General features: G+C 41.9%; 1 protein-coding gene across 2 annotated transcripts; it reads right to left on the reverse strand.

Annotated features, from left to right (window-relative positions):
* Window positions 1-32,552: 32,552 nt before the first annotated feature.
* On the reverse strand, window positions 32,553-46,490 carry LOC115200056 (zinc finger and BTB domain-containing protein 34). Of its 2 annotated transcripts, XM_029762740.1 has the most exons (3): window positions 46,385-46,490; window positions 40,433-40,487; window positions 32,553-34,301 (listed from the first exon to the last, which is right to left on the reverse strand). In XM_029762740.1, the coding sequence occupies exon 3, from the start codon at window positions 34,266-34,268 to the stop codon at window positions 32,736-32,738; it is 1,533 nt and encodes a 510-aa protein (XP_029618600.1). In that variant the 5' UTR covers window positions 34,269-34,301; window positions 40,433-40,487; window positions 46,385-46,490; the 3' UTR covers window positions 32,553-32,735. The 2 variants fall into 2 exon arrangements, with proteins under 2 accessions (XP_029618600.1, XP_029618601.1); XM_029762741.1 differs by lacking the exon at window positions 40,433-40,487.
* Between the last annotated feature and the right edge of the window lie 25,599 nt (window positions 46,491-72,089).

The following is a 72,089-nucleotide window of genomic DNA, read 5'->3' on the forward strand; positions in this document are numbered from 1 at the left end:
TATATTAGCCATATACCACACCTTCTAGTGCCTTATTGCTTAAATAAGTCCACAAATGGATATAGAAACTACAGATTGCCCTTTTAAGTATATCAAAAGTGTGCGAGTTTGAGCACGTTTCCATTAGGACTATGGATTCTTTTCAGCATGAATTAGATTGAGCAATGAAAGCCCATAGGCTGGGATCCGCACTGTGCAGCTGTTGCAAGAGCGCATATTTCACTGGCTGTCCACTGGTTTCAAAAACAATGATTGATAGACAGCTTAAACTTCTTGAATTCAACCATTATTGGGTTCAAATACACATTCAGATTTGTGAACAGCAATCCACAACAACCACAATCCGTAAGGTGCAAATAGTTAAATGAGAGAGCAGCAGTGTGATTCACATCAATGCGCTATGTAGATATCATTAATAAGTGATATCCGTATCGCCGTAGACTACACCACTGCTGTCATCCTTACCTCCAGAGACCACTATGAAATTTGTGAGCGAGTCTGGCCACAAGTCAGAGACCACTATGAAATTTGTGAGCGAGTCTGGCCACAAGTCAGAGACCACTATGAAATGTGTGGTTTTACATTTAATCTGTTACTCCCCCACCCTGCAAGTAGTAAGGATAAGGAGTGCAACCACAGGATAATATAATTTTTTTAAATGTAACCTTTTTTAAATAGGCAAGTCAGTTAAGAACAACTTATTTACAATGACGGCCTAGGAACAGTGAGTTAACTGCCTCGTTCAGGGGCAGAATGACAGATTTTTACCATGTCAACTCAGGGATACGATCTTGCAACCTCTCGGTTACTGGCCCAACACTCTAACCGCTAGGCTACCTGCCGCCCCAAAATGGAATATATACTGAACAAAAATATAAACGCAACATGTAAAGTGTTGGTCCCATGTTCCATGAGTTGAAATAAAAGATACCCAACATTTTCCATACTCACAAAAAGCTTATTTCTCCCAAATGTTGTGCAGAAATTTGTTTACATCAGTGTTAGTGATTATTTGTCCTTTGTCAAGATAATTCATCTACCTGACTGGTGTTGCGTATCAAGAAGCTGATTAAACAGCATGATCATTACACAGGTGCACCTTGTGCAGGGGTTAATAAAAGGCCACTAAAATGTGCAGTTTTGTCACACAATGCCACAGCGTGCAATTGGTATGCTGACTACAGTCCACCAGAGCAGTTGCCTGAGAATCTAATGTTAATTTCTCTACCATAAGCAGCCTCCAACATCGTTTTAGAGAATTTGGCAGTACATCTAACCGACATCACAACCGCAGACCACTTGTAACCAGCCCAGGACCTCCACATTTGGCTTCTTCACCTTCGGGACCATTTGAAACCAGCCACCCAGACAACTGATGAAAAGGTCGTTTTGCACAACCAAATAATTTAACAAACTGTCAGAAACCATCTTAGGGAAGCTCATCTGCGTGCTCGTCGTCATCACCAAGGTCTTGACCTGTCTGCAGTTCAGCGTCGTAACCGACTTCAGTGGGAAAATGCTCACCTTCGATGGCCACTGGCACACTGGAGAAGTGTGCTCTACATGGATGAATTCTGCTTTTCAACTGTACCGGGCAGATGCCAGACAGCTTGTATGGCGTCGTGTGGGCGAGCGGTTTGCTGATGTCAACATCGTAGAGTGCCCCATGGTGGCGGTGGGGTTATGGTATGGGTAGGCATCAGTTACGGACAATGAACACAATTGCATTTTATCGATGGCAATTTGAATATGCATAGATACCGTGACAAGATCCTGAGGACGATTGTCGTGCCATTCATCCGCCGTCATCACCTCATGTTTCAGCATGATAATGCAAGGCTCCATGTCGTAAGGATCAGTACACAATTCCTGGAAGCTGAAAATGCCCCAGTTCTTCCATGGCCTGTATACTGACCAGACACCTCACCCATTGAGCATGTTTGGGCTGTTCTGGATTGACGTGTACGATAACGTGTTCCAGTTCCCGCCAATATCCAGCATCTTCACACAGCCATTGAAGAGGAGTGGGACATCATTCCACAGGCCACAATCAACAGCCTGATCAACTCTATGCAAAGGAGATGTGTTTATATTTTTGACAACTTTTATGTTTTAATTCTAAAGAAAATAATATACTTTTTCCTCCATGCATTTTCCCTGACAACCAAAAGTACTCATTACATTTTGAATGCTTAGCAGGACCAGAACATGGTCCAATTCACACACATATCAAGAGAACATCCCTGGTCATCCCTATTGCCTCTGATCTGGAGGACCCACTTCATTTGTAAATGAAAATGGTGCCGTCTGGTTTGCTTAATATAAGGAAATTGAAATAATTTCTACTTTTACTTTGATACTTAAGTATATTTTAGCAATTACATTTACTTTTGATACTTAAAACCTCTTAAGGATCCGCACCTTTTTTTCAATTATCACCTAAAATGACATACCCAAATCTAACTGCCTGTAACTCAGGCCCTAAAGCAAGGATATGCATATTCTTGGTACCATTTGAAAGGAAACACTTAAGGTAGGAGAATATAACACAATAGATCTGGTAAAAGATAATACAAAAGGGGAAAAAAACGTTATTTTGTATTATTTTGAACCATCTTTGAAATGCAAGAGAAAGGCCATAATGTATTATTCCAGCCAAGCTGATATTTAGATTTTGGCCACTAGATGGCAGCAGTGTATGTGCAATGTTTTAGACTGATCAAATGAACCATTGCATTTCTGTTCAAAATGTTGTATCACGACTGCCCAAATATGCCTAATTTGTTTATTAATAACTTTGCATGTTCAAAACTGTGAACTCTCCTCAAACAATAGCATGGTATTCTTTCACTGTAATATCTACTGTAAAATTGGACAGTGCAGTTAGATTAACAAGAATTTAAGCTTTCTGCCAATATCAGATATGTCTATGTCCTGAGAAGTTTTCTTGTTACTTACAATCACATTAGCCTACGTTAGCTCAACCGTCCGAAGTGACACCGAACCCAAAGAAGTAAATTTAAAACCAAATACTTTTGGACTTTTACTCAAGGAGTATTTTACTGGTTGACCTTCACTTTTATCCGAGTCATTTTCTATAAAGATAACTTTACTTTTACTCAAGTATGACAATTGGGTACTTTTTTCACCACTGCCAGACACAGACTGGTTTTCTGGTCCACGCCCCCACTTTTTTTTTTCTTTCAAAGGTATCTGCAACCAACAGATGCATATCTGTATTTCCAGTCATATTAAATCCATAAATTAAGGCCTATTGAATTTATTTCAATTGACTGATTATATGTTTTGTTCAGTTTAGTTTAAAAGGCATTTGGTCTATATACAAACAGCTAAAAGCAGCCAGTATATCATCAATCTTTATGCCAGCACACCCTCATCTATCACTTACCTGATGAGCACCATTGCACACTTAGCTCTCCATCGTTCTCTCTTTACTCAAACTCCACTGGCGGAACTTGATAAAATAGTCATGTTTTCCTATTGGCGTTTGAATTACCCCTCACCTCTACTTCTCCTATCTTTCCATCTGTCATGTAGCTTTCACAAAGGTACTGTATCATAAGACAATCTCTGCCTTGCAGTACTCTACAGTCTTTGCTGAGCAACCTAGTGAAGGATGAATCAAGCTGATGAGGGGTTGCTGTGCTGTCAACATAGTTATCTGCTTTCAACAACAATCATGGTACAACACACCAATTGCATACAGGTTCTGATCTGAGGCAATGTTTCAGGGAAGCTGAAGCAATTGTGATGGTAATGTTTGTTTATGATGATAATTATTAGGTGCAGCTACAGAATCTTCAACCTAGTCTAGCTTTTGGTATTGGTATTTTATTAGGATCCCCATTAGCTGTTGCAAAAGCGGCAGCTACTCTTCCTGGGGTCCACACAAAACATGATATAGTATGACATAATACAGAACATCATTAGACAAGAACAGCTCAAGGACAGAACTATATCAATTTTTAAAAAGGCACACAGCCTACATATCAATGCATACACACAAACTATCTAGGTAGCTAGCTACAGTAGCTAACTTTAGTTGCTCTGTGTATGCTAGCTTGACTTGCTAGAAAGTAAGAGAAACAAGTTGAGGAAAAAGTAACTTAACATGTTTTATTATCACCTGAAACAATACGTTTCTCCTGTCTTGACTGAAAAGGCCATATTTTTCAATCTCCCAAAATAAATGCAATCTGACGAGAGACAGACACTCCTCCATCTTGCTATAAACACTACACGGTGAGATAGACAGCCACTTGCAAAGTGAAGGAAAATTATGAAACACAAAAAGATGAACAATATTGTTATATCATTATTTTATATTGACTTATCCGAGCAGTAGTGGGGCAAGACTGCATGAAAAGGACGTACAGTCAACGGAATTCCATCCATGTGTGTACAAGGTGTTAGGCATGTGCAAATGTTTTCTGAAATCTGAACGCATTCATGCAGCACAATGTAAAACACAGATACTGTAAATCTGTCAAAGCTTCCAGGGCAGACAGTTATGGAGTCATTTTAACTGACAGAATGAGAAATGCATGGACAATATAGGCCTATATTTTACAACTTTTCCAAGATAATTTACTGCAAAGTGCTCTGATGTTATGTGCCTATTTTCATAAAGAAGCTTAAAATGCCCAAATGTACCATATTCCACTCTTAATGGTGACATGCAGTTATGGGTAATGTGAAGAACATTCCTCAGCCAATCTGGTCATACTAGAGTATTTTTCTTTGACCTTTGTGGTCATATATAAACAAATATGCCCTATAGAGTACATCAGACTGGGAAAAGGAAACCGGCACGTAAACAAAGACTTTCCCATGGAGGTGACATACAGTATAGCATGTCACTGAATAGAGCAGAGAATAGTACCACTTCACTGACTCATTGCAAATCAGCAAAAACACAATTCTAAACAGCATGGATGGAATCATTCTAATAATAAATTGTGTGCAATAAAAGACTAACCAGTATATTTTTCCCTGTCTATATCCAAACCACACCAAATGATGGTCACAAAAGTATTATCATCCATATGGTAGTCATTGGAAACATTTAGAAACAGAGAATCACACATAGTATATTGGCTAATGCAGTGTAGCTGGTGGAAAAAAATATCCTCAGTTGTTTATTTAATTTGTCAGTATCAAATGTGGAATAATTCAACTTTCTCAATTAACACAACCATTGAACTGAGCTTGAACTGGCTTCAAAATGTGGTGATGTCTAGATCTACTGATGGGGTAAAAACTGATGGGGTAAAAACTGGGGTAAAAACTGATGACCAATGTTTCAAGTTCTTCCAACCCAGTTCTGTTCACTTTTCTCTGTGTGGATATTCGTATCTGTCCTGTGTTTGAATAGACTATTCAATCATATACTTCTTGAAACAGTTAGAGCAGGGAGTGATGCAGTGAGCAACTTTTTACTGTCCTACCATGTCATGCCGTCCAAGTCTGCCTCAGACTGAAGATCTAAAGTGCAGAGATAAAAGAGAACATAGGTCATTCAGTTCCAGGACAAACGGAGAAGAGCATCAAGCTTTCAAAATGAGACAGCTAGTAAAGCATTATATGGCTTGCTATAAGCATTCACAACAGTGTACGGCTTTGTAGTAGTCAAAAACAATAAAATATTACAAGTTCAAATGCATTTAATTTTAATACTGAGGCTCTGCTTTCATCCTACTTCCTTACATCCTCAATAAACTCAGTGATTTATTGACCTCTGTGCAATCTTCCGTCTTTTGTTCCTTTCCAGATTTTTGGGGTGGATGATATTTGTTCCTTTCCAGATTTTTGGGGTGGATGATGTCATTCTTCTGCCACGTTCTTCATTTCCACAGGGTGACCGGTCTGTAGCACTGTGCTGGCTTTCGTTGTAGGAGAAAAGCCAGAAGGAACTGTTTGTTTTTGTTGTCAATGCGCCTGCTTTAGCCATTACCTTTAACCCACTCATGCTGACAGGTGATGATCAAAAGAAGGAGAGATTAGGAATTGGAAAGAGTCGTAACACAGATATACAGTAGTACACACTGCTGGTGTACCCTTTAGAGGTGAGCTTATCGTATTGTAGAATGGTATACCAACGTGTTACAGTAAAAAAAAAAAAAAGATTTACTTTAAAGCTATCAGATCTCCTAGTCCGTTACTGACATGGAGCACATTGTTGCACTAAATTCTATTTTTATAAGTGTTCCCATGACAGCTGCAAGTCCAATAAAACGCATGAACTAGATTTTCCCTTGAAATGGAAATAACACTTAAAATGATCACATGAATTTAAGGAATGCGTTGCCTACAAGAGAGAAAAGGGAAAAGAGAAGATACAAGATCAACAGTACAATACCATTTTTTTTACCCCTTTCAATGTCTATCAGCTAAGAGCAGAACAAACTGTTGTTTTCTCTCACACTGTAAGAGTAAACTGTAAATTATACACTCATTTTTATCAGCAGTAAAATAACTTGAAATGTTTTACTGCAGCATATTGTACATTATGGTGCATTGTGGGAAAAAATTGATGCATTTCAAATGGTACTATAATTCTACCCCACAGAACAGAGAACCGCAACGCACCGTATCTTTGGAGTGCCAAAAACCAAATGACCACTAGTGGGTGCATGGTATTGTTGCTTCCGGTCTCATTAACATATTTTGAAGCGTGCTTTGTAAGAGGCTATATTTGTTGCACCTGTGAGTGAGAATGCGGTACCAATTTAGCTCATATGTGGTTATAATGCCCCATCAATATCAATGTAAGATGTATAGGGGACAGATTGGCAACAAATCTTAAACCTTAAATGGTTGAGCATTTTACCATGTCCTTTTGGTCTGTTTTGCACTGCAGTCGCTTCCAGTTTGGAAGCCTTTTTTGTTGTTTTTTACAATTTAATAGAGAATATTTTAAGGTACTGTACTGTGTGTCATTACACAGTACTTGCTTTGATACTGTATTTATATTACAGTAATATGAAATACATCATTTTACTAGCCATCAAGCAGCCTGTAAGCTACTGTCTAGTTCACGGTAACCCCTTTACAGTGCAGCAGGTTCCACGCAGCTGATAGGGTGTGAAACAATAGGAGTGTTCTATGGGTACTGACAGTACCAGTCAAAAGTTGTGACACACCTACTCTTTCAAGGGTTTTTCTTTATTTTTACTATTTTCTAAATTGTAGAATAATAGTGAAGACATCAAAACTATGTTAAATCAAAATATATGTTATATTTTAGATTCTTCAAAGTAGTCCTCCTTTGCCTTGTTGACCGCTTTGCACACTCTTGGCATTCTCTCAAACAGCTTCACCTGGAATGCTTTACTAATAAGTCTTGAAGGAGTTCCCACATATGCTGAGCACTTGTTGGCTGCTTTTCCTTAACTCTGTGGTCCAACTCATCCCAAACCATCTCAATTGGGTTGAGGTTGGGTGATTGTGGAGGCCAGGTCATCTGATGCAGCACTCCATCACTATCCTTCTTGGTCAAACAGCCCTTACACAGCCTGGAGGTGTGTTGGGTCATTGTCCTGTTGAATTTTTTTATTTTTTTATAAATAAATAGTCCCACTAAGCGCAAACCAGATGGGATGGCATATCGCTGCAGAATGCTGTGGTAGCCATGTTGGTTAAGTGTGCCTTGAATTCTAAATAAATCACTGACAGTGTCAGCAGCAAAGCACCCCCACATCACACCTCCTCCTCCATGATTTTGACTCATCAGACCAAAGGACAGATTTCCACCGGTCTAATGTCCATTGTCCATTGCTCGTGTTTCTTGGCCCAAGCAAGTCTATTCTTCTTCTTGGTGTCCTTTAGTAGTGGTTTCTTTGCTGCAATTCGACCATGAAAGCCTGATTCACGCAGTCTCCTCTGAACAGTTGATGTTGAGATGTGTCTGTTAATTGAACTCTGAAGCATTTATTTGGGCTGCATTTTCTGAGGCAGGTAACTAATGAACGTATCCTCTGCAGTAGAGGTAACTCTGGGTCTTACTTTCCTGTGGCGGTCCTCATGAGAGACAGTTTCATCATAGCGCTTGATCTTCTGTATACCACTCCTACCTTGTCACAGCACAACTGATTGGCTCAAACCCATTAAGATGGAAAGAAATTCCACAAATTGACTTTTAACAAGGCACACTTGTTAATTGAAATGCATGCCAGGTGACTACCTCATGAAGCTGGTTGAGAGAATGCCAAAGACTGTGCAACGCGGTCCTCAAGGCAAAGGGAGGTTAGGGTTAGGGTTTGATGTCTTCCTTATTATTCTAAAATGTAGAAAACAGTAAAAATAAAGAAAAACCCTTGAATGAGTGGTGTGTCCAAACTTTTGACTGGTACTGTATGTAGGATCTTAATTTAAGCCAGTTTGCTACAGCAGGAAAATAATATGTGAATTATTATGCGGATTATAATTAATGAACATTTTGTAGGGGTTGATACATTTATCGTAAGGAAAAATCAGTCTGAAATTTCAAAGTAGAAATGACAAACTTCAGAAGTCTTTTTAAACCTCAACTACACTACAAGTTTTACATTTCCTGAGTTGGAGGAAAGTTCTCCTGCAACAGGGTGATCAAATTAAGATCTTACATCTGTAGTGCCACACAGCTGAAGGTCTGTGGGTTTACTGGAAGTGGTGGAGGCTTACCCATGGTCCTCTCCGCCCCAGCTTGTGCCAGTATGTACACAGCCAGCCTGGGTTGCAGTTTTTAAAACACCCAGTCGCTGAGGTAATACAGACAGTCTTACAGCAACTCAAACATCAGTCAGACTTTAGGGTCTGACATATGGAGCACGTTTATAACTTGACAAGGGCAAAGGCTCTGACCTGGATATTCCCCAACTCTAGAAAAGACTAATACTGTAAGGTTATACTATAGGGGACTGTGGGTATTACTGTCTGACACAAATATTTTACTACTTATATCCCTTACTGGAAACATCTAAGCAAACCATTGCAAACCTAGCACAAATGTAGCAAAAATTAACTCACCTTGGTGGTTTTAAGAGATGACTCCTTATTTACTTAAAAAAATATACTGTAAATATGTCTCATCATCCATAAACTGACCTGCACTAAATGGAATAGCCTACAATGAAAATAATACAACAAATCACACGTTCAAAGATTCACCAGCCAAGTGTAAACATGCTCCTCATTAGTATAAGCATGTGCAGGAAGAGATGCTATAGAAGCTGAAAATCTGTCTCTTGGCAAAGACCATAAATAGACTATGTTGTTTCTATATACAGTATAATACAGTTGTTAATAGGCCTACCTGATGGAAGTGGAGGGAGAGATGGAGGCTCATATCTTACAGTTCATCAAGATACCAAGGTCTTCTTCTCATATTCCGTCATGTGAACATGGTAAGTAGTCAGAAATGCACTCGAACAGGGCCTCCCGAGTGGCGCAGCGGTCTAAGGCACTGCATCGCAGTGCTTGAGGCGTCACTAGAGACCCGGGTTTGATCCCAGGCTGTGTCATAGACAGCCGTGACCAGGAGACCCACGAGGCAGTGCACAATTGGCCCAGCGTCATCCGGGTTAGGGGAGGGTTTGGCCGGCCGGGACTTCAACCTTCGCCTCTTCTGAATTTGTAGCAGAGTTGCAAGCGATGGGACAAGACTGTAACTACCAATTGGATATCATGAAATTGGGGAGAAAAAGGGGTAATTCTTTTACATTTTGCACTCTTTGGAAAACAGGTGAAGTCAACCACCCTGCAAATGCTTGGCGTGATGCTTGGCGTGATGTGGGCTACATGGTTCTGGGGCACAGCTGACATATGGTTGATGACATAGGATTCTACATTTCCAAATGGTTTAATACCTCATTATCTATTCCCAATGTCTAGGGTTGGAATTTATGTGTAACTATGGAGATGGTCTGAGATGAGCTCAACATATGCCGCAATTATAACAATAACATGTTAACTAAGAATCTGGACAATAACATTCCATTGTCCATCTTTGGGTTTGCGTGACATCCCAAAATCAGTCAAGCTTAGCTTTGCGGTTCAAGCAAAACGTGATAAATTATACACAACAGTTAAACAATGTCTTGAATTCCACAGCTAATATAAACTGTAGCCTAACATCCAATCAAAGTTATGTTTTAATGTTCCAGTGGTGAATGAGCTCATTTATTTAGTTGTGAATGCACATCAGTAAACGATTCATGATCTTTGGCACATTGCTACATGTCATGTCAAAAGGCAAAGAAATATTGTTAGTGCTATCCCTTGTTCAAGCCTAAGGTTTACAGCTTTCATTCATGTAATATCAATGACTGATCATCTCAAAATATTAACACTATGAATTCCAGTTTATGACATGTGTTTCTGTCCATGGCCAAGCTATCAATCTACTTTACTGTTGTACTAACACAAACCTTCAATGTAATTCAATGTGTAGGCCTACCTTCATGCATTTTCTGGTGATTAAAACATCATCTTAAGAGAGTAATAAAGGCAGGAATGGGGTGAATCATTTAGAGCCTCATCGTTGAATAGAGTTCCTAATAATGATTTAACAGGCAAAATCAGAGGGAGGCATCATGTCCATAATTTCAGCACAGCCACTCCTCCTATTAAACAGGCCATAAATAATGCCTGTGTCACTCCTCAAATACAGCGACAACAAATGCAAATCTGAAAATTTCAAATGACTCTTTGGTTACAGAAAAATATGGAAAATATGACTGGAAGAAGTGCCAACTACGAAACCAAAACATTTTTGTAATGTCACAAAATATCAAAGCGGAATAACCAGAGAAATTAGCCCCTTCATTAAGTGCCATTAGAAATATTGCACCAGTAGGACCTATAAACATACTGTAATGGTGCATAAGGAAAAAGGCCAGCCGCAATTTAATATCCAGGCCCAATAGCTCTTTCATATACTCCTTAGGTTTGGGCACAACTCAAAAGCTACCAAACTGAGCATGGACTCATGCATGGATAGCCTACTACTGTAAATAGCCTATTGCCTGCCTTTAATTTCTTACACATTTACCCACATTCACCAAATAAAGACTGGATGGCACAAAAGCTATGCTGTGCTCTAACAGCGAGGGTACGTCAGTACGGGCAACAGAAGAAGGAGATGATTCTATTTAAAAAGGGAGGTATAGTATAGGCCAGGTTCAGTCACATACATTTCCACGGATGCCAAAGGTGCGGATGGATATTGTCATTTTTCGGTGTAACAAACTCCCACCTCGCGACCCCAAACGGTTCAAACCCCTTTTGTTGGCAGAAAGAACATTTTGCAGTTTTAAAGCACATTTTCTGCAATTCTACCCATTTTGCCATGCCGTGTGTATTTATATGATACAGTACCGGAGTGACTCAACAAAATCAATGTAAGCCAGGTGGTTGAGGCCCCCATGGGCACATAATCCAGCCATGATAACTACAAGATTTAGATAACTGGTTAGCCTAAATTACCAGCCTAGCCAACATAGGCTAGTTGATCAACTGGACATTTCTGACAGGTTACAAATAGCTCTCTAAGATCTGTCAGTTAATGACATAAGATGAAAACTGCCCATGCACTGCCAAATTCAGAAATCGCGTTCTAAGTACTATTACAATTACATTTCCTCTTCATGAGCAAAAGTCATACTTTTACTAATTTACCCAGAGAAAATACATAAATGATATGTCCTGGTATAGCCTAGTGTTTTACCACCTCAAAGAACCACTAGAAACAGTCACTGTTCTTCGATTTTCTGAAGGGAATATTTAGACACCTCCAGACTTGGCCATTTCAGTGACATTTGGGCCAAACATACAGTACCAGTCAAAAGTTGTGACACACGTACTACTTCAAGGGTTTTTATTTTTACTATTTTCTACATTGTAGAATAACAGCGAAGACATCACAACTATGAAATAACACATATGGAATCATGTAGTAACCAACAAAAGTGTTAACCTTTTGAGGACAGACGTTCCGCTAGCGGAACCCCGTTCCGCCTGCGGAACCTCTAGCCAACAGCCAATGGCATCGCACAGCGCGAAATACAAAACCAACTAAAATACCACAATTCAATTTTCTCAAACAATCAACTATTTTACACCATTTTAAACATAAGACTCTCGTTAATCTAACCACATTGTCCGATTTCAAAAAGGCTTTACAGCGAAAGCAAAACATTAGACTATGTTAGGAGAGTACATAGACACAAATAATCACACAGCCATTTTCCAAGCAAGCATATGTCACATAAACCAAAACCACAGCTAAATGCAGCACTAACCTTTGATGATCTTCATCAGGTGACACTCCTAGGACATTATGTTATACAATACATGCATGTTTTGTTCAATCAAGTTCATATTTATATCAAAAAACAGCTTTTTATATTTGCATGTGATGTTCAGAACTAGCATACCCACCGAAAACTTCCGGTGAATTTACTAAATTACTCATGATAAACGTTGACAAAAATACATACCTTATTTTAAGAATTATAGATACAGAACTCCTTTATGCAATCGCTATGTCCGATTTTAAAATAGCTTTTCGGCGAAAGCACATTTTGCAATATTCTGAGTACATAGCTCGGCCATCACGGCTAGCTATTTTGACATCCGCCAACTTCGGGGTCACCTAAACTCAGAACTACTATTAGAAAAATTGGATTACCTTTGCTGTTCTTCGTCAGAATGCACTCCCAGGGCTTCTACTTCAACAACAAATGTTGTTTTGGTTCCAAATAATCCATAGTTATATCCAAATACCTCCGTTGTGTTTGTGCGTTCAGGTCACTATCCGAAGGGTAATGCGCGAGCGCATTTCGTGACAAAACATTTCAAAATATTCCATTACCGTACTTAGAAGCATGTCAAACGCTGTTTAAAATCAATTTTTATGCTATTTTTCTCGTAAAATAGCGATAATATTCCAACCGGGCAACGTTGTATTCATTGAAAGACTGAAAGAAAAACATGGCGAGTTCTCGTGACTGCGCATCTCCAGTCTCACTGTCCCCAGGCTGACCACTTACAAACTCTGCTCCTATACTTTGCCCAGAGACAGCAGACACCCATTCCACTTTCTCGCGGCTTTAGTGAGCCAATGGAAGCCTTAGAAAGTGTCACGTTACAGCACAGATGCTGTAATGTCGATAGAGATGCAACAGAAGGACAACAAATTGTCAGACAGGGCACTTCCTGTATGGAATCTTCAGGTTTTGGCCTGCCATACGAGTTCTGTTATACTCACAGACACCATTCAAACAGTTTTAGAAACTTGAGAGTGTTTTCCATCCAAATCTACTAATTCTATGCATATTCTAGGTTCTGGGCAGGAGTAGTAACCAGATTAAATCGGGTACGTTTTTTATCCGGCCGTGAAAATACTGCCCCCTATCCCAAAGAAGTTATTTTAAATTTGAGATTCTTCAAATTAGCCACCTTTTGCCTTGATGACAGCTTTGCACACTCTTGGCATTCTCTCAACCAGCTTCATGAGGTAGTCACCTGCCATGCATTTCAATAAACAGGTGTGCCTTGTTAATTTGTGGAATTTCTTTCCTACTTAACAGATTGGCTCAAACGCATTGTGTTGTGACAAGGTAGGGGTGGTATACAGAAGATAGCCTTATTTGGTAAAAGACCAAGTCCATATTATTGCAAGAACAGCTCAAATAAGCAAAGAGAAACGACAGTCCATCATCATTTTAAGACACATTTTAAGAACTTTGAAAGTTTCTTCAAGTGCAGTCGCAAAAACCATCAATTGCTATGATGAAACCGGCTCTCATGAGGACCAACACAGGAAAGGAAGACCCAGAGTTACCTCTGCTGCAGAGGATACGTTTATTAGAGTTACCAGCCCAAATAAATGCTTCACAGAGTTCAAGTAACAGACACATCTCAACATCAACTGTTCAGAGGAGACTTGAATCAGGCCTGCATTGTCGAATTGCTGCAAAGAAACCACAGCTTTGCTACTGACACTGTCAGTGATTTACTTAGAATTCAAGGCACACTTAACCAACATAGCTACCACAGCATTCTGCAGAGATATGCCATCCCATCTGGTTTGCGCTTAGTGAGACTATCATCTGTTTTTCAACAGGACAATGACCCAAAACACACCTCCAGGCTGTGTAAGGGCTATTTGACCAAGAAGGAGAGTAATGGAGTGCTGCATCAGATGACCTGGCCTCCACAATCACCCGACCTCAACCCAATTGAGATGGTTTGGGATGAGTTGGACCGCAGAGCAAAGGAAAAGCAGCCAACAAGTGCTCAGCATCTGTGGGAACTCCTTCAAGACTGTTGGAAAAGCATTCCTCATGAAGCTGTTTGAGAAAATGCCAAGAGTGTGCAAAGCGGTCATCAAGGCAAGGGGTGGCTAATTTGAAGAATCTTAAATAAAAAAACATTTTTTGGTTACTACATGTGTGTTATTTCATAGTTTTGATAGTTTTGATAGTTTTGATGTCTTCACTATTATTCTACAATGTAGAAAAAAGTAAAATAAAGAAAAACCCTTGAATGAGTAGGTGTCCAAACTTTTGACTGGTAATGTACATCCAACTTCATAGTGCTCTGACTACGTAAACGTGGAACAACTGGCAACCAGTTGCTATAGTCTGCTATAACAACCTGTATAAATGCCTATTCATCTTTGAGTTGAAAGCTGTAATCAATAATTATAATGCAATAAAAAATACACTTGTGTATAACATTTTAAAAAATAAGTTTGATTTCAATCCGATTTAAAACATCTTAATAACACCCGTGACCAGATGAGCAGATTAGGGAGACCCAGCCACAACTGCTTGGGACGGTAAGCTAACCCCTGTCCTAGCCTGAGAAGGCCTGTGAAATTCTAACATCAGGTTTACAGTATGTAAACAGCCATGGCCATTACATCACCGTCTGAGTGCTTATTTGAACCCTGTTAGCTAAATAAAACACTACTACAGGGTTTCCTAGGTTTTCATTGTGTGGTGAGTTTGTATTCTTTATTTCACTGAAGAGTGATTTAAAGTGTCATTTCAGGATCCGATTGTTTAATGATTTAGTAACTGAGTGTATGCAATCTCAACTACGACTGAAAGCACATTTCACATCTGCTGTGTTAAATGTAGGCTACTGCCGCTGATACATTACTAAACAATGACAGCCCATAATATGATATAATGCCAACAAAAGCATACATAAATAGTCATATTCATGCCAAAAAGCAGTTGTGGGAAAACAATCTGCACCAACAAAAACTCGTACTTTTATTGCAAAAAATGTCAGAGTTGTCCAGGTTATATGCCTAGGCTAGCCTATACAATTATGTAGAGTGGAGTCAGCACTCTCAGATGAGAATACATTTCCCCCGGTTCCTGAACTCAACATGGACAAACCATATTATCAATATTGAATACATTTCCACATAATATGTGACCTTGTGGTATGGCAAAAGCAGGAAGTCCCTAATCAAATAGACTAGTACAGTAGTAGGAGTAAATTAACATGCAAATCTTTATCCACTTAAAAATAATGAACTCTGAAGACAACTAGCCTTAGTAGAAACCAATTTTGGTGCAATTAAACATTGGCAAACCATTGAATACTAACAGTGGGACATGACAACTGTGAAATCCACTCTGTAAAGGTGATGGAAAACCATTTAAACCCATGGCAGATGATAGATGTGGGAAGGTCTCCCTGACATTTACTCCATTTTAGTCCAATTCATTCCCAGATCGAATGATTTGGCCCTATACTCATAGCACACTAACACCGTCTGCATGGGACCTAGATGTTGCACAGCTGTGCAACTTGATAAATCTACTGTATCTTCCCCTGTGGATGCATATTTCAACACTATGGAGACAGCAGAAATAACACTGCAGAACATTAAACAGAACATTCAACTGGAGACTAAGAAGAAAAAAGGGGCTGCTGGTAGTAAATGTACTTTATGTTACGCTCTAACATTAAGCCTCATCAGTCAAAGTAATGTGGGACATCTCGCTGCCAGCTATGCTTCACAACCAAAAGCTCAGTGACTGGGATTCCACAAACTCAGGTTTCAGCTGCCTCAGGGTATGTTATCATGTTATTTAGGAAAGAAATTGAAACTGAATTTCATCATAAGCATCCATTTATTTTCTGAAGCTTAACAAAGCAAGCAGAGTACAAAACAAATAGGCCTATTGGTCTACTAAATATTAGTAAATGAGGTCATCTCACTATTCTCTGATCTTCAGAACCTCAATCAGAGCCATCCCCTCCTCCTCCGGACTGAAACAGAAAATAGAGCAGTAAGTCAATCCACATGCAACCACTTTAAAATCAAGCATAATATCCGGTGTAACCTCATTATCCTCCTCTAAATAGGCTACTCAATGACGTCAATATAGACAGTCTAATCTTGTCATACTGTCTTTGAAGTTTGTTATCTATGTAGGCTTAAAATTAGAATCCTTAGTTGCTACATACATTTTTGGACATATGAATGATATACCCATTGAAGAATATAATTTATAAATGCCTCATGAGCTTAGTTCAACTGTCATACCCCATCAGAACACAAGCTTGTTACACATAGCCTCAAAACATGGTTAAAACTATAATGTTGATATCATGTATGGTCAGCCCTTGCATACATAACTGTCACTTTGAATGAGAGTGGTTACATTTCTTCAGGTTCATCCCTCAGCTTTACCAAAACACAGGCAGGGTGACCGCTTTAATTAAACCAAAAGAGGAAGAGAAGCCTATAAAGCCAGGAGTTTTTCGTGACCGACCCTCTTTATGATCACAGCCTTGTCTAGCATCAAAAAGCGGAGAATAACAATTAATTATTTCCTGTTGCTCTCCTCAATCAATGCATTGTAAGGAAAGTCGCATAAACTACTGACATACAGGTAGCCTACTACAACTACGTCTTTGTATTCTGTATCAACAGGGCACTGCTATTTATGTTTAACCTCTAGCCCCCTCTGGTGGCATTGTCAATAAATCAGCTAAAAGGGACAGGCATATAGTACTTCAGACAAACACTTCCATGGTTACTGATCACTGTTCATTAGGAGGGGAGGAGCCCTAGTAGACACAGAGGGGAGGAGACATGCATGAGTTATAAAGCTGATATCACGGTGAAGGATAATGCAGGTAAACTAAACTGATCTCTCCATGAAAAACAAAGCAATATTCATAAACACTTAACACCCAAAGGCAGTGGCTTGGACTCAATTTATAAACTCTAATAATGCTATGACTAATATTAGCTCACTTGTCAGATTCTACATTCAACGGGTAAAATCGTTTAAACAACACGCTTACAGTACCTTCATACTGTGTGTGAGTGGGGGAATGCACAGGTCCTCCTTCACACTGCGAGCTGAGGATCTCTGCTGTGCAGGTAACATCTCCTGTAATAATATCAACCCAGAAACAGACAATTTAGTAAGAGAAAACCGTAAAATTATCATTCCATCATTTTTATTTCCATTTGTAAAAATCTAAATGTAACATCTTCTTAAAACTGGTGTGTGAATTGTGCTGTAGGCTATTCTGAGATGAACTTACAGATTGCCCTCATCAGAATCAAATCAAATCAAATTTATTTATATAGCCCTTTGTACATCAGCTGAAATCTCAAAGTGCTGTACAGAAACCCAGCCTAAAACCCCAAACAGCAAGCAATGCATGTGAAAGAAGCACGGTGGCTGGGAAAAACTCCCTAGGAAAAACTCCTGAGAAAGGCCAAAAACCTAGGGAGAAACCTAGAGAGGAACCAGGCTATGAGGGGTGGCCAGTCCTCTTCTGGCTGTGCCGGGTGGATATTATAACAGAACATGGTCAAGATGTTAAAATGTTCGTAAATGACCAGCATGGTCAAATAATAATAATCATAGTAATTGTCGAGGGTGCAACAAGCACGTCCGGTGAACAGGTCAGGGTTCCGTAGCCGCAGGCAGAACAGTTGAAACTGGAGCAGCAGCATGGCCAGGTGGACTGGGGACAGCAAGGAGTCATCATGCCAGGTAGTCCTGAGGCATCGTCCTAGGGCTCAGGTCCTCCGAGAGAAAGAAAGAAAGAGAGAAAGAGAGAATTAGAGAGAGCATATTTACATTCACACAGGACACCGGATAAGACAAGAGAATACTCCAGATGTAACAGACTGACCCTAGCCCCCCGACACATAAACTACTGCAGCATAAATACTGGAGGCTGAGACAGGAGGGATCAGAAGACACTGTGGCCCCATCCGATGATACCCCCGGACAGGGCCAAACAGGCAGGATATAACCCCACCCACTTTGCCAAAGCACATCCCCCACACCACTAGAGGGATATCTACAACCACCAACTTACCATCCGAAGACAAGGCCGAGTGTAGCCCACAAAGATCTCCGCCACGGCACAACCCAAGGGGGGGGCGCCAACCCAGACAGGAAGACCACGTCAGTGGCTCAACCTACTCAAGTGACGCACCCCTCCCATGGACGGCATGGAAGAACACCAGTAAGTCAGTGACTCAGCCCCTGTAAAAGGGTTAGAGGCAGAGAATCCCAGTGGGAAGAGGGGAACCGACAAGGCAGAGACAGCAAGGGCGGTTCGTTGCTCCAGCCTTTCCGTTCACCTTCACACTCCTGGGCCAGACTATACTTAATCATAGGACCTACTGAAGAGATAAGTCTTCAGTAAAGACTTAAAGGTTGAGACTGAGTCTGCGTCTCTCACATGGGTAGGCAGACCATTCCATAAAAATGGAGCTCTATAGGAGAAAGCCCTACCTCCAGCCGTTTGCTTAGAAATTCTAGGGACAATTAGGAGGCCTGCGTCTTGTGACCGTAGCGTACGTGTAGGTATGTACGGCAGGACCAAATCGGAAAGATAGGTAGGAGCAAGCCCATGTAATGCTTTGTAGGTTAGCAGTAAAACCTTGAAATCAGCCCTTGCCTTAACAGGAAGCCAGTGTAGGGAGGCTAGCACTGGAGTAATATGATCAAATTTTTTGGTTCTAGTCAGGATTCTAGCAGCCGTATTTAGCACTAACTGAAGTTTGTTTAGTGCTTTATCCGGGTAGCCGGAAAGTAGAGCATTGCAGTAGTCGAGCCTAGAAGTAACAAAAGCATGGATTAATTTTTCTGTGTCATTTTTGGACAGAAAGTTTCTGATTTTTGCAATGTTACGTAGATGGAAAAAAGCTGTCCTTGAAGCAGTCTTGATATGTTCTTCAAAAGAGAGATCAGGGTCCAGAGTAACGCCGAGGTCCTTCACAGTTTTATTTGAGACGACTGTACAACCATCCAGATTAATTGTCAGATTCAACAGAAGATCTCTTTGTTTCTTGGGACCTAGGACAAGCATCTCTGTTTTGTCCGAGTTTAAAAGTAGAAAATTTGCAGCCATCCACTTCCTTATGTCTGAAACACAGGCTTCTAGCGAGGGCAATTTTGGGGCTTCACCATGTTTCATTGAAATGTACAGCTGTGTGTCGTCCGCATAGCAGTGAAATTTAACATTATGTTTTCGAATGACATCCCCAAGAGGTAAAATATATAGTGAAAACAATAGTGGTCCTAGAACGGAACCTTGAGGAACACCGAAATTTACAATTGATTTGTCAGAGGACAAACCATTCAGAGACAAACTGATATCTTTCCGACAGATAAGATCTAAACCAGGCCAGAACTTGTCTATGTAGACCAATTTGGGTTTCCAATCTCTCCAAAAGAATGTGGTGATCGATGGTATCAAAAGCGGCACTAAGATCTAGGAGCATGAGGACAGATGCAGAGCCTCGGTCTGACGTCATTAAAAGGTCATTTACCACCTTCACAAGTGCAGTCTCAGTGCTATGATGGGGTCTAAAACCAGACTGAAGCGTTTCGTATACATTGTTTGTCTTCAGGAAGGCAGTGAGTTGCTGCGCAACAACTTTTTCTAAAATTTTTGAGAGGAATGGAAGATTCGATATAGGCCGATAGTTTTTTATAATTTCTGGGTCAAGATTCGGCTTTTTCAAGAGAGGCTTTATTACTGCCACTTTTAGTGAGCTTGGTACACATCCGGTGGATAGAGAGCCGTTTATTATGTTCAACATAGGAGGGCCAAGCACAGGAAGCAGCTCTTTCAGTAGTTTAGTTGGAATAGGGTCCAGTATGCAGCTTGAGGGTTTGGAGGCCATGATTATTTTCATCATTATGTCAAGAGATATAGTACTAAAACACTTTAGTATCTCCCTTGATCCTAGGTCCTGGCAGAGTTGTGCAGACTCAGGACAATGGAGCCCTGGAGGAATACCCAGATTTAAAGAGGAGTCCGTAATTTGCTTTCTAATGATCATGATCTTTTCCTCAAAGAAGTTCATAAATTTATTACTGCTGAAGTGAAAGCCATCCTCCATTTGCGAATGCTGCTTTTTAGTTAGCTTTGCGACAGTGTCAAAAAGAAATTTCGGATTGTTCTTATTTTCCTCAAGTTGGAAAAATAGGATGATCGTGCAGCAGTGAGGGCTCTTCGATACTGCACGGTACTGTCTTTCCAAGCTAGTCGGAAGACTTCCAGTTTAGTGTGGCGCCATTTCCGTTCCAATTTTCTGGAAGCTTGCTTCAGAGCTCGTGTATTTTCTGTATACCAGGGAGCTAGTTTCTTATGACAGATGTTTTTAATTTTTAGGGGTGCAACTGCATCTAGGGTATTGCGCAAGGTTAAATTGAGTTCCTCGGTTAGGTGGTTAACTGATTCTTGTCCTCTGACGTCCTTGGGTAGGCAGAGGGAGTCTGGAAGGGCATCAAGGAATCTTTGGGTTGTCTGAGAATTTATAGCACGACTTTTAATCTTCCTTGGTTGGGGTCTGAGCAGATTATTTGTTGCAATTGTAAACGCAATAAAATGGTGGTCCGATAATCCAGGATTATGAGGAAAAACATTAAGATCCACAACATTTATTCCATGGGACAAAACTAGGTCCAGAGTATGACTGTGGCAGTGAGTAGGTCCAGAGACATGTTGGACAAAACCCACTGAGTCGATGATGGCTCCGAAAGCCTTTTGGAGTGGGTCTGTGGACTTTTCCATGTGAATGTTAAAGTCACCAAAAATTAGAATATTATCTGCTATGACTACAAGATCCGATAGGAATTCAGGGAACTCAGTAAGGAACACTGCATATGGCCCAGGAGGCCTGTAAACAGTAGCCTCTGTGTTGCTCTTGCATTGCTACAGATGTTGCTAGACAGACCACTTGCAGGGACAGGTGAAGAGGGGCCCCAAGGGTCCATTAGGGTGATTGTCAAGTAGAGGTCGACCGATTATGATTTTTCAGCGCCGATACCAATTATTGGAGGACCAAAAAAGCAGATACCGATTAATCGGCCGATTTGTTTTATTTGTATTAATGAAAAATTCTAACGATACTGAATGAACACTTATTTTAACTTAATATAATACATCAATAAAATCAATTTAGCCTCAAATAAATAATGAAACATGTTCAATTTGGTTTAAATAATGCAAAAACAAAGTGTTGGAGAAGAAAGTAAAAGTGCAATATGTGCCATGTAAGAAAGCTAACGTTTAAGTTCCTTGCTCAGAACATGAGAACATATGAAAGCTGGTGGTTCCTTTTAACATGAGTCTTCAATATTCCCAGGTAAGAAGTTTTAGGTTGTAGTTATAGGACTATTTCTCTCTGTACGATTTGTATTTCATATACCTTTGACTATTGGATGTTCTTATAGGCACTAGTATTGCCAGTGTAACAGTATAGCTTCCGTCCCTCTCCTCACGCCTACCTGGGCTCGAACCAGGAACACATCGACAACAGCCACCCTCGAAGCAGCGTTACCCATGCAGAGCAAGGGGAACAACTACTCCAAGTCTCAGAGCGAGTGACATTTGAAACGCTATTAGTGCGCACCCCGCTAACTAGCTAGCCATTTCACATCGGTTACACCAGCCTAATCTCGGGAGTTTATAGGCTTGAAGTCATAAACAGCGCAATGCTTGAAGCATTGCGAAGAGCTGCTGGCAAAACGCACGAAAGTGCTGTTTGAATGAATGCTTACGAGCCTGCTGGTGCCTACCGTCGCTCAGTTAGACTGCTCTATCAAATCATAGACTTAATAACATAATAACACACAGAAATACCAGCCTTAGGTCATTAATATGGTAGAATCCGTAAAATATCATCTCGAAAACAAAACGTTTATCCTTTCAGTGAAATACGGAACCGTTTGGAACCGTGGCATCCATAAGTCTAAATATTCCTGTTACATTGCACAACCTTCAGTGTTATGTCATAATTACGTAAGATTCTGGCAAATTAGTTCGCAACGAGCCAGACGGCCCAATCTGTCGCATATACCCTGACTCTGCGTGCAATGAACGCAAGAGAAGTGACAATTTCACCTAGTTAATATTGCCTGCTAACCTGGATTTCTTTCAGCTAAATATGCAGGTTTAAAAATATATAATTCTGTGTATTGATTTTAAGAAAGGCATTGATGTTTATGGTTAGGTACAGTCGTGCAACGATTGTGCTTTTTTCGCAAATGTGCTTTTGTTAAATCATCCCCCGTTTGGTGAAGTAGGCTGTCTTTGTTAGGAAGAAATAGTCTTCACACAGTTCGCAACGAGCCAGGCGACCCAAACTGCTGCATATACCCTGACTCTGTTGCAAGAGAAGTGACACAATTTTCCTAGTTAAAATAAATGTGTTAGAAGGCAATATTAACTAAATATGCAGGTTTAAAAATATATACTTGTGTATTAACTTTAAGAAAGGCATTGATGTTTATGGTTAGGTACACGTTGGAGCAATGACAGTCCTTTTTTGCGAATGCGCACCGCATCGATTATATGGAACACAGGACACGCTAGATAAACTAGTAATATCATCAACCATGTGTAGTTAACTAGTGATTATGATTGATTGATTCATTTTTAAAAAGATAAGTTTAATGCTAGCTAGCAACTTACCTTGGCTTCTTACGCGAATGCAGTAACAGGCAGGCTCCTCGTGGAGTGCAATGTAAGGCAGGTGGTCAGAGCATTGGACTAGTTAACCGTAAGGTTGCAAGATTGAATCCCCGAGCTGACAAGGTAAAAATCTGGCGTTCTGCCCCTGAACAAGGCAGTTAACCCACCGTTCCTAGGCCGTCATTGAAAAAAATAATGTGTTCTTAACTGACTTGCCTAGTTAAATAAAGATTCTAAAAAATAATAATACAAATCGGTGTCCAAAAATACCGATGTCCAATTGTTATGAAAACTTGAAATCGGCCCCAATTAAAATCGGCCATTCCGATTAATCGGTCGACCTCTATTGTCGAGCTGCAGGCATGGCACAACAGCAGGAAAAGTGAGTTTGGTGTATTGAGGTCACCATTAGAGAGCATTAGAACACAGGGAGCTTCCACCTGGCTTCTCAGCAGACCTGGCTAAGCAAAAAGGGCAGTCGACTGATCATTGGTCAGAATCCAAACTCTTCCATCAATATGCCACCATAGCCAGATATCCAGAGTCAGCAGCCTGACTATCCCTCTACAGTCTGGGGAGAGAAGCTGTATGGTTAGAGATGACACAGAAGAGCCAAAGGGCTGTGAGGATGAACCCCTTTCTGGTCCAGGGGTCAGACAGATCCAGGACCAGCCCTGTCCTCCTGCACCCCAGTACAGGGAGCTGACTGGCCACAGTTCCATCAGCCAGCATCTGGCTACAGTAACACTGTGGCCATGGAAGCCTTCCTGGAGCTGGCTGGGCTCCAGCGCTATATCAGCTGGACAAGGGCCAGGAGGCTGGAGTCCAAGCTGTCTGGTGGTGACTGCACACTGGTGGTGCAGAGGAGACACAGCATGGGAGGATAAGCAAACACTGACACTGCTGTCCATGAGAGCAGAAGTTCTACATGTTGGCCATGAATTGGAGAAGATGGAAAAAGGGGCAGCAGAGCTCGACCCAAATCCCAACTGACCATGTTACAGGCCATCTAAGCAATTGAAACATCAGCAATTCATCTCAAGAGGTCAAAATAATTGAATAAATATGTATTAATCTAAATTGGTGTCCCATTTCTTTTACAGCCGGCCCACCTACGAATGACCACAGCATGCAAATTGTACAGAGAACTCCACATGATGATCGTGTTGCACGAGTAATCATATACCGCAATAGAAATTGCATATTTTTGTAGACACTAAGAGGCCAACTCAGCCATGACTCGTTAGTCAAAGCCTAAGGGTGGTTTTTTGGGGGGGAGGGGGGTTAACCGCGGAAAATAAGGTATGTGGTAAACATGCTTGATGATGTTTTGTTTGATGAGTTAATCTTAATCTGCTACGGTCACTTTTTGTGAAGTATTTATGTAATCAAAACAAGCCATAAAGGTCATTTAACTGACTGACATCTCATTGAATGCATTTTCTCCAAAGCCTGTGTTAACTTTAGATCTTGTTTGGCGTTTATCCGATTATTTCCCCATTAATTTACCTGATAGAATTTTCAACTTCTGGAATTCCTAACTCACTTCCGTTTTTTAGGGCTACAAACTGGCTGTGGATAAAATTTTTAAAAACATTGTTAGTCAGTGACTGCTCGAATTCAACGTGGTCATTGAAGTTGTCGGCTACTAGTGAGTACAGTAGCTAACTTTGCTTTTTATCCTGATTGTGTGCCACATATCCCTCTGCGGGTCAGGTCCTATTTGCACCCAAACAATGTAATTACTAACCTGTAAACAGCTTGCTCGCCTCTGCCACCACTGCAAGAAAAATCACTGGACAGGAGTGCCAAATCAGCATCTTTATTTTACAAACAAACGCATTTTCTATTGACATTTCTTTGTATCATAAAAAAGCAATTTACAAGCGTAAGAACCCCCAAAAAGCAGCACAGAATGATTATGAGTAAAATATAATTTGAATAAATATATCATATATTTCATGCTATAAAATAAATTCATAAATGGCAAGTTAATAATTCAGCTCTAGCTAGCTTAATTTACTTCATAGTTGTACATAACAGTAGAGTTCTGAGGTTCACAGTTGGGTTGTATGTAGAGTGGATTAGAGGGAGGTGGGCTGACACCTGGCCAAACTAAAAGGTCTCCCCTGTTCCTCAACATTGAAACTCTGTGCTTGTCACAGGCATGCAGAGGGGGAACGGAAAACATGGGTTCAGTGAGACCCTTGAGGCAGAATGTTTGGGAACCACTGACTGAGGATTTATTTCCCCACCTGAAGAGAAGTGCACATTGAATTCTACACATATGAGCTGTATGCCCAGAGTGACCACTTTATAACACTAGTATAAACCCTGAGTTCTACTTATTTTTTTTTGTGCCATATCAACAAAATACATGATATCCAGACACCAAATGTCAAAGACCAAGGAGTTTTACATCAAAGGAAACAGGCCAGTCTTAACATGTAGTTAAAGCAGCACTGACCAATTCCACTCTGAACAGCTGAAACTTCAGTCTCAGTACACGAGGGGAAAGGGGAGACCTTTACATCTTAGCATGAACACAGGTCGCCACTCCCAATGTGGCTTTGCAACCCACAATCCCTTTCAGTATTTGATACAGATGGAGGTGCAATTTTAAAACCAGTGCCATTGAGTTTGACTGAATCACATGCTTAGCTTTTGCATTGCAGTTAATTGACAGTCATAGGCTTTGGATGCGTACTTAGAAGACCAGCAATACCAGTCTCACCTAATGAGCATTTTCACTCAACCTGTCCAAAGACTCACAAAATATATAAAAAAATATCAATATCAAATTGTCCTCGTCCTACTTCAATTCGATAGCTCCCTGACATTCAATGTTTAGTTGATGTGACAGGCCCAGAATTAGATTAGGCTCACTGATGACAATACATCCCCTTTAAAAAAGGTTATTGCTTTTGTATATTACACAGTGGAGAAAGGCTGAGAGAAGCTATGGAAGACTTTCAGATTTTGTTAAAGTCTATATCAGTGTTCATAAACTACCTGAAGTTAGTCTGTTCAAAAATTCAAAAAGTAGTCAAACAGCCTTCCCTGTAAACACTTCCTTCTGATTACTTCTGGCCCACGAGCATCTCCCTCCTACCTTTTCTGTGAATAGTTTTGAACAAACAGAGTGAACGCAAATAAGTGTCAGGTTCAGTTGGTTGGTGAGTGGTGTGGCATTAATAACCAAAGTTGATAAAAGCATTTACACAAATTACCCCCCCCTATAATGTAAATATGCAAGTGTATAGTATTTTGTATATCAAAATCTATAAATAAACAGACCAGTCTATAAGCACCATTTAAGGGTAAAAAGGTCCCTTAAGATAAAGTAATAGAGTCCCTTGAGGTGGAGACTAAAATTATGAGTAGATCCCCTCTGGAATATGAATGTATCAAAAGACAGGTTATTTCTAAGTGCATGCCAGATGAGACAAAAACAATAACTAATGTTGAGTTCCAAAAACAGCCATCGGCATTTCAAAAACTATTTTGTGGGTGAGTGACGTGCAATAAAACAGGGTAATCTTGCCATTTTTCACTCGACAAATGTCATGTTTCTAAAATCTGCTCATTCTCAAGCAGCTGTCCCCCTGGCCAGATGTTACAAAAGGAATCTTGAGAGGGGAAGAGTCTAGCTGTACTCTCTCCTCTCTCGCGCTCTCTCCGAGACTGAAGGCAATGCCTTCGATTGTCCTCAGTGCTAACAGAAAGGCTAGAGTAAACATACAAAACAGCCTCTGGAGAGAGGAACAAAACAGCTCACGACTGTGATTAGATGCCATGCAAGTCACCATATTACCATAAACACAATTCATCACATTATTAATGGATATCAAATGGGGTCTGATGACAAGGAAATAGTAGGGCTAAATAAGTACGGCTGAATAAAAATGGAGGTGGCATGTAAGCATAATTTAAGAGATCAACTTGGGCATATATCTAAGACATGATTCTCCTCACTGCTGAACTATTCTCAATTATGCACCCATTCCCTTTAAGACATTTAATTGTTGCATAAACTAAATCACAAATTAAAGTGAAATCTACAGTATTTTATCAATAGATATACCTTCCCCTTGACCCATTTCATTCTTTACATTGAAGGCAGGCACAAAACAGAAGTCCACTGTAAGTGCCATGGAGTCAGGGATATAGTTTGTGTGGCAAGGCACAGATCACAATTCAAAAGCCTTTTTTGTTCTTCAAAATATTACTAGGATTTATATGGTTGGCATCTTACAATTATATAAATAAACAAACTCAATTTCTGTACAATTTCTTTCATGATATTAAATAGATCTGGCAACATGTTCAAGACTAAGTGGGACTCAACTGTTAGAAGAACATCCGTTGGAAATAGAAAGGAATTGGAAAATAGCAACCAGGCTACATCTTATATAGGAAACTCATCTTTCCTCTTGTGGGCCAAATGTATAGACAGACCTTTGTCTTTTAGGATTATCCATTGGACTCCTATCTGTTGGACTCCTGGCACAATAACCTATAGTAGTCTGCCCTTGTTCTAATAACGCGAGACATCATGAGAAGGATTATATTATATGACAAGGTCAATTCCCTCTTATAAATCGGTAGGGGGACAGATTCAATATGAGCAGGGTTATAAGACTTTACAAAGACGGTTACCACACAGAACATGACATTCTAGACTTCTGCCTAGTAGGCATTCAGACAGTGGAAAATAGATTGTGGCTGACTTTAGGCCACAACACTGTCAAGCATGTTATGCGGGAGAAAATAAAAACTGGGAAAAACAAAGGGAAAGGGGCCGTCACTGATCTTCAAAAACGGACAAGATCAGCAACAAGACGATAGCGAATCAGAATTCACTAAATCTGAGAAGGGTCCTTTTGGTTTCCATGGCATCTGGTGAAACAAGACAACGGACATCAAAACAATGAACCCATTGTGTAGTGGGCAGAGAGAGACTATTGGTGACCTAATGATATGAACAGTAGTGTTTCCCCTAGTATTTTCTTTCAACACCAGTGGCAAAGGAAGCAGGGGAGTGGGCTGGTTCTCTTTGCTGGCTGCGAGAACCTCATTTCTGATGACTAAAAGACATTCTACTTCAAAACACATGAAAATGTAATTATGTTGACACCATCGGAAATAGAACTGATGAGCGCCATAACAGCACTGTAGGGAGATAAGGAGCATGTGGTGGCTGTGCTCGATCTGTTCACTACAAATATCAGCTTGAATGTGTCACACTGATCTTAAAGGGATAAGATTTTGGCAACTAAGCCCTTCTACTTACCCAGGCAGATGAATTCGTGGATACAATAGGGAATTATAGAAATACTTAAAATAAGGGCTGTGCTTCGTGTAGGCTTATCCTGGCGTGACATTTTGACAAGTGTAAATCTCTCTAGCACAAGGCGACTTAATCAATATATTTCTGTATTTACCCCACAAAAATGAAATGCTAAATAGATGCTAATGTGGCTATCATAAAGAACTACAAATGCCATGGTGATGTGGACAAGACTGCCGAATCGAGGCAAAGGTAAGAATCTCTGGATTATCTACCTAAAGTTAGTTATAATTGTCCATTTCTTTAAATGGACAATTATGTTAACTGTCTCAAGACTATGCCAGATTTAAATTGACAATACCTGTTCGCAAAGGTATCAGCTAGAGACGAAGTGCAGGAGCTTGCAGAGATGTAGTTTTGCATGTCGTCTACTTTGAAGCAAATTCACATTTTTGAAATCAGAGTAAATAGAGCCAAATATATTGAGAAAAGTCCCCTTGTCCGAGAAAGAGGTTTACATTATCAAAACTTCACACCAGGATAAGCCTACACGAAACACAGCCCTTATATTAAGTGTTTCTAAAATTCCCTATGGGAAAAATGAATGATGGAAAAACGATTGGAACCATTTCCCTGTTTGACAGCTAGGTTTTATGGTTATTATGACACCTCCACTGTGGGGCTATATTTATGCATCTGCGTGCAGTTTGAAGGAAGTAGAAGGTTGTTTTGCAAGCCATCGCCAACTAGTGTTAGCACAATGACAGGCATACTAGCTGTTCCCATAGACTTCGTCATTGCGCTAATGCTAGGTAGCAATTGCGCTAACACTAGTTAGAAACTTCCTTTAATAAACTGCATGCAGAAACAAAACTGGTATCCATGAGTTCATCTGACTGGGTATGTAGAAAAAGTGCTTAATTGGCAAAATCTCGCACCATCACTTTAAAAGCATGTCTGGGCAGAAATACACATATGTATTTCTGCAAAGACACGCTGCTGTTTAAAGGAAGTTTTCTAACTAGCAAAAGCTCAACAGCTAGCATGCCTGTCATTGTGCTAACGCTAGTTAGCAATGGTTTGCAAAACTACCTTCTACTTCATTCAAACTGCACAAAGAGACAAATACAGCCCCACAGTGGAAGTGTCATAATATATATAAACTATTATTTTGAAGTGGCCCACTGCTAAATAAATATAGGGTAAAACACTGGACATGCATGCAAAACTACTCAATACCAATATGAAAACAAAAATCACTGCAAAATAATAAACCAAGGAGAAAAAAATGAGGAACAAACAACCGAAAAATAACAGGTATCATAAATGGTGGTGCTACATTAAATGAAGAGGAAATGCTCTTTCACACACCCACCTGGACCTCTGGGCTTTTCAGGACACTTCTAAACAGTGAAGCATGTGACAATTAACATTTTATTTGAGCCTTCTACCACCTTGGAAGGCTTACTGTAGTTATTGGATTGTGTGATCATGTGTAAAAACTAAAAAAAGGTACATAGGATACAAGGAAAGCGTCACACTGCTGAAATAGCAAATCAACAAGAAGAGGGATAAGGGGGCAAAATGACTATCGTCAAAAAGTGCTCTTCAAGGATCAGCTTTCCACCTGATCATGAAAGGCCCAATGCAGCTGTTTTTATATCAATATCAAATCCTTTATGGGTAACAATTAAGTACCTTACTGTAATAGATTTGTATAAGAATGGACAAAAATGGCTTTTTAGCAAAAAACTTTCAAACAAGTATTTTGCTAGGAATGTCTGGGAGTGGTCTGAATGGGAAGGGAAAACTATGTTATTGGCAAAGAGGTTTGGAAAATCACTGACTGCACTGGGCCTTTAAAAAGAGCTTACTCTGAACTAGCACGTTGGCGCAATAATTATCTGAATTTATTCCTGTATTTCTCGAAACTACCGTAGTTAGAAGTATTTTGACATACAATAAGTCGAAAGCCAGTTCAGCTAATCCCTGGGCCTGTACTATGCCATAGCATTCTGCATTGCAATGCTTAGTCATGTAATGCAATATAAGTCTGACAAACATACCCCCCATCACCACCATATATGTGCATTCGTGAGTTATGACGATATGAATAGCGGAAATTAACGTTTTCAAATGTGGTCAATGACATTCGTCCAACAGCTAGGCCCTGACAGCCCAGCTAATCTCTAAACAAGCAGATCAAGACCAACAGTGCCTTCAATGATTATTTACCTATTAACACTGAAATAGCTAGCTACCAACATCAGTTGGCAAAAGGGCTTACGCTGACCGGAGCAATTCCAATTTGATTCCTGACTATTAAAAAGCAGTAGCCTAGTTTTTTGCCGAATACATTTATGGTCACCATTGATCTTCAAGACATCAAAAAAATGAACAAAACTATCACCAAGTCTCCATTCAGACCATTCTACTTGAAACACAAAAAGTGCACCATTACTTTGGATCACAAGCTTCTCTCAAAATACCATCAAGCGCTTAATTTCTAATGAGGCATCAATGAGCTTTCCCATTTGATTCCCTCATCTCAACAGTGATGTCGGATCTAGAAAGGGCAGAAACAGTGAATGAGAAGACGAGAGCAGAACATGAGTCCTAATGAAATGGAGAGTGAATAAAGAAATGCCATGACAAGATGGCTGATATTCCTTTGTTCTTATTTGCATATTGATCCTATGCACAGATTCAGGGCAGGACTGCCCTTGCTGTGCCAAGCTAATGAGTGGGACTGCACTGAGCATAATTTCCACACAAATAAAGAGTTTCACATAAACAGGTTGAGAATAACAAACTAAAACGTCAAGAGAATGGAAGACACTCCAAATGACTTCACTGTGTATGAGGATCAAATCATTGATCCCATGTGGATTAAAATATATTATAAACTGGGTGGTTCAAGCCCTGAATGCTGATTGGCTGATAGCCGTGGTATATCAGACCGTATACCACAGGTATGACAAAACATTTATTTTTACTGATTGAATTACGTTGGTAACCTGTTTATAATAGCAATAAGGCTCCTCGGGGGTTTGTGATACATGGCCAATTTACCACAGCTAAGGGCAGTATGCAGGCACTGCTTTGTGCCGTGCATAAGAACATGCCCTTTGCGTTGAAATATTGGCTATAAAACCACACCACCCTTGGGCCTTATTGCTTAAGAATAGCATATAACAAAAAAAATCAAAAATGGCCAACTGCATGTGACCTTCAGTGGTGAAAAGAGACAGACAAGAGGAATTTGTCCTGTGTGTTCTAAAAACATAATTATAAACTGGGTGGTTCAAGCCCTGAATTCTCATTGGCTGAAAGCCATGGTATATCAGACCGTATACCAAAGGTATTATTTTTTTACTGCTCTAATTACGTTGGTAACAAGTTTATAATAGCAATAAGGCTCCTCTGGGGTTTGTGATATATGGTCAACACACCACGACTAATGGCTGTGTCCAGGCACTCCGCGGAGCATCATGCATAAGAACAGCCCTTAGCCATGGTATATTGACCATATACCACACCTCCTCAGGCCTTATTGCTTAAATAGATCTTGGCTGTAGAGACAGTGGAAATCATATGTCATGTATTATCCTCTATTATTGTACTCTATCCACTGTCCTTGCGCATGCTCAATGCAAACACACTTAATATTTCTTAAAACACATCAATATAGCACCTTCGTTCTTTGCCCACATTACATCCTGTCTGACCATGAAACAATGGACAAGGACACGGTCCAGCGTTCATACAATCAGCAAGGAATATTAGTCTAAAGTATCAAGGCTTAGCGTTGGGACTGAGGATGTTCTGCCTAGAGTTTGGCAAATGAAACAGATACCCTAAAGCAAAAAACTGTTTTTAAAACGGTGAACACTTCTGTTCTTGGTAGGTTCTTGGATATGAGGTAGAACCCGGTGGAGTTTCATAAAAGCTAAAATACTGTCTGTTATGAGTATGTAGTTGTATCATGAGGTATTGAACGGATATTTCACACAAAGCTTTGCACTTGGCAGAAAAATAATTCCTTGTGAGTAAAGTGACCTCCTTTGGCCACATGTGCAAAAACAGGTCAGGTAAAAACATGATATGATAAGCATCTTATCAGAGCTTTCACATTATCAATTATTGCAACATGCCTATATTACTCTGTAAATATGTTTTAAAAACATATATTTTTTAAAGCGAAAACAAAAGGCCTTGATTATTGAGGGCACCTTATCAATAGCAAGTTGATACCCCTTCCCTTTGAAATCTATTTTTTTAAAGTACCCCTTTCTCCTCTTCTACATTAAGCAACAGTTGACTTTCACAAAAATGGATGGACAGGCAGAAAACGTGGATGCACAAAGTAGGTTCAACATCGAAAGGAGCTGGTTCCAAAACAAATCCTAAACGTTTAAAGAACATATCTTAAAGCTTCCTCAACCAGAGCCAGGGCCTAAAAATCACATCTGGACGCCTCGGCTTCCTCAGGGCTGCACTTTGAGCTCTCCTCCATGTCGTTGGCCGGAGCCTCCTCAGCATACTGCGTCTCAAAGGCCATCCCCTCTGAGGCATCCTCTGGGTCTTTCTGACCAGAGATGCCCTCCGTCCTCTCTGGAGAGTCCATGTGGTTGGGGCCCTCTGAGGCCCCCAAGTGCTTCTTCCTCAGGTGTTGGTTGAGGGTCCCCTGGAAGGGGAAGCACTTGCCACAAATCTGGCAGTGGAAGGGCTTGTTGTCCGTGTGGCCGCGGATGTGGTACTCCAGCTGGTCTTTGCGCGTGTACTTCTTTCCGCAGAACTTGCAGACGAAGGGTGTGATTCCCATGTGCAGGCGCATGTGGCGGTCCAGGCTGCCCTTCTGATTGAAGGACTTGCCGCAGTAGATGCAGATGAGCCTCTCGTTGTAGGGGTACCACTGGCTGCGCAGGCTCCGCTCTCGCACATCGTTCTCAAAACCTACTTGGCCCAACACTGCCTCGCTGCTGTCCTCAGTGTTTCCCGGTTTGATATGACCCAGGACCTCTGCTGGGACGGTCACTGGGGGGCGCTTGGCTCTGGCCCGGCCGCCCCTGAAGCCACTGAGCATGGAGCGGGAGGGGCTGGAGCTGCTGAGGCTCACGAAGCAGGGGGACGACAGGCCTGAGTAAGTGTAGCCGGCCGGCTGGATGACGGGACCGTAGGAGCCAACACTGACAGCCAGCACCTGCTCTCCATCCACCAGCTCTGTGTGGTAGCCATCGTCGCCTGCCGAGGAGCTGTCTGAGTAGCTGGGCCTATCTGTCTTCTCCAGCTTCACGTGCACGTCTGTCACCTGACCGTCCTTCCCAATGAGCTCCACCTGCTCTGTCTCTCCCTCCATGGCTGCCTCCTGCTCTGACACACCGTCACTGCTGCCACGGTCTGACTGGCCCTCCTCCTGGTACCGCGCCCTGCCATGGCCTTTCCCTGCTGCCAGCTCAGAGCGGGCCTCTATGCTGTGCCTGGAGTAGTATGGGGGGGAGATCTGTGTGGGGTTGATGAAGAGGCTGCTGTCTTTGACACCATTGCGGCTGGCCTGGGAGCCCTCCTTGTCTGGGCTTGTGGCGCTGGAGGGGATGCTTATCTTGGAGTGGATGCCCTCCAGGATCTGGGTGCACTTGTCGATGACGGCCTGCATCTGCAGGAAGCTGGCTGCTGTGAGGAAGCTGACGACATCCTTGAGCTGCAGGGACATGCGGCCAGTGTAGCAGAAGGCCAGCAGCTGCTCAAACACCTCAGGGTTCTTGATGACGGAGATGGACAGGCCGCTCATGGTGCCCAGGGCCGAGTGGTCGCGGAAGTACGGTGAGCTGGCCGCCAGCACGGCCTTGTGGGCACGGAATGGCTGGCCCTGGATGTGAACGATGATGTCACATAGCTTCCCCTGCAGTCGCAACTCATTGAGCTGGTTGAGAACGGTGTTGCTGAACTCTGGCACGTCAAACTCTATGTAGGCACTGCCGTCGTCCATCTCTTGGATAGGTCTTTCCAGTTTGTAGGCTGCCTGTGGCAGAAACGGAGAAAGAAAAAAAATCATTATGTATAAGAATCAGGATGCATCTTAGAACACCAGTCATCCACTGAATCAGTGGCTGGTCTTTACAAGTTTCATTTTCACATACAAAATATGTCCATTGACAGGTGAGGTTAATTTTACTTTACAAGTACAATCATGGTGTGCCACAACAGCCAAATAAAAACAAGCACGCTATATGAGCAAACTTTGGCTGTCTGTGCCAGAAATATGCCTACACTGAGCAACCTAGACAACAGCATTTCACATTCACACTGGCATGGGGGGGGAAAAACGATGCTTTTGACATGGCTAATACAGGTTACCCTCATTCTTTAGCAGCAACAGCATAAAAGGATGTCCATTTTTTATGAAAAAAACAGTACTGTACACTTCCCTGGTGCTTCAAGAAATATGTGTTGAGTATATTCATACAAGAAATGCCTGGACAAAAATAATCAAGTGCATTTGACCTATTGCAGCAAACAGCATTGAGTGTTGTAGCCCAGTTAAGGGTTGACCTTACTGACACACAAGAGAACAATCTTGACTTGAAATAAGATCCAGCATCTGGGCCATTTCACAGTAATTTAGCAAAGGAATGACTGTACGGATAACTGTAGCCTCATCCAAGTTTGGAGATGGCGTGCAAGAGCATAGTCATTCCACCCATTTCAGGATTCAGGCCATTTTTATTGTTGGGAGTGCACAAGATCAAAACACAAAAGCACTCAGAAAACAAGTAACCTGCACCACAGCAAAAACAACAAAACATACAAGCAGATCTGGAGTGAAAATCCTCACTGCACTAACATTGCAGGCCCTTGGACCTTGAGTGGTCAGAACAAAGTAGGTTACCATGACAGCACTGACGCAATTTGAAATGAATCATCAAATTACTGAATTATTCAGAAGAATATGACAAGAACAGTAGTCCTCCATGTGAAGTAGAATGTGTTCTAAAAGCATTTCTACATTTTAATTGCACTTCCTTTTAAATATCTGTTCAGGCAAAGAAAGAAAAAAAATCTGGTTATTTGGCAACAAAGTGGAAGCCGGCCCAGCCTAGCTGTAAATGTCAAGTCACTTGGTCACACCCAGAGCGGGACTGAACACTGCTTCATTATGATGTGGCAAGTGAGACTTTGCTTCTTGAAAATCCTATATCTTGAAAATCTGACATGCAAAAAAATATTTAAATAGGCAAGTCAGTTAAGAACAAATTCTTATTTTCAATGACAGCCTAGGAACAGTGGGTTAACTGCCTTATTCAGGGGCAGAATGACAGATTTTTACCTTGTCAGCTCGTGGATTCAATCTTGCAACCTTTCGGTTACTAGTCCAGCACTCTAACCACTAGGCTACCTGCCGCCCCAAAAAAGGTGAGGTATGTTGGGACTGTGGACTAATTAAAAAAATAAAAAAGATAGTCACCATTAAATGAAACATCCACTCAAAGGAAAACAATTCTGTTGCAGACAGAATGAACAACCACAACCACCCCAAGCTCACAGAACTGGACTGTCGAGTACTGCAAACCGTAGCGTGTAAAAATTGTCTGTCCTTGGTTGTAACACTCACTACCAAGTTCAAAACTGCCTCGAAGCAAAGTCAGCACAAGAACTGATCGTCGGGAGCTTCATAAAATGGGTTTCAATGGCCGTGCAGCCGCACACAAGACTACCATGCGCAAAGCCAAGCGTTGGCTGGAGTGGTGTGAAGCTCACCACCATTGGACTCCGGAGCAGTGAAAATGAGTTCTCTGGAGTGATGAATCACACTTCACAAATTGGCAGTCTGATGGACGAATCTCAGTTTGGTGGATGCCAGGAAAATGCTACCTGCCCGAATGCATAGAGCTTACAGTAAAGTTTGGTGGAGGAGGAATAATGGTTCGGGCTGGGCCCCTTAGTTCCAGTGAAGGGAAATCTTAATGCTACAGAATACAATGACATTCTAGACGATTCTATGCTTCTAACTTTGTGGCAATAGTTTGGGGAACGCCCTTTCCTGTTTCAGCATGACAATGCCCCTGTGCACAAAGCAAGGTCCATACAGAAATGGTTAGTCAAGCTCGTGTGGAAGAACTTGACTGGCCTGCACAGAGCCATGACCTCAACCCCACCGAACACCTTTGGGATGAATTGGAACGCTGACTGCGAGCCAGGCCTGAATCGCCCAACATCAGTGCCCAACCTCAATAATGCTTGTGGCTGAATGGAAGCAAGTCCCTGCAGCAATGTTCCAACATCTAGTGGAAAGCTTTCGCAGAATGGAGGCTGTTATAGAAAAAAAAAAAGTGGAAACAAACTCCATATTAATGCCCATGATTTTTGAATGAGATGTTCGACGAACAGTTGTCCACATACTTTTGGTCATGTAGTGTACGAGGTACAAATGTATCCGGTTTTAGCAACTAGGCTTGAGCTATTTTACAAAAACGTGTCCGTCTCAGTCCGTTCTCCAGTTCTGCCCTCTTCTCCCCCCACTCCAATCTCTCCTCCTCCCTTTCTCTCACCCTGCTTTCCTCTCCCTGGAAATTCAGTATGATCTTCTGCGCATTGAATCTGTCAGCAGTTTGAGAACGTAAACACTTTCTCTGATTGCCTAGGCTTGCCAAGACACCTGTGCCACTACCCATATGTTCTCATCCTGGTTGGCACAGGAGACTGAGGGCAAAAAGACAGAAAGAGAAAATGGAAGTGCATTATTTTCCCTCTGCCATCATGAGGCTTTCAAATATAGCATGCATATTAAAAGGTGTCAGTGGCCTGTCCCACTCCCAACACCATGCATTGCAAACTGAACTGAGAGCCAAGTTGAAGGGCGGCCAAAGAACGTATGCCAAATGGCTGAGCTGAACCCAAAGCGGTGAGGGTCACAGTAGCAAGGTTCAAAATGGACTGGATTGGAAACACAAACTCACTTATGTTCAGCAGTAGGGATGGGGGTTTAAATAATTTCACTACTCGAATAGTATCATGAATTTCTGTTGGATACCCGGATGTTCGAAATACATGCGTCTTTTTTAAATGTACGTTTTTAACCTGAGTATTGCTGCGCGAAGGAGAGACTCTTGCGCTCTATTGCTGCAGCTGCAGAGGGGCCGGTGTGAGATGGGACCGAGCCGAGCAGGGAAGGGAGAGAGGGACTAAGTAATGTTAGCCAAGGCAACTCGGCTACAACCAAGACGATCTAACTTGTAGCTGCCACAATGTTAAATCATCCCATATAACAGGGCCTGTCTTGACTAGAGTAGCCAGCTACCCATTCAATTAAAACGAGCAACCAATAGGGAGGCTGTTGTAGCCTACTCCTTTTCATTTTGCTAACTTTTAATTCTGTAATTTTATTGCATTAGTGTAGTCACAAGTTCTCAAATTCTAAAGTCCGTTCGGATATTTGAATAACCATACACATCCCTATTTAGCAGGTTTGATTAAGCCCAAAATAAAAAAATGTAAAAATCACTAAAAGTGAAATTAACTTTGACCAGTGTAACACCCATTTTCTAGTCATATTGCTTTGTCTGAGTACAGGACAACATGAGGTACCAGAAAGTGACCTGAGACCAGGTAAGTGGAACTCTAGTGTTTCATCTGCTGTTGGTAGGCCTATGACTAGTCGGAATGTGGGCCTGTAACTGAACAAAAGACTGCACTTCAAAAAGACAACCTACAAAACTTGCCCATCACTCAATTTAAAAAAGCATATTGTAGAAACAGGAATGTCAGCACTGGCAAACAACAAGCAATGAATGCTTACTTCAACATAAGCAGTGTTTTGCCTATTTTGCAAAACAGCATGCAGCCCGAACCAAGCCAAAATTGCAAAACAAGCAAGACATGGCAGAGCAATACGAAATGGGCGGGAGTGGGAAACTCAGAAAATGGATCTTGTGAAATTGGAGGGGGAGTACGTGGGGGGGGATCATCTTATTTGCCCTGGTGTGAGCAGAATAACATGCAATCACACAGAATTTGAGCAATGGAAATAACAAGGAATTAATACATTTATCATTGACCCACAGGAAATTGGGTTTCTGGGTTGATTAAGACATTATCCATTAGCCTATATTCTGACTCCTATCATCCATGTTGTATTACAATTCCCCATGCATTGAAGAAAAAGCACTGGAAGACAACGCAATACTTTCGTTACAAGCCTAATCAAAATGTGACCAACACCATGAAAATAATACATTCGGGATGTCACTGTCGGCCTCATTCCATTGACAGGTCATCACCAACCTCTTTTTACTGTCAATTACTGACATGGGCTGCTATTCCTGCCATCATTTCCATTCTGGCCAATCCCTTTGGGTAAAAGAACATTTCAATGACCAGAGAAACTGATAACCAAGCTGCCGTGGAGTGACTGCAGCACAATTACAAGAAGTACAGGACTAATTAAAATAATGGCCATGACAAAATTGGCAAGGGAAATCAGGCTTTGCATATTTGCTGGGCATAGCCTAATCAGTAGATAAAAATACTTCCCTGTTGCTTGTAAGTCGCTGGGCAGAGAAGTCAAATCCGTCTCTTTTATACTCAGCCAAACTGAGTGCTGAGATGAGTAAATCACTATGCTAACTACCAGTAACAACCATAACTTCCTTCACCTGTTATTTTGCTACTGTAGGTAGCGTTAGTTGGTGATACCTGTGCCAAAACACGGTATTTTTCCTCCTATAGCTCGTTCTCCACCTTTTTAAAATAGTGAGCCAATATGCTTGCAGCGTTTCATTTCCTGGCAGATCAACAAAAAAAAAGAAAAAAGAAAAAAAAAAATGATCATGCTCTCGTCTAGCAGACATATAGTGAGCAATGCGTTTGGAACATGAAATCATAATATTGAATCGCAATAGATAATCGTATCGTGATAATAGCATATCGTGAGGTCCCTGGCAATTCCCAGGCCTACTACTCTGTCAAAACTAGGCTTGGGTGGTATCCAGATTTCTATACCATTCTTGCGAAATCCCGGGATATATGGTATCACCGACCCTGAACACAAGGGCCACTATTTTCAAACACAAAAAACCCTACTGAACATCAGTAAGCCAAAGGTTAGCAATGCTAACAAGTACATGTCAAATCCCATAGCCAATGCTAGCTGAATGCTAATGAGTGAATACAAACAATTTATACAGCCTCTGACCAACTATTTGCAGGTCAGACATCCCAGCTTATAGTTATTTACATTTAAGTCATTTAGCAGACGCTCTTATCCAGGGTGCCTTACAGTAGTGATTGCATACATTTTCATACCGGTCCCCCATGGGAATCAAACCCACAACCCTCTCGTTGCAAGCGCCATGCTCTACCAACTTTTCTGAACACACACACAAAACAAACTAGACAGTAAGGTTGGATTTTTCCACTGTTATCAAGATATGGTTAGCTTCTGGCAAAATCAAGCTTAACCAGCTACTAAGTTAGATACTACTTGTAAACAAACATGTGACTGGCTCAGCTGCTTTAAAAGGAACTACCGGCAATTCGTAACCTAGTGGGGCGAATCAACGCCAGCACAGCCCGAAAATATTTTGGGTATCTCAGATTATTGCCAGAACAAGAGAATTGCCAGAACAAACTTAATTGGGAGGAAGGATGTTTGACATACTTTTTACATTTGCATCACAAATTATTTGAGAAAATTAGGCTATTTTTAGATGTTTCCTGTAAGACCCCATGATCCGTGAACCTATATGACAGACATCTTGGTGTCATGATACTCCTTATAGTGTGCTCTAACATATGGAGTGTCTAAATTCTGAAATACAATTTCATTCATTTATTGACCTTAAATATTAAACCACTTAAAAAAAGTACCCTTTTTGATTTTGTTTATTTTAAGACATTGTTTGGAACAATATACTCTAGAAGTACACCACATTTCCGTAGTGGGTTCCCTGCTAATTTTGACATTATGATACATTTTATGAGCACCACCATACCTAGGGCTGGCACAATTACCATATAACCGACAGCCATTGAAAATAGACTGTGTATTGTTAAATCAGGAATAGTGACATGTATAGTTAAGTGTCTATTTAGTGTTGACAAGTTCAGCTGCCTGTGCCAATAATAGATATTTGAAAACAATAACTTTATGCCTACCTTTGTTGATTTCCAGCACAGGCATATAGGCTAGGCAGGCTGCGGCTGAGAAACTCTGTTCAAGAGAGAATACCATTATGTAGAAAGAACGAAACTACGTAAGAGACAAATTCTTTATAAACTGCTAGGGTGTATTAGCTACAATTCTCCTCATGTTCATGAGCCAACATAACAGGAGGCCGGTACGGTGGCTCCCATAAGACATAAGGTGTGTCAAAAGGAACAACAGTAATTCACAAGGGCTACATAGTGAACATAAATACAACTGCTTATTATGGATTCTCAAGACAAATAAGTTGGCAGTGTATGTGAATTGACGCTCTACTCTTGCACGCAAGTTGACACCATTGACGGTGTCTCTGTGTGGTTTCAGCTTTACGAGTTGTCATCTTACTTCCTGCTTTGCTCCTATGGGTCCACTCCCAATGGCCGCCAGTCAATCCATTGTGCCATTTTTTACTTGAATAGGGACGCCCGTTATACTCATTCTGTGTTTATGGCAGCTAGGGCTGACCCTATTTAGTTGACTGGACGGTAAATAGGCTGTTGGTTGACCAATAATTTTTGAGTCGAGCAGTTGCAAAAAACTATTTTATGGCACGTCTTGATTGATGCCTTTCTCAGTGGACTAATCAATTGCAGAGGCAGCGGGGATGGCACACCACTATCAGCAGTAGTACATTTACCCTTACTTCCCATAAATGTTCATCTACAATTCATTTGGTTACTGTAATTTCTGTTAACTTCTCTAGGGTAGGGGGCAGTATTTTGACATCCGGATGAAAGGCGTGCCCGTAGTAAACTGCCTGCTACTCAGGCTCAGAAGGTAGGATATGCATATTATTAGTAGATTTGGATAGGAAACACTCTGAAGTTCCTAAAACTGTTTGAATGATGTCTGTGAGTATAACAGAACTCATATGGCAGGCAAAAACCTGAGAAAAATCCAACCAGGAAGTGTGGAAATCTGAGGTTTGTAGTTTTAAGTGATTGCCTATACAGTATACAGTGACTTATGGTTCATTTTGCACTTCCTACGGCTTCCACAAGATGTCAACAGTCTTTAGAACGTTGTTTCATGCTTCTACTGTGAATATGGAGCGAATAAGAGCTCCTGGAAGTAGACGACTGAGAAAATGGCATGAGCTCAGAGGCGCACGCTCACGTGAGAGTTATCTGTGTTCCTTTTCTTTTTTGAAGACATTGGAATTGTCGAGTTGAAATATTACTTAAGATTAATGATAAAAACATCCTAAAGATTGATGCTATACATAGTTTGACATGTTTCTACAAACGTAAATACAACTTTTTTTGACTTCTTGTCGTGACATTTTGCGCTCGCTTCCTGCATTTGGAGTAGTGGACTAAACGCGCGAACAAAAAGGAGGTATTTGGACATAAATTATGGACTTTATCGAACATTTATTCTGGAACTGGGATTCCTGGGAGTGCATTCCGATGAAGATCAAAGGTAAGTGAATATTTATAATGTAATTTTTGTCATTTCTGTTGACTCCAAAATGGCGGGTATCTGTATGGCTTGTTTTGATATCTGAGCGCTCTACTCAGATTATTGGAAAATTTGCTTTCGCCGTAAAGCTTTTTTGTAATCTGATACACTTCTCCTTAATACAACCGTTGTATCTATAATTCTTTGAATAACAGTTGAATATTTTATCAACGTTTATGATGAGTATTTCTGTAAATTGATGTGCTCATTCACCGGAAGTTTTGGAAGGCAAAACATTTATGAACATTACACGCCAATGTAAAATGGGGTTTTTGGATATAAATATGAACTTTATCGAGCAAAACATACATGTATTGTGTAACATGAAGTCCTATGAGTGCCATCTGATGAAGATCAAAGGTTAGTGATTAATTTTAGCTGTATTTCTGGTTTTTGTGATGCCTCTCCTTGCTTGGAAAATGGCTGTGTGGTTTTTCTTGTCTCGGCGCTGTCTTAACATAATCTAATGTTATGCTTTCGCCGTAAAGCCTTTTTGAAATCGGACAATGTGGTTGGATTAACGAGAAGTGCATCTTTAAAATGGGATATAATAGTTGTATGTTTGAGAAATTTGAATTATGAGATTTTTGTTGTTTTGAATTTGCCGCCCTGCTTTCTCACTGGCTGTTGAATAGTGTGTCCCACATACCCCAGAGAGGTTAATGCATTCAATATATTATTAGTCTTTTAGTTCTCATTGTCAGAGTGGACACGTTGTTTGCAGAGCGCACAACCTAGGCTACACTTGAGAGAAACAAGTTTTGGTTCATTTCATTTACGAGTTGTCAATTTATTCATTGTTTTGTTTGGAGCGCTCCTGTCAATGTTGAGTGAGAATGCACACCTGATTACGTGTAGAAGTAGGCCTAGGCTACCTGGCTTGTGCCCAAATGTAGGCTTATAAAATGTGCCCATTTGGGGATCTGACAGTATTCCTGATCGTCTTAGCTCACCACCATTAATAAGCTGTGGAGCTTCAAAGTATTTTTTCCTTCACCTCAAACAAAGTCTGTTTTTACATCCATTGAAATTGACAATAGTTCCTCAATGTAGCCCATTTGAAAAATCTATCCAGCTCTGTCCCTTTCGATAATCACTTGGCATGAAAGGGGAAAACTGATCCCGTGGAAACGTTATAAAATAGGTCTACCTGATTACTTCTTATTCCTTGCACAAATACAGCGGTGCCTGTCAGGAGCTCACTGGTGCAGGAAACTGATGAACAAGAATATTTTATACAAGTTGCAAGTTTGTTAGCACAAGTGTTGGGCTGGACCAAGTTGATACTTGATACAATGTTTCACGTTTCTTGCAGACAGGCTTATTTTTTTATCAGGATATTTTACATGCAGGCTGCAATTTTTGTAGGCTATTTTTATATAGTCGGCAATGGCAACAGAAGTTTTTAGATTTGTATAAATTATTTAAATCACATGACAATGATTTAGATACAAAGGCTATTATAAAATAAATGAAACTGTTCCACGAAAATGTGCATATGAAAATCATAACTGGCATGCAGATCGGTAAATATGGTAAGATAAATTGGCACTCCTAATGGAAAAGTTTGCCGACGCCTGGAATAGCCTACGACCGGCAACTTCAGGAGCGTAATGGCAGAATCTGCAAACGCCAGCAGCCGCGGGAGGTAGTGGTTGGGGAACAGTTTTTTTTTCATCTGGCTAGGCTGTCTGGCTGCCTCGAATCATTTGTGTGTCTTAATTATTTAAAATCACACAATTAGACAAGCTCAGTAAACTACATATATAATAGGTTAGTTCGAAATAAGATTTTTTGGGGGTTGTCTGGGATAGCCCTAATGTCAGCACATGCAGTCAGGAGCAGAGAAGAGGTGAAAGGGTGCGCCCCAATTTTTTTTTTTTTAATTATTATTATTATGACCGCAGTCATTTGGCTGGCCAATTACCATCATCCAAATTCCATGACCATCAAAGCACTAGCACCACTAACACAGTGAATGGGAAAATGGCTTCAAAGGGAACTCCCTCTGCTGGTGATTGGCGGAATGTACAATCCTAAAAGAGGGCTTGAGGTGCTTGAGATATGCATGTCAAATAAATTGTGAAAAAATATGTTTCAGAATCTAGACATAGTGCATATTTAAGAGCACACTATAACAAGTATAAGGACACCCAAGATGTCCATCATGTACAATTCTCAGACCATAAGGTCTTACAGGAGGCATGTATAGGCCTAGGTTCAGAAAGGGCCTAAAATTAACACTTATCATGATTTTAATCAACAAAAGAATATACAAATGTAAAAGGTATGACAAACATCCTTCCTCCCAATGCAGTTAATACATTCGGTACACCCATCTAGTACCGGGTCGGACCCCCCGTAGCCATGAAGGGATGCACATGGTCAGCAACAATGTGCAGATACGCTGTGGCGTTCAAACGTTGCTCAATTGGTATCAAGGGACTTAACATGTGCCAGGAAAACATTCCCCACACCATTACACCACCAGCCTGCACTGTTGACACCAGGCAGGATGGGGCCATGGAATCATGGTGCTTACGGCAAATTGTGACTGACATCAAAATGCCGCAACAGGAATCGGGAGTCGTCAGACCAGGCAATGTTTTTCCACTCAATTGTCCAGTGTTGGTGATTTGCGTGCCCACTGGAGCCGCTTCCTTGCTGTTTTTAGTTGATAGGAGTGGAACCGGTGTAGTCGTCTGTTGCAATAGCCCATCCGTTACAAGGACCAGCAAGTTGTGCGTTGCAAAATGCCGTTCTGCGCTGTTATTTGCCTGTTTGTGGCTCGCCTGTTAGCTTGCACGATTCTTGACATTCTCTTTCGACCATATCAACAAGGGGTTTTCGCCCACAGGACTGCTGCTGACTGGATGTTTTTCTGTTTGTCGCACCTTTCGCAGTAAACCATAGACACTGTTGTGCGTTATAAAGCCCAGGGGCTAGGGCAGGAGTATTCAAATATCACCCTACGAGGACCAGAGTACTATAGGTTCTGTTCTTCCTGATAATTACACACACCTGGTGTTCTAGGGATAAATCATTCCCTGACTAGAGGGGTAGATTGAAAAAAAAAAAGCTGTCGTTCTCTAGGTCCAGATTTGAATTTCAGGGTGCTGTTCTGTCTTCCCTTTTATTTGAAAAACAACTGTTACATTTTGCTTCCCTTTATGTTTGTGGTATTGCGCAACCAAGTCCAAGTTATGAACACAGTATGCATTACCTAGTGAAAGACCTCATTTTTTTTTACTATCTAACAAGTTAATGTAACAAAGCTTTGGAAAATCCTGGAATTCAAGGACACCTGGATGACCCTAGATAGCACTGAACTTTGTACTGCTGTGTCCACAACATACAACCAGACTACCAGTAGTTTTATCTGGCCTTTTATCAAAGCCAGATGCGCCACATAAAGATAAAAAAAGACCTATCATTTATGTGTAATCCAATAACGTTTGCCTACAATTTATATATTTCAGTTTTAAGGTTTGTTTTCAATCCGTGCAGCTAATTCGCATGTTATTTAGCCACATGCCTATCAATTGACTGAATACAGGAGACGAGCTAGCTAGTCCCAAAATAATGTTAACGTTAATTACAAGTTGCATCAGTAACTAACTAGATAATTAACTAGCTAGCTACTATAGTTAATTGTTTTACAGCGGATTGAACAAATGTCACCCAACTAAAGCAACCGTTCCATTTCCACAACACGAGCGTTTTATGGTGCCACTTTGGGTCCCAGCAAAGTGAAACATTGTTTTAGCCTAACGTTACCTACACGAACTAGCTAGGCTATTCGTTTTCTTGATACACTGTCTGACAAGATAATCATGTTCAGAAAGTTAGATTTGACTTTTCCTTCTAGTGGGGGCTAACAAGGCGGACTAATTAGCGTCGAAAAGTTGTAACGTTACTTAGTATAACTTCTGTATAACCTTACTGTGTCTGTCTCTAGAGACAAGCTTGCTACGCCCGATCTGACATTAGCCACTTAGCCTGCTACAAATTCTGACAGGCTAGTTAGCTACTATAGGTGGCTTCATCCAACGGCATAAAACACCAGGCTGACAGTTAAGGCTATCAAAACAAGTTATTGGTTAGCGAGCTAGCTAATTTACGTTATTTGACTAACGTTAGCAAGTATGCTAGCTAGAACGGTGATACAGAACAAATAAAACAGTGCGGGGTGCGCAGAGATCGTGGCTGTTAACGTATATCGAAGATGACTAGCTAACTTGGAAGCCTTGTTTTACAGGCAAATTCCCCCAAAATTAGCTAAGCGTGTGCGTCAGCAAGCTAATGTTACCGTTGGACAGCAACCTAGCGCGAGCCGCTAGCGGACAACCTTTTCAGAAAATGACACAAGCAGAAACAACGTTTTGATGATGAGATTATGTTCAGTTTGTGTCCAAATCAATGTTGAAGTCTGTCGAACTCACCTTTTCCCGATCAAACGTCGCCCATTTCCCCCAGTAGCTCGCTTTCACTAGAGCCAGGCCTCCCCCCACTCCAGCTGTGTCAGTCACTGCAAAAAAAAACTGCAACCGGAAGTGTAGCTATACGTTTCCGTGCCCGGCCTGCTGGGTCTACTGCGTTTGCACCATGTAGGGTTTGCACAAAAATACCATTTCTGATATAACATACAATTTCTGATATACCATGTCCCCAACAATTCCTGATATACCATATACCATGTCCCCAATGAAAGTTACGCCCCTGTATATAAGTGTTAAATTATTTAAAGAAACACATTTGTAGCGTATCCTATTCTTCAATCTATATACTAAGTTAACGTTACAACGTATATGTACCTCTGTTTGATGTACGATCAAAGTTTTTAATCACAGTATTTAAGACCTTTATTTGTGGGGTGTGGGGCCACAAAACGCATTTCTGTATTGCTTTTTAGATTCCATCCTTATAGGAAGCAGATAGCATATATGGCTTGCCCTACCAAATAGCCTTCATACATAGAAAACCCTTGAAATTACAGTGTAGCAATCTTTGCTATATGAGCCACATTACATTTTCCACCAAGCGGATTAACGCTATTGGCGCGATGCCTGGGGTGTTTGCTCTTTGTGCCGGCAACCCGAGTTTGCTTCCCTGCCCTGTTGTTCGCTACATTGGTGTCAGAAGTAGGATGGCGGCTGTGAGGTCATCAGAATGCTGAGGAGACTGAGCGATGCGTAGGGTGTTTGCCTTTCACGCCAACAAACACAAGTTCACTTCCCTGCCCCGCCATTCGCTACAATATTAATAACGCTTACCTACAGCATATCACAACATACAACTCCAAGAAATATAACATTTGGGATTTGTAAAGAGAATCCTCTCACAGTTAATGAGTTTTTTCAGAGAAATACAGGTTGTAGGAGTGCAAAACTGTTTGAAAGTGGGGGTCAGTGGCTGCATTTGGACAAGAGGTCAAGGCCAAGGCCCCTATCTTCGGCACACCTCTTCTATCATACCACATATGTGCTGATCTATTCCTGCCCAGAAATCGTTAACCGACATTTCCAAACACAATGTGTAATAGGCTATATCCTACTGTCTGGGGATTTATGTAACGCAAACTCAATGAACCACCCTTTATGAACAGGTCATAAAGGTACTGCATGTAGTTCTGTAGTCTCTCCAGCATGGGGTGCCACAGACTAAATAAAGTGCTGTGAAACAACTGTACTCTGTAGGCTACTTCCAAAATAAAATAAACCTTTTTTTTTTATTTAACCATTATTTAACTAGGCAAGTCAGTTAAATAACAAATTCTTATTTACAATCACTTGAGTAACTTAGGGATACAAAGTACACTGAACAAAAATATGAATGCTACATGCAACAATTTCAAACATTTTACTGAATTACAGTTCATACAAGGAAATCAGTCTATTTAAATAAATCCACTGGGCCCTAATCTACGGATTTCACGTGACTGTGAATACAGATATACATCTGTTGGTCAGAGATCAAATCAAACCAAATCAAATCAAATGTTATTTGTCACGTGCCGAAAACAACAGGTGTATACCGTACAGTGAAATGCTTACTTACAAGCCCTTAACCAACAATGCAGTTTTAAGAAAAATAAGTGTTAAGTAAAAAAAGAGATAAGTACAAAAAAAATAGAATATATAGAAAAATAACAAATAATTAAAGAGCAGCAGCAAAATAACAGTAGCGAGGCTATATAGTTGAGGTAATATGTACATGTAGGTAAAGGTATAGTGACTATGCATAGATAATAAACAGAGAGTAGCAGCAGCGTAAAAGAGGGGGTGGGGGGTAGCCATTTGATTAGCTGTTCAGGAGTCTTAAGGCTTGGGGGGAGAAGCTGTTAAGAAGCCTTTTGGACCTAGACTTGGTGCTCTGGTACTGCATGCCGTGCAGTAGCAGAGAGAACATTCTATGACTAGGGTGGCTGGAGTCTTTGACAATTTATAGGGCCTTCCTCTGACACCGCTTGGTATAGAGGTCCTGGAAGGCAGGAATCTTGGCCCCAGGGATGTACTGGGCCGTACATCACGATACCTTAAAAAAATAGGTAGAGGTGTAAACCAGTCAGTATCTGGTGTAACCACCATTTGCCTCATGCAGCGCGACACATCTCCTTCACAAAGAGTGGATCAGGCTGTTGATTGTGGCCTGTGGAATGTTGTCCCACTCAGTGGCGACCCGTCATTCGGGGAAGTTGGGGCAGAGTCCCACCTGTTTTTTTCTTGTAGCCTGTTTTGCATGTTATTTTGGCAGTAATACGTGTCACATATCAGTTTGCTATCAATGAAAAAAAAATATTTGAATTAATAAAGCCGCATACAAAAATGGTCTCTTTTTTGCATTCTTGAGTAAGGCAGCTCCAAAACGCAGGTGTTTCAGCCCATCTCAGTGCTTTCTGTGGTGGTGGGAAAGCCATTGGAAAATACAGATTATAAGGGTTGGTAATGTTCTCTAGTTGTGCCGTGATTGGCTCAGTGTTCTGTCACTCACTGCAAAATCTATGGGGTGAGCTAAAAAATTCAAGCTCCTTGGATGCTGCCATAGAGTTACATTAGAAGTGCCCGTCCAAGATGGCTCAAGGTCATTGGCCACAGATAAAATTACTTAAAATCACGTTATATTTACCGTGGTTTTGATTGGACTGATCATGTCAACATCATTCTTTCAAAATCTTAGCTAGCAAGTTAGACAAGCAGTCATCATCATGAATCACGATGACAATCTTCTGGCAAATCCTTTTCAATCCATGTCAAATGAAAATAAATTATAGATAAAACGTATCTGTGCTCATCGGCCATTGGACATAAACATTACACAACAAGTTGGATATCGCAAATTCAACAATGGGTGGTTTGGATGGAATCAGTGGCTAACTGCAAGTGTTGCAAAGCAATCACTAGCCTGCTATTCAGTGGAGCGGATGTGTGGTCCAAGTCTGGGTTTAAGGGTCTCTTTTCCAAGCTTAAATTATAAACATTCCTGCTTTTAGTCCAGCAGGACTTCTGTCACGTTCAAAACAACTGGAAACTCGGAACTGGGAAATCTCAGACTTTAATGAGTTCAAAACAACTGGGAACTCAGAAAAAAACGAGCTCTGACTGGGAAAATATGTTTTGAACGGTCACCCAACTCGGAATTCCAAGTCAGGAACTTGGGCCTCTTACTAGAGCTCCGATCTGAGGATCACTGACGTCATGATTCTACCTTTTTTTTTTTTTGAGTTCCCAGTTGTCTTGAAAGCACCATTAATCCATAGAATGCCAGACTTGAATGACAAAGTTTGAAGACAACATTTTCCCATAAGGACTGCCATGCCACCTTCCTATTCAAGTGAGCACAGCACAACAAGGTGTGTCCAAAAATGTTTGTATGCTGCTGCATAAATTAGGTAATATGCCAGGGAGATATGTGTACCGTAGCTAAGAAAGTTATACTTAGTGTATGTTGTGTGGTAAGCTCTTAGTAGCTGATGTGCCTCACCCTAATCATTTGGTCCCTTTCTCCCTCATAACTTGCCTACTGTTAAGACTTGGTGGTGCACATGTAGACTATAGCCTGTTATAGAGAAATGCAATCATCGAATATTGTAAGAGATTTCATTGTCTGTTTTTATTCCCCCTTTATTTATCCTATGGTTCTGACTTGGTGAACAGGGAAAATACTGTAAGAACGGCCCATGTTCGGAATTCTGTCGCTGTACATTTCAAAAGTGCTTAACAAGTTGTTATATTGATTACGTCGGTCCTAGCTTGCTCATTAATGTCTTAATCCAAATTATGGAATGCCTCTTATCCGCTCGTCATCCCCTTATGCCATAGTTTGTACATCTCAATTGTCTGTAGACACCACATGTGTTTAAGCAAGTTATCCATATCAGCTATGTTTTTTAAAAGGCAGTAAATGAGGCTGAATGAACTGTTTCGAATGCCAGACAAGGCTCTGCTGATAGCCAGGTGTAGTAGTGGTAAGTATTCACCTCATGGTGCTGGAAATAAAGTTCTGCTGTTGGGATAGCTTTATGTAGGCCCTAACAGTTTGTGTGAACCATTTGTCACCATTATAATGCAATTAATGCATTGTTTAGTGTTGTGTTGTGTAGTGGCTTTGCTGGCATGCATAAAAAAAATGGGGGGGGGGGGTTGTCCCACCAAGATTCACATGCGAAAATGGCCACTGGTCCCACTCCTCTTCCATGGCTGCGCAAAGTTGCTGGATATTGACGGGAACTGGAACACTCTGTCGTACACGTTGATTCAAAGCATCCCAAACATGCTCAATGGGTGACATGTTTGGTGAGTATGCAGGCCATGGAAGAACTGGGAAATCTTTCAGGAATTGTGAAGAGATCCTTGCGACATGGGGCCATGCACTATCATGCTGAAACATGAGGTGATGGCCGCGGGTGAATGGCACGACAATGGGCCTCAAGGTCTCGTCACGGTATCTCTGTGCATTCAAATTCGCTAATCATAAAATGTAATTGTGTTTGTTGTCCATAGCTTATGCCTGCTCATACCATAACACCACCGCCACCATGGGGCATGGTACAACTGTCTGCCAGGATTAATCCTTGAACAGCACACTTCTACAGTGTGCCAGTGGCCATCAAAGTCGAGCATTTGCCCACTGAAGTCGGTTACGACGCCGAACTGCAGTCAGGTCAAGACCCTGGTGAGGATGACAAGCACTCAGATGAGCTTCCCTGAGAAAGTCTGAGAGTTTCTGACAGTTTGTGTAGGAATTCTTCGCTTGTGCAAACCCACAGTTTCATCAGCTGTCTGGGTGGCAGGTCTCAGACGATCCCACAGTTTAAGATGTGGAGGTCCTGAACTGGTGTGGTTACACGTGGTCTACCGTTGTAAGGCCAGTTGGACGTACTGCCAAATTCCCTAAAACGACATTGGAGGCGGCTTATGGTGAGAAATTAACATTAAATTCTCTGGCAACAGCTCTGGTGGACATTCCTGCAGTCAGCATGCCAATTGCAAGCTCCCTCAAAACTTGCGACATCTGTGGCATTGTGACAAAACTGCACATTTTAGCGTGGCCTTTTTTTGTCACCAGCACAAGGTGCAGCTGTGTAATTACCATGCTGTTTAATCAGCTTCTTGATATGCCACACCTGTCAGGTGGATTGATTATAAATATAGTGTAGGCATTTTTTATGGAATTTCTACATCGGCGTACAGAGGCCCATTATCAGCAACCATCAAATCAAATCAAATTTATTTATATAGCCCTTTGTATATCAGCTGAAATCTCAAAGTGCTGTACAGAAACCCAACCTAAAACCCCAAACAGCAAGCAATGCATGTGAAAGAGGCACGGTGGCTAGGAAAAACTCCCTAGGAAAAACTCCCTAGAAAGGCCAAAAACCTAGGAAGAAACCTAGAGAGGAACCAGGCTATGAGGGGTGGCCAGTCCTCTTCTGGCTGTGCCGGGTGGATATTATAACAGAACATGGTCAAGATGTTAAAATGTTCATAAATGACCAGCATGGTCAAATAATAATAATCATAGTAGTTGTCGAGGGTGCAACAAGCACGTCCGGTGAACAAGTCAGGGTTCCGTGGCCGCAGGCAGAACAGTTGAAACTGGAGCAGCAGCATGGCCAGGTGGACTGGGGACAGCAAGGAGTCATCATGCCAGGAAGTCCCGAGGCATGGTCCTAGGGCTCAGGTCCTCCGAGAGAAAGAAAGAAAGAGAGAATTAGAGAGAGCATATTTAAATTCACACAGGACACCGGATAAGACAAGAGAATACTCCAGATGAAACAGACTGACCCTAGCCCCCCGGCACATAAACTACTGCAGCATAAATACTGGAGGCTGAGACAGGAGGGATCAGAAGACACTGTGGCCCCATCCGATGATACCCCCGGACAGGGCCAAACAGGCAGGATATAACCCCACCCACTTTGCCAAAGCACAGCCCCCACACCACTAGAGGGATGTCTACAACCACCAACTTACCGTCCGAAGACAAGGCCGAGTATAGCCCACAAAATCTCCGCCATGGCACAACCCAAGGGGGGGCGCCAACCCAGACAGGAAGACCACGTCAGTAACTCAACCCACTCAAGTGAGGCACCCCTCCCATGGACGGCATGGAAGAACACCAGTAAGTCAGTGACTCAGCCCCTGTAATAGGGTTAGAGGCAGAGAATCCCAGTGGAAAGAGGGGAACCGGCAAGGCAGAGACAGCAAGGGCGGTTCGTTGCTCCAGCCTTTCCGTTCACCTTCACACCCCTGGGCCAGACTACACTTAATCATAGGACCTACTGAAGAGATAAGTCTTCAGTAAAGACTTAAAGGTTGAGACTGAGTCTGCGTCTCTCACATGGGTAGGCAGACCATTCCATAAAAATGGAGCTCTATAGGAGAAAGCCCTACCTCCAGCCGTTTGCTTAGAAATTCTAGGGACAATTAGGAGGCCTGCGTCTTGTGACCGTAGCGTACGTGTAGGTATGTACGGCAGGACCAAATCGGAAAGATAGGTAGGAGCAAGCCCATGTAATGCTTTGTAGGTTAGCAGTAAAACCTTGAAATCAGCCCTTGCCTTAACAGGAAGCCAGTGTAGGGAGGCTAGCACTGGAGTAATATGATCAAATTTTTTGGTTCTAGTCAGGATTCTAGCAGCCGTATTTAGCACTAACTGAAGTTTGTTTAGTGCTTTATCCGGGTAGCCGGAAAGTAGAGCATTGCAGTAGTCCAGCCTAGAAGTAACAAAAGCATGGATTAATTTTTCTGCGTCATTTCTGGACAGAAAGTTTCTGATTTTTGCAATGTTACGTAGATGGAAAAAAGCTGTCCTTGAAACAGTCTTGATATGTTCTTCAAAAGAGAGATCAGGGTCCAGAGTAACACTGAGGTCCTTCACAGTTTTATTTGAGACGACTGTACAACCATCCAGATTAATTGTCAGATTGAACAGAAGATCTCTTTGTTTCTTGGGACCTAGAACAAGCATCTCTGTTTTGTCCGAGTTTAAAAGTAGAAAGTTTGCAGCCATCCACTTCCTTATGTCTGAAACACAGGCTTCTAGCGAGGGCAATTTTGGAGCTTTACCATGTTTCATTGAAATGTACAGCTGTGTGTCGTCCGCATAGCAGTGAAATTTAACATTATGTTTTCGAATGACATCCCCAAGAGGTAAAATATATAGTGAAAACAATAGTGGTCCTAAAACGGAACCTTGAGGAACACCGAAATTTACAATTGATTTGTCAGAGGACAAACCATTCACAGAGACAAACTGATATATTTCCGACAGATAAGATCTAAACCCGGCCAGAACTTGTCCATGTAGACCAATTTGGGTTTCCAATCTCTCCAAAAGAATGTGGTGATCGATGGTATCAAAAGCGGCACTAAGATCTAGGAGCACGAGGACAGATGCAGAGCCTCGGTCTGACGTCATTAAAAGGTCATTTACCACCTTCACAAGTGCAGTCTCAGTGCTATGATGGGGTCAAAAACCAGACTGAAGCGTTTCGTATACATTGTTTGTCTTCAGGAAGGCAATGAGTTGCTGTGCAACAGCTTTTTCTAAAATTTTTGAGAGGAATGGAAGATTCGATATAGGCCGATAGTTTTTTATAATTTCTGGGTCAAGATTCGGCTTTTTCAAGAGAGGCTTTATTACTGCCACTTTTAGTGAGCTTGGTACACATCCGGTGGATAGAGAGCCGTTTATTATGTTCAACATAGGAGGGCCAAGCACAGGAAGCAGCTCTTTTACATTTACATTTAAGTCATTTAGCAGACGCTCTTACAAATTGGTGCATTCACCTTAAGATATCCAGTGGAAAAACCACTTTACAATAGTGCATCTAAATCTTTTGGGGGGGGGGGGGGGGTAGAAGGATTACTTTATCCTATCCCAGGTATTCCTTAAAGAGGTGGGGTTTCAGGTGTCTCCAGAAGGTGGTGATTGACTCCGCTGTCCTGGCGTCGTGAGGGAGCTTGTTCCACCATTGGGGTGCCAGAGCAGCGAACAGTTTTGACTGGGCTGAGCGGGAGCTGTGCTTCCTCAGAGGTAGGGAGGCGAGCAGGCCAGAGGTGGATGAACGCAGTGCCCTTGTTTGGGTGAAGGGCCTGATCAGAGCCTGAAGGTACGGAGGTGCCGTTCCCCTCACAGCTCCGTAGGCAAGCACCATGGACTTGTAGCGGATGCGAGCTTCAACTGGAAGCCAGTGGAGAGAACGGAGGAGCGGGGTGACATGAGAGAACTTGGGAAGGTTGAACACCAGACGGGCTGCGGCGTTCTGGATGAGTTGTAGGGGTTTAATGGCACAGGCAGGGAGCCCAGCCAACAGCGAGTTGCAGTAATCCAGACGGGAGATGACAAGTGCCTGGACTAGGACCTGCGCCGCTTCCTGTGTGAGGCAGGGTCGTACTCTGCGAATGTTGTAGAGCATGAACCTACAGGATCAGGTCACCGCCTTGATGTTAGTGGAGAATGACAGGGTGTTGTCCAGGGTCACGCCAAGGTTCTTAGCACTCTGGGAGGAGGACACAAGGGAGTTGTCAACCGTGATGGCGAGATCATGGAACGGGCAGTCCTTCCCTGGGAGGAGGAGCAGCTCCGTCTTGCCGAGGTTCAGCTTGAGGTGGTGAGCCGTCATCCACACTGATATGTCTGCCAGACATGCAGAGATGCGATTCGCCACCTGGTTATCAGAAGGGGGAAAGGAGAAGATTAATTGTGTGTCGTCTGCGTAGCAATGATAGGAGAGACCATGTGAGGATATGACCGAGCCAAGTGACTTGGTGTATAGTGAGAATAGGAGAGGGCCTAGAACAGAGCCCTGGGGGACACCAGTGGTGAGAGCACGTGGTGCGGAGACAGATTCTCGCCACGCCACCTGGTAGGAGCGACCTGTCAGGTAGGACGCAATCCAAGCGTGGGCCGCGCCGGAGATGCCCAGCTCGGAGAGGGTGGAGAGGAGGATCTGATGGTTCACGGTATCAAAGGCAGCAGATAGGTCTAGAAGGATGAGAGCAGAGGAGAGAGAGTTAGCTTTAGCAGTGCGGAGAGCCTCCGTGAAACAGAGAAGAGCAGTCTCAGTTGAATGCCCAGTCTTGAAACCGGACTGATTAGGATCAAGAAGGTCATTCTGAGAGAGATAGCAGGAGAGCTGGCCAAGGACGGCACGTTCAAGAGTTTTGGAGAGAAAAGAAAGAAGGGATACTGGTCTGTAGTTGTTGATATCGGAGGGATCGAGTGTAGGTTTTTTCAGAAGGGGTGCAACTCTCGCTCTCTTGAAGACGGAAGGGACGTAGCCAGCGGTCAAGGATGAGTTGATGAGCGAGGTGAGGTAGGGGAGAAGGTCTCCGGAAATGGTCTGGAGAAGAGAGGAGGGGATAGGGTCAAGTGGGCAGGTTGTTGGGCGGCCGGCCGTCACGAGACGCGAGATTTCATCTGGAGAGAGAGGGGAGAAAGAGGTCAAAGCACAGGGTAGGGCAGTGTGAGCAGGACCAGCGGTGTCGTTTGGCTTAGCAATCGAGGATCGGATGTCATCAGCCTTCTTTTCAAAATGGTTGACGAAGTCATCCGCAGAGAGAGAGGAGGGGGGGGGGGGGGGAGGAGGATTCAGGAGGGAGGAGAAGGTAGCAAAGAGCTTCCTAGGGTTAGAGGCAGATGCTTGGAATTTAGAGTGGTAGAAAGTGGCTTTAGCAGCAGAGACAGAAGAGGAAAATGTAGAGAGGAGGGCGTGAAAGGATGCCAGGTCCGCAGGGAGGCGAGTTTTCCTCCATTTCCGCTCGGCTGCCCGGAGCCCTGTTCTGTGAGCTCGCAGTGAGTCGTCGAGCCACGGCGCAGGAGTGGAGGACCGAGCCGGCCTGGAGGATAGGGGACAGAGAAAATCGAAGGATGCAGAAAGGGAGGAGAGGAGGGTTGAGGAGGCAGAATCAGGAGATAGGTTGGAGAAGGTTTGAGCAGAGGGAAGAGATGATAGGATGGAAGAGGAGAGAGTAGCGGGAGAGAGAGAGCGAAGGTTGGGACGGCGCAATACCATCCGAGTAGGGGCAGAGTGAGAAGTGTTGGATGAGAGCGAGAGGGAAAAGGATACAAGGTAGTGGTCGGAGACTTGGAGGGGAGTTGCAATGAGATTAGTGGAAGAACAGCATCTAGTAAAGATGAGGTCAAGCGTATTGCCTGCCTTGTGAGTAGGGGGGGAAGGTGAGAGGGTGAGGTCAAAGGAGGAGAGGAGTGGAAAGAAGGAGGCAGAGAGGAATGAGTCAAAGGTAGACGTGGGGAGGTTAAAGTCACCCAGAACTGTGAGAGGTGAGCCATCCTCAGGGAAGGAACTTATCAAGGCATCAAGCTCATTGATGAACTCTCCAAGGGAACCTGGAGGGCGATAAATGATAAGGATGTTAAGCTTGAAAGGGCTGGTAACTGTGACAGCATGGAATTCAAATGAGGAGATAGACAGATGGGTCAGGGGAGAAAGAGAGAATGTCCACTTGGGAGAGATGAGGATTCCAGTGCCACCACCCCGCTGGCTCAATGCTCTAGGGGTATGCGAGAACACGTAGGCAGATGAGGAGAGAGCAGTAGGAGTAGCACTGTTATCTGTGGTAATCCATGTTTCCGTCAGCGCCAGGAAGTCTAGGGACTGGAGGGTAGCATAGGCTGAGATGAACTCAGCCTTGTTGGCCGCAGACCGGCAGTTCCAGAGGCTGCCGGAGACCTGGAACTCCACGTGGGTCGTGCGAGCTGGGACCACCAGGTTAGAGTGGCAGCGGCCACGCGGTGTGAAGCATTTGTATGGCCTGTGCAGAGGGGAGAGAACAGGGATAGCCAGACACATAGTTGACAAGCTACAGAAGAGGCTACGCTAATGCAAAGGATATTGGAATGACAAGTGGACTACACGTCTCGAATGTTCAGAAAGTTAAGCTTACGTTGCGAAAATCTTATTGACTAAAATGACGAAAATGCTAGCTAACTAACACAACACTACACTAATCAAGTCGTTCCGTTGTAATGTAATAGTTTCTACAGTGCTGCTAGTCGGTAGAGGTTGGCTATTATACAAAAGCAACTTTGTAGCTAGCTAACATAACATAACACTAATCAAGACGTTCCTTTGTAATTCTACAATGCTGCTCGTCGGTAATAGTTGGCTGGGTATGGAACAATGGCGTCGCGGGGGACGGAAATAGCTGGCTAGCTAACCTAGCTAACCTAGCTATCCTCGATAATTACTAAACTACACAATTATCAAGCTATGACAAAGACAGCTATGTAGCTAGCTAGCTAACACTGCACTAGTCAAATCGTTCCGTTGTAATGTAATAGTTTCTACAGTGGTGCTAGTCGGTAGAGGTTGGCTATTATACAAAAGCAACTTTGTAGCTAGCTAACATAACATAACACTAATCAAGACGTTCCTTTGTAACGTATTTAGTTTCTACAATGCTCCTCGTCGGTAATAGTTGGCTGGGTATGGAACAATGGCGTCGCGGGGGACGGAAATAGCTGGCTAGCTAACCTAGCTATTACTAAACTACACAATTATCAAGCTATGACAAAGACAGCTATGTAGCTAGCTAACTAACACTACACTAATCAAGTCGTTCCGTTGTAATGTAATAGTTTCTACAGTGCTACTAGTCGGTAGCGGTTGGCTAGCTAGCGGTGTTGACTAGCTAGCAGCTAGCAGCGTTGACTACGTTAGGAGGACGAAAAAATAGCTGGCCTCGATAATTACTCGAATTACTCTAAACTACACAATTATCTTTGATAGCTAAGAAAAAAAAATTGTTCAGATCAAACAAACCAAACCGTTGTAATGTAAAGAAGTGTAATATTACCTGTGGAGCGAAGCGAAGTGCGACTGCTCGCTCCGAACCGGAAGTACTAGGAATAGGGTCCAGTATGCAGCTTGAGGGTTTGGAGGCCATGATTATTTTCATCATTGTGTCAAGAGATATAGTACTAAAACACTTTAGTATCTCCCTTGAGCCAAGGTCCTGGCAGAGTTGTGCAGACTCAGGACAATGGAGCTTTGGAGGAATACCCAGATTTAAAGAGGAGTCCGTAATTTGCTTTCTAATGATCATGATATTTTCCTCAAAGAAGTTCATAAATGTATTACTGCTGAAGTGAAAGCCATCCTCCATTTGCGAATGCTGCTTTTTAGTTAGCTTTGCGACAGTATCAAAAAGAAATTTCGGATTGTTCTTATTTTCCTCAATTAAGTTGGAAAAATAGGATGATCGAGCAGCAGTGAGGGCTCTTCGATACTGCACGGTACTGTCTTTCCAAGCTAGTCGGAAGACTTCCAGTTTGGTGTGGCGCCATTTCCGTTCCAATTTTCTGGAAGCTTGCTTCAGAGCTCGTGTATTTTCTGTATACCAGGGAGCTAGTTTCTTATGACAGATGTTTTTAATTTTTAGGGGTGCAACTGCATCTAGGGTATTGCGCAAGGTTAAATTGAGTTCCTCGGTTAGGTGGTTAACTGATTTTTGTCCTCTGACGTCCTTGGGTAGGCAGAGGGAGTCTGGAAGGGCATCAAGGAATCTTTGGGTTGTCTGAGAATTTATAGCACGACTTTTAATGCTCCTTGGTTGGCGTCTGAGCAGATTATTTGTTGCAATTGTAAACGCAATAAAATGGTGGTCCGATAATCCAGGATTATGAGGAAAAACATTAAGATCCACAACATTTATTCCATGGGACAAAACTAGGTCCAGAGTATGACTGTGGCAGTGAGTAGGTCCAGAGACATGTTGGACAAAACCCACTGAGTCGATGATGGCTCCGAAAGCCTTTTGGAGTGGGTCTGTGGACTTTTCCATGTGAATGTTAAAGTCACCAAAAATTAGAATATTATCTGCTATGACTACAAGATCCGATAGGAATTCAGGGAACTCAGTGAGGAACACTGCATATGGCCCAGGAGGCCTGTAAACAGTAGCTATAAAAGGTGAGTGAGTAGGCTGCATAGATTTCATGACTAGAAGCTCAAAAGACTAAAACGTCATTGTTTTTTTTTTTGTAAATTGAAATTTGCTATCGTAGATGTTAGCAACACCTCCGCCTTTGCCGGATGCACGGGGGGTATGGTCACTAGTGTAACCAGGGGGTGAGGCCTCATTTAACACAGTAAATTCATCAGGCTTAAGCCATGTTTCAGTCAGGCCAATCACATCAATATTATGATCAGTGATTAGTTCATTGACTATAACTGCCTTGGAAGTGAGGGATCTAACATTAAGTAACCCAATTTTGAGATGTGAAGTATCACAATCTCTTTCAATAATGGCAGGAATGGAGGAGGTCTTTATACTAGTGAGATTACTAAAGCGAACACCGCCATTTTTAATTTTGCCCAACCTAGATCGAGGCACGGACACGGTCTCAATGGGGAAAGCTGAGCTGACTACGCTGACTGTGCTAATGGCAGACTCCACTAAGCTGGCAGGCTGGCTAACAGCCTGCTGCCTGGCCTGCACCCTATTTCATTCTGGAGCTAGAGGAGTTAGAGCCCTGTGTATGTTCGTAGATAAGATGAGAGCACCCCTCCAGCTAGGATGGAGTCCGTCACTCCTCAACAGGCCAGGCTTGGTCCTGTTTGTGGGTGAGTCCCAGAAAGAGGGCCAGTTATCTACAAATTCTATCTTTTGGGAGGGGCAGAACACAGTTTTCATCCAGCGATTGAGTTGTGAGACTCTGCTGTAGAGCTCATCACTCCCCCTAACTGGGAGGGGGCCAGAGACAATTACTCGATGCCGACACATCTTTCTAGCTGATTTACACGCTGAAGCTATGCTGCGCTTGGTGACCTCTGACTGTTTCATCCTAACATCGTTGGTGCCGACGTGGAAAACAATATCTCTATACTCTCTACACTCGCCAGTTTTAGCTTTAGCCAGCACCGTCTTTAGATTACATTTAACGTCGGTAGCCCTGCCCCCTGGTAAACAGTGTATGATCGCTGGATGATTCGTTTTAAGTCTAATACTGCGGGTAATGGAGTCGCCAATGACTAGGATTTTCAATTTGTCAGAGCTAATGGTGGGAGCCGTCGGCGTCTCAGACCCCACAGCGGGAGGAGTAGAGACCAGAGAAGTCTCGGCCTCCGACTCACTTAATGGGGAGAACCGGTTGAAAGTTTCTGTCGGCTGAATAAGCGACACCGGTTGAGCATTCCTACAGCGTTTCCCTCCAGAAGCCATGAGAAAGTTGTCCGGCTGCGGGGACCGTGCGAGGGGGTTTATACTAACGTTACTATCTGTACTTGCTGGTGGCACAGACGCTGTTTCATCCTTTCCTACACTGAAATTACCCTTGCCTAACGATTGCGTCTGAAGCTGGGCTTGCAGCACAGCTATCCTTGCCGTAAGGCGATCGTTCTCCTGTATATTATAAGTACAACGACTGCAATTAGAAGGCATCATGTTAATGTTACTTAGCTTCGGCTGTTTGAAGTCCTGACGAACCATGTCCAGATAAAACCTCCGGGGTAAGAAAGTTGAATGAAAAAAGTTGAGTGAGGGTAAAAAGTAAAAAATATACGGTAATGAAAAAGTAAAAACCGTTAGGTAGCAAAGTAAGATCGGCAACAAAAACGCACAGCAGCGTAAACAAGTCTGCAAGTTGTGACAGGAAACAGGAACCATCACTCCTGAGTTCCACTGGCACGTTGTGTTAGCTAATCCAAGTTTGTAATTTTAAAAGGCTAATTGATCATTAGAAAACCCTAATTTAGCACATCTGAAAACTGTTGTCCTGATTTAAAAAAGCAGTAAAACTGGCCTTCTTTTGACTAGTTGAGTATCTGGAGCATCAGCATTTGTGGGTTCAATTACAGGCTCAAAATGGCCAGAAACAAAGAACTTCTTCTGAAACTCATCAGTCTATTCTTGTTCTGAGAAATGAAGTCTATTCCATGCAAGAAATTGCCAAGAAACTGAAGATCTTGTACAATGCTGTGTAGTACTCAGTTCACAGAACGGCGCAAACTGGCTCTAACCAGAATAGAAAGAGTAGTGGGTGGTCCCGGTGCACAACTGAGCACGAGGACAAGTACATTAGAGTGTCTAGTTTGAGAAACAGAAGCCTCACAATCCCTCAACTGGCAGCTTCATTAAATAGTACCCTCAAAACCTGCAAAAGAGGCGACTCCGGGATGCTGGCAGAGTTCATCTTTCCAGTGTCTGTGTTCTTTTGCCCATCTTAATCTTCTCTTTTTGACATATGGTCTGACATATGGTTTTTTTCATTGCAACTCTGCCCAGAAGGCCAGCATCCTGGAGTCACCTCTTTTGCAGGTTTTGCGGGTACTATTTAATGAAGCTGCCAGTTCAGGAATTAGTCTAAAGAAGGCCAGTTTTACTGCTTCTTTAATCAGGACAACAGTTTTCAGCTGTGCTAAATTAGGGTTTTCTAATGATCAATTAACCTTTTAAAATTATAAACTTGGATTAGCTAACACAACTTGTTTCCAGCTACAATAGTCATTTACAACATTAACAATGTCTACACTGTCACGTCCTGACCATGGTAAGCTGTTATTTTCTATGGTAGAGTAGGTCACGGCGTGACAGGGGGGTTTATTCTATGTTTTCTATGTCTATGTTGTTAGGTTCTAGTTTGGGTATTTCTATGTTGGTTTGTTTGGGATGATCTCCAATTAGAGGCAGCTGGTCCTCGTTGTCTCTAATTGGAGATCATACTTAAGTAGGGATTTTTTTCCCACCTGGGTTTGTGGGATCTTGTTTTTGCACAGCTCTGTAAAGCCTGCAGAACGTGACATTCGTGATTCTTTGTTTATTGTTTTTGTATAGTGTTCTAAGTTAATAATAAATATTTATCATGAGCACTCAACACACTGCACCTTGGTCTACTCCTTACGACGATCATTACAAAAGATCCCACCAACACAGGACCAAGCAGTGTACCCAGGAGGTAATGGCATCCTGGTCTTATGAGATCAGGAGGAGTATATCCGAGGCTTGGGATAAAATAGTGGCAGGAGAAAAGAGCCTGCCAGGGAAGCAGGCGGAAGCAGCGAAGGAGGGACAGGTACACAGTCGGGAAGGATACAGAAACCCAAATAAAAACAAATTGAGCCAGAGCCAATCCGGGAGAAGAGGGAGAATTTGGAGAAGAGAGAAATGGGAGAGTTGTTGAGTTGGTGGAGGATGCACAAGTTTTTCCCAAAGGAACGTGTTGTCAGTTTGGTACCACCTGAGTCAGCTCCCCGTACTCGTCCTGAGAAGTGTGTGGAAGTTCCGGAACAATTGATACCGGCTATACACCAGGTCTCCAGTATGTCTCAACAGCCCGGTACGTCCTGTGCCTGCTCCTCGCATTCGCCCTGAAATGCGTGTCACCAGTCTGGTACCACCTGTCCCGGCTCCACGCATTCCCAGTCAGGAACCTCCTGAGGCGATCCCCGGTCCGGAACCTCCAGCGGCGGCCCGCAGCCCAGAACCTCCGGCGATGCTCCATGGTCTGGTGGCACAGAAGCAGAGGGATCAGCGGGCGGAGCGGGGGTTACGCCCCGAACCAGAGCCGCCTCCTCTACTAAAGGATTCGCTGGATGATAAGGTTCTGGGTACTGCACTAGAGCCGCCATAGACAATGGTTACCCTCCCTTTGTTTTTTTTGTTTTGTTATTTTAGTTGCATTCGGAGTCTGCACCTTTGGGGGGGGGGGGGGGTACTGTCACGTCCTGACCATGGTAAGCTGTTATTTTCTATGGTAGAGTAGGTCGGGGCGTGACAGGGGGGTTTATTCTATGTTTTCTATGTCTATGTTGTTAGGTTCTAGTTTGGGTATTTCTATGTTGGTTTGTTTGGGATGATCTCCAATTAGAGGCAGCTGGTCCTTGTTGTCTCTAATTGGAGATCATACTTAAGTAGGGTTTTTTTCCACCTGGGTTTGTGCAATCTTGTTTTTGCACAGCTCTGTAAAGCCTGCAGAACGTGATGTTCGTGTTTCTTTGTTTGTTGTTTTTGTATAGTGTTCTAAGTTAATAATAAATATTTATCATGAGCACTCAACACACTGCACCTTGGTCTACTCCTTACGACGATCGTTACATATACTGTATTTCTGATCAATTTGATGTTTTAATGGACAAAAAATGTGCTTTTCTCTCAAACAAGGACATTTCTAAGTGACCCCAAACTTTTGAAAGGTAGTGTATATTGAAAGCGGGTGCATCCACAAGTGTGGTTCCTGAGTTAAATGTGTGTGTCTCAGTCACCAAATCTCAACCCAATTGAACACTTATGGGTTATTCTGGAGCAGTGCCTGAGAAAGCGTTTTCCACCATCAACAAAACACCAAATTATTGAATTTCTTTGGGGGGAAAAAGGTGTCTCATCCCTCCAATACAGTTCCAGACACTTGTAGAATCTATGCCAAGGCACACTGAAGTTGATCTGGCTGCTCGTGGTGGCCCAACTCCCTGTTAAGACGCTTGATGTTGGTGTTTCCTTTAAATCAAATAAATGTTATTGGTCACGTACACAGTTTAGCAGATGTTATAGCGGGTGCAGCGAAATGCTTATATTACTAGCTCCTGACAATGCAGTAAAATGTTAAACAAATAGCAAAAATAAAACTCACATTTCAAAACAAAGTCAATTAACACTGTCATTTTGGCAGTTCTGTATAACACCACTATCCAGTTTCACATAATGCATGAATACCCTCCACCATTACATTTTTTTTAACCTTTATTTAACTAGGCAGGTCAGTTAAGAACAAATTCTTATTTTCAATGAAGGCCTAGGAACAGTGGGTTAACTGCCTCGTTCAGGGTCAGAACGACAGGTTTTACCTTGTCAGCTCAGGGATTCAATCTTGCAACCTTTCAGTTACAAGTCCAATGCTCTAACCACTAGGCTACCTGCCACCCCATAAAAGGGGAAAAAACTATTCGTAATGAACACAAGCATTTCAGATACATTTTGTGCATGTACATTCAATTAAATATTTCAGTGTTGAGTTATTAACTAATGTATATTTTCTCAGTTAATTTTAGAATAAAATGTACAGTTTTTAGAATTAAAGTTGAGTGAGGCTATGAGTAATTGGCAGTAAAGGAAATAGTAAGGATAAATAGTTGTTTTACTCAGCTTGAAATCAAAACAAAGGAGAGAAAAGGTCACAAAACATATTGTAGCATTACTGTAAGTTATGTTTCTCTTTAAAAAGACATGCTCATCTGAAAATGTTATAGAAATGCAGTTGATATTGAATGTGTAATGCAACAATATGTCTGCGGTAGAACTTCACCACAATCGGATTTACAGTAGGACACTGCATCTCAGAGCGATGCAATACTATGAAATATTATTGATGAGGAGCTCCCTCCAGATTTGATGTTGAAATGCAAAAGTAATTTCCAGTTTTAATTACAATTCCAGTTACTGCATTACATAGTGTTTCAGATATTATCTAATATAGCAATATTGCAGGTTAACATGTTTCACTCAAATAAATACATTTTTACATATGAACCATAATACAAAATAAATACATTCATCCAAAAAACAAACTACATTTAGTTTTTCTCTACTTGGATATGGACCAATGTATGCAAAGAGGTGAGTTTGAAATCTTGCATATGTATGGAGCTATGTATACAAAATGTTTATTTGTCATAAGTAAATATTTCTGTAAAAACTCCCACAAGTTTGCCTCACAATGGGAATTAATCAAAGAGACATAAAGACATCAATTTGGAGTCAATTTGGACTCAGAAACGTGTCCTACCACCAAATAATTAACACCTTTCAAAACATAAATACACTTTGTGTGCTATACACTATACGGTTGAATTTGGCACATATCGAATGTGCTACCTTGTCAAGGTTTGTCACTTTTTGATTTTGATGACAAACAAACTAAAGTTCACAAACCTGCGTTTGTAATTATCATAATATTTCAATATTCAGCTGTATATCCTTCCCATAAAGCAAGAATGGAAAAGGTCTTGTCTTTTTGACTCTTTTAGACTACGGTAGACTCTGGGCTTCTTAGCCTGCTGTATTTATGGACGAGAGGGCTGAATGTGATCCTGTGTGTATTTTATCTCATTCTGTGTGAGTTACGGCTTGGCAGCTCTAGTGAATTTCTGACATAATCTGGGTGCAGGTGGGTGATTGACATAAGGAGCAGAATGGCTTTGTCATTGCACGTGCTCCTTGTTAAACAAGATGCTCCTCTATTCTCAACAGTCATTTGCTTTTTTCAAGAGCTTGACACACAGCTGAAGGTGCAGCCAAGGTATGGTGATGACAAATGGTTTTGTTGATCTGCAGGGGTGATCATGGTATTGATAACATTTCAAACATCCTCCTAATCAAGGGGTTTTCTGTTGAAGTTGTAATCTTTCTTGAAACAGGCTTTGTTAGGGGCATTTACTTGACCAATATGTTTTTGGCGGTAAGCTAATGGGACTGGGTTTGAGACATGCAGGGCAAGAATCAGGAGGGGGCTCCAGGTGGGGTGGCTTGGATCTCTGAGGTGCCTCACTACTTTTTTTTATTCCAGGTGACTTAGCAAATTCCCCAATGACCCCCCTCGTCTTAAAGCTTTGGGGAGCAAAGTTTGCTAGGATCTGTTCAAAGTCCAGATCTCAGGTAACAGTGTGAAGGAATAGGGAGCTCTACTGTTCTGTTTTGCAGACTACAGAACATAGATTAACATATGTCACAGTCCTTGCCTTTGTTTCAGGACAAAAACAAAAAACCCTGAACAAGGAAATCATTGTTGTCTTACGACTGTCACTTTAATTTTCAATGTCAAACATGATTGAACTACAACATATTGAAAACTGTTGACACTTGAACGTTTTGACACGTTAATAACATTGAATATCAATGGAGGACATTATATTTGTCTCCTTGTAAATATAACATGAAAAACATATTGTTCTCTATGTGCAACAGGAGTCCATAAATACCTTGGTTGTCAGTACTCAGGGGAAACAATGGCCTCCTAGTCCTTCAGTCTAGAGAGAAGCTATAGCTCACTGATGGAGAACATATTTCCAAATAGCAGGTGTTTGAGTCTGTCAGTGCCTGGTCCTCACCATGACTGTCAATGAAAGGGCCAGCTCGGCCAGGTGTGGGAGCACCTCTCGGGCCCTCTCAGCTTACTCCTTGAATATGTTGAGGGTTTGGGGGAGGATGCAGCTGATATCAGAAAGTGAAAGGTTGGGAGAGAGCGCACAGTACATTTCCCTGTCATCGTGTAAGACTAGATTCATAACATAGGTCAATTATTATGATGATTCAAAAATCACAAACTATGCATTTGCATCTTTTGTTTAGTGCTTTATCTGCTCCATCAAATATTTAAGTGCCTTGATGAAAGTGAATAGCTTAGATATCTTAATTTGTTGAGAAATTCTGAGTTACCAATGATGAACAAACGTACAGCACACTAGTCTCAGTGTAACTAGATGGATATAAATGATAATGAAACTCTAAATGCTTCTTCTTCAGATGTATCATATCGCATTTGCCTAAGAAATTAAGGCACATTGTGGAAATAATGGCCTGGGTTTTAAGGGAACACAGAAAGACCTGTGGGGATGAGTGATATCTGGCACACCATGAAGAGAATGAGAGGTGTGCTGCCTGGTGCTTAGCCCAAATGAAAGCCCTGCTTAGTGGAGCAGAGATCAAGATGACGGACCGGTGGAGGGTTCAGCTGGGCCTTTGTTATTGATAAGTCTGTCATCCCTGCTGATATTGGAGCAGTAATGACAGCTGATGATTAGGCCACTCCTGAGCTATTAACTACATTTCTTATCCTTACTCGAGCCCAGGAGAGCAGGCTAGAGAGACAAAGGCAACCTTTATGAAGCCAGGGCCTTAAACAGCATCCACCTGACCTGAAAGGCACAACTGTTACGTCTTTCTGCCAGGCCAAAGAAGTCAGGGATGAGATACATGTCAAAGGTCGCTATTTAAAATGAAGGGGTTCTGAGTGACTGGGCTGTTGAAAGAAGGCTGTGATGAAATTACAGAAAATTGGCTGTTTTGTCAACATTTCATCGGCAGATTTACAGAAAGCTGACCCCGACCCTCTCTCCCCCCTCTTTCACAGAGCTGTGGGGATAGGGTCAGTCAGAATTGACTGACAAAGAAATCTCCTCTTTATTTCTCTCTCGCTTTCCCTCTCCCTCTCAAGAAGTGATATTTAATATGATCTCTTTTTAATGATCCTTAAGTGGCTGAAATTACATCTCCCCCAAAACATGTAAGTAGGAAAAATGACCAGTCTGGTCTCATAGATAAGACGTAACATAGTAAACGTAAAACACTCAAATTAGTATGATATGTTACGTTTGGTATTGTTACATAAGACAGAAGGTGGATGGGTGGGTGTATATTGCAAATGTCTAACAACCCAAAGGTGAGCTAATTAGCAACTTAGCAACTATTTACTACCTTTTTAGCTACTTTGCAACTACTTAACATGTTAGCTAACCAGTGGAGACTCCTCAGAGGAGGAAGGGGAGGACCATCCTCCTTAGTGAATTTCATAAATATAAAAATGGTAAAACATTAAAAGGTTATCTATTTAGATAAAACTATGCTAAATATATTCACGTCACCAAATAATTGATTACAATACACTGTTTTGCAATGAATGTCTACAATAGCCTCAACAGCACTCTGTAGGGTAGCACCATGGTGTAGCCGGAGGACAGCTAGCTTCCTTCCTCCTCTTGGTACTTTGACTTCAATACAAAACCTATCAGAGCTCTTGCAGCATGAACTGACATGTTGTCCACCCAATCAAAGGATCAGAGAATGAATCTAGTACTGAAAGAATAAGCTACAGGTAGCTAGCACTGCAGTGCATAAAATGTGGTGAGATGTTGACTCAAACCGAGAGAAAGACAATAGTTGAACAGTTTTCAACAAATTCATTTATTCAAAAATGAAGGAGAAACAAGAGAGAGAGAGAGATTTCATAATTTCTTTCACTTTCAGTTTCACTTACTTAGCTAGCAAATGCAGCTTACTAGTTAAGTTACTCAAACACCCAGGTAAGCTTTTGGATTTATTCATTTATTGCCACCGCTGGTGTAACTGCTAACTAACTTTACACTGTAACGTTACTGCATGATTGTAGCGGGTTTACTAACGCATTAGTTCTATTAGCTATGTTGACTAGGACATTACTTTAGCTAACATGGGGACAACAATGTAGGCTGTGTGTACAGTAGCAGTTATGACATGGTTTGGCTTGGAAAGGTTTTTTCGCCTGGTCACATACAGCTGCTGTGTTGTTCGTTGAAGTCCACAAACAAAGGGAAAAGGTGAGAGGGAATGCAACATAGCTGCTATGAAAGTGAACTGTGTTTATGCATGATCAGGCGTGTATTCATTACGCCTACTCTGTTAAAAAACGTTTCTTAATTGGAAGCAAACGATACGATTAAAATATCTGAATTTGTCCAATAGAAACTCTCATTTGCAACTGTTGGACTAATGATTACACCCTAAATAAGCTAGATGCAGGCAAGAGCGTGCAAGGCAGTATTGAATGTGTCACTGTCTGTCATCTCAAATTTTTCTGTCGACCTGTGTGCACCTACGTTGTAAACTTTCATTCATAGGCTAGGTTGTAGCAACCTCATGATGGGTATAGGGGAAATTGGAGTATCATGTAGTAGCCTAAACCTATCGCTGTTACATTGCACTGGGTGAATGGAATATGAATGACAGTCGTCCAACATCCTCCCTCATCATAAACTGCACTGACCGCCACTGTAGCTAAACCTTCCCCCAACCATAACCCTAACCTTAGCCATTTAACCTTACTCCTAAACCTAACCTTAAACCTAACCTTAACCTTTAACCCTAACCCCTAGCCTAGCTAACGTTAGCCACCTAGCTAATGTTACCATTAGCCACCTAGCTAATGTTAGCCAAAACAAATTGGAATTCGCAACATATTATAGGTTTTGTAAATTCTTAACATTTTGTACAAACTGCAATTAGTAACATGTAAAATTAATTGTAATTTGTAACGTATAATTCGAAATCACGAATATCACTCATATATTGGAACTAGTGGATATATGGAGGCTTATATATCCGGACCTAGTGAGATACAGTATACAGTGCATTCGGAAAGTATTCAGACCCCTTCACTTTTTCCACATTTTGTTATGTTACAGCCTTATTCTAAAAAGGATTAAATCATTTTTTTCCCTCATCAATTTACACACAATATCCCATTATGACAAAGCAAAAACGGGTTTTAAGAAATGTTTGCAAATGTATAAAAAAAAAAAAAATGATATTACATTTACATAAGTATTCAGACCCTTTTACTCAGTACTTTGTTGATGCCCCTTTGGCAGCGATTACAGACTCAAGTCTTCTTGGGTATGACGCTACAAGCTTGGCACACCTGTATTTAGGGAGTTTCTCCCATTCTTCTCTGCAGATCCTCTCAAGCTCTTTCAGGTTGGATGGGAGCACTGCTGCACAGCTATATTCAGGTCTCTCCAGAAATGTTTGATTGGCTTCATGTCAGGGCTCTGTCTGGGCCACTCAAGGACATTCAGAGACTTGTCCCGAAGTCACTCCTGTGTTGTCTTGGCTGTGTGATTAGGGTCATTGTCCTCTTGGATGGTGAACCTTTGCCCCTATTGGAGGTCCTGAGCGCTCTGGAGCAGGTTTTCATCAAGGATCTCTCTGTACTTTGCTCCGTTCCTCTTTCCCTCGATTCTGACTAGTATCCCAGTCCCTCCCGCTGAAAACATCCTCACAGCATGATGCTGCCACCACCATGCCTCACCGTAGGGATAGTGCCAGGTTTCCTCCAGATGTGACAATTGGCATTCAGGCCAAAGATTTCAATCTTGGTTTCATCAGACCAGAGAATCTTGTTTCTCATGGTCTGAGAGTCCTTTAGGTGCCTTTTGGCAAACTCCAAGTGGTCTGTCATGTGCCTTTTATTGAAGAGTGGCTTCCGTCTGGCCACTTTACCATAAAGGTCTGATTGGTGGAATGCTGCAGAGATTGTTGTCCTTCTGGAAGTTTCTCCCATCTCCACAGAGGAACTAGAGTGACCATCGGGTTGTCAGAGTGACCATCGGGTTGCAATGTCAACTGTGGGACCATATATTGAGAGTTGTGTGCCTTTCCAAATCATGTCCAATCAATTTAAATTATCACAGGTGGACTCCAATCAAGTTGTAGAAACATCTCAAGGATGATCAATGGAAACATAATGCACCTGAGCTAAATTTCGAGTCTCATAGCAAAGGGTCTGAATACTTATGTAAATAAGGTATTTTTGTTTTTTTATGTATCATAAATTTGCAAACATTTCTAAAAACCTGTTTTCGCTTTGTTATTATGGGGTATTGTGTGTAGATTGATGAGGAACATTTTTCATTTAATCCATTTTAAATTAAGGCTGTAACGTAACAAAATGTGGAAAAAGTCAAGGGTTCTGAATACTTTCCGATTAAGCTGTACATGTCGGTGGCTCAATCAAGCTAGTCGTATTGAATGCTTTTTTATGTCTGTCACGCCCTGACCTGAGAGAGCCGTTTTTCTCTGTTTGGTTAGGTCAGGGTGTGACATGGGGTGGGCATTCTATGGGTTATATTTCTATGTTGTGTTTTTTCCTTTGATTGGCCGAGTATGGTTTCCAATCAGAGGCAGCTGTCTATCGTTGTCTCTGATTGGGAATCATACTTAGGCAGCCCTTTTCCCTCCTTCTGTGTGGGATCTTGTTTTTGTACAGCTCAGTAAAGCCTGCAGAACGTGACGTTCGTTTTCCGTTGTTTTGTTATTTTGATTTAGTGTTCTGAGTTACAATAAATATAAATATGAGCACTTTCCACGCTGCACCTTGGTCTTCTCCTTTTGACGACCGTCACGTCACTCTCGCTGGCACCAAAAGTTTTAAAAAGTATTGATCGGGGACGGAATACGGCCGCACCATCAAATAATTGACACATACATTACTCTTACAGACTTTTCACATGGGCAAGGATATTGGAAATGTATCAAAGCCTATTGGATGATAATTTGTTTTGAACTGAGACAGAAGAACTTACTTTTTCCGACATGACATAGGTACAGCAGATCCCTGTATTATGTGAAACACTTTTAAATGTACCTTTAGAGGCTATGCAATTCAATAGTCACCCCTAAAACAAAAGCAATTTAGGTCATAAGAGTCCATTTTAACAAAGGAAAAGGACTAACAGTACAGATAGATAGCAGTAAAAACTGTACCATAGAGGCACAGAATAAGTTAGAGGAAAAACAAAAAGAAATGGAGGAACTTATTCAAGATCAAGAAGGTCTGATGATTCATGTTTTCTTTTAAATCCACAATTTGGATCCCTCCACATCCCCAATGAGGATCTAGATACTATTTCTACCCTCTCTCAATTACAACCAAATTATGATAAGTGTACTACAGTATATTACTTATTGGGTCACAAAAAAATACAACTTTTTCACTACCGTGTAGTTTACCAATGAAATGGTCTGACTGTGATGTGGACATACTCTGTATTCATATCCCGAAATATAAATTGCTACCATGGAAAGGAAAATCACCATGATTAACTCTGTAGACATATCCCAGTTGACCTATTTGCTTATGGCCTTGTCTACACCTAGC

This window comes from Salmo trutta, chromosome 9 (genome assembly GCF_901001165.1).
Source record: "Salmo trutta chromosome 9, fSalTru1.1, whole genome shotgun sequence".
NCBI lineage: Eukaryota > Metazoa > Chordata > Actinopteri > Salmoniformes > Salmonidae > Salmo > Salmo trutta.

Coding starts and splice junctions, on each gene's coding strand:
- LOC115200056 (XM_029762741.1), bottom strand. CDS start 34,268: ATGGACGACGGCAGTGCCTACATAGAGTTTGACGTGCCAGAGTTCAGC.